This window comes from Phascolarctos cinereus, unplaced genomic scaffold (genome assembly GCF_003287225.1).
Source record: "Phascolarctos cinereus isolate Bilbo 61053 unplaced genomic scaffold, phaCin_HiC Scaffold_726;HRSCAF=1367, whole genome shotgun sequence".
NCBI lineage: Eukaryota > Metazoa > Chordata > Mammalia > Diprotodontia > Phascolarctidae > Phascolarctos > Phascolarctos cinereus.
The window spans coordinates 79,916,906-79,988,994 of NW_027556098.1; the positions used below are offsets into that span (position 1 = coordinate 79,916,906).

Below are 72,089 nucleotides of genomic sequence, written 5' to 3' on the forward strand. Positions count from 1 at the left end.
TGGAGTCACACTTTCTCATCTATCATGTTAGTCTCTGAAGAAAGTGGGCTTACACTTAAAGCAGTTTCTACAAAGCATTTATCTCAACAAGTTCACTTCCAAGTTCACTTTTGGGGAAGATTAGATTTCTTGTGCAGGATATGTTATTTTGGGTCACAGCTTGGGCAACTTTGCTTTTTTGGAGAATTATCCCATTCTTTCCCTTAATTTATTGTGACTTCAGAGGAATCCTAGGTTAACACATTTTGTTTTCCACAATAACTGAAGGCCTTTTCCTGGATAATTGCAAATTTTGTTATTTCTTTTCTTTCTTTCTTTCTCTATTTATTTAGGCTAGGCAATGGGGTTAAGTGAAGGTCACACAGCTAGTAATTGTTCGGTGTTTGAGGTCACATTTGAACTCGGGTCCTCCTGAATCCAGGGCCAGTGCTCTATCCACTGTGCCACCTAGCTGCCCCAAATTTTGTTATTTCTTTAACCATTTTAAAAATTTAACCATTTACATGCCTTGAACTTTTAATAGTGGAGTTTTTCTTTGGTGATCATATGTGGATTTGTTTGATCAGGATTTCGTTGTGTGTATTTTAAAGTTCTGGGCAGTTTCCCCAGACCTATGGCCATAAAAGACACTTCTGACATGTACTTAGCATTGGAGAGTCACAAATGAACAAAAGGAGAAAATATTCATGAAACTTTCTTCCTTTCTTCTGTGCTCACACTGTGTAAACTTGGGCAAGACTTCTTTGACCCATGGATTTCTTATTTGTAAAAGGAAGGGAAAGAGATTATCAGATTCCTGGTCTCCCCTGTGTTTTATCAAGAAAAGGATGTGAACACAGACTCCTGTCACATGGTGTTGTCTCCACCTGACTTTCAGTGCTTTGTTCTGATGTCTTTGGCCTACATGGGTTTGTCTTACTTCTTGGCAGCTTCCTCTTTTGACCAGATTTATCTTTGGTTTTCAATCTTGTGAAATCCTTTGGATTCAGTGTTGTAGTTCCCTCTCTGGCTCTGGTCTTACTCACTTTATATCTGTAAGCAGCTTCTTACAGATGCACCTCAATCAGTATCATTGACTGAATTGGCTGTTAGTTCCAACATCATGATTTCTAAGGTCCCTTCTAAGTCTAAAAAGTCTCAGATTCTTCATTTGCTCCCTTATTTTGTCTTTTTTTTCATTAAGTCTCCCTTTCTTCTCACTTCTTTAGGCACACTTGCTGATTTGTCCTTCGATTGTATCACATTCAGAGTAAGAGAGTGATTGCCTCACTGCCTCTTACCCTCATCAGACCACATTTTCAGTACTGCGTTGAGATGTGGGTACCACGTTTAAATGTTGACAAATTGGCCCACATCTGGAGGAAGGAGATCAAGACAGCAAGGGAACTTGAAACTATGTTATAAAAAAATGATTGAAGAAAGTAGAGATATTTAGCCTGGAGAAAGAAAGACATGCAAATGTAAGGGGGCCTAGAACTTTGTTGACAGAGGCTACCAACTTGTGCCCTGTCAGTGTTTCTAGTTTTGAATGCTTTTTGAAGCTTTGAGATAATTTGAATGACAAGGCGCTAATTATTGGTAGTGTGGGTAAGGCAGCATAATGAGAATTGAAAAGGCAAATGAAACAGGGTATGTATAAATATCTGCAGTCTCCAAAAGACTCAGCAGGAAGTACTGTCAGGGGTACCCTGCCTGCATACTGAGGCAAAGGAGAAGTGAAAGGAATTCACTCACTCTAACTCAGTTAGGATTAAAGGCTGAGGGCCTTCTGTTGAGATGGTTCAGGAGAAAAAGACTTAACGCTGCCTGAGCAGCCCTTTTGTGGAAGTGTTGCAGTTTAAGAGGTTGTGACCCCTCAAAGACTGAACTACACGAAGGGGTCATCTGGAATGAATTCACAGACTCAAGCATTCTTTAAGTCAAGTTGGCAAAAAGTTTATTGTTACGCTTTTCAGCGGGCAAGGATTCTTAAGGAACCTGCAATCTTAAAAGAGTATGGTTAAAGTTTATATAGTATAAAACATAATAAAACATGTCAAATATGCTAACTAGGTGATTCAGGGTGGGATTAGGGAGTGGTTAAGGAGTGGTCAGTTCTTAAAAGAACATGCACTTCTTGTACCTACTGTGTAGGCGTTTTACCCAGAGTTCACTGGGAAAAATCCAAAGGGGGGCCACATGGAGGTGTAGTTTTAGAACTGCTACATCACTAAGTTAACTAGAGTTCAGGGGTAACTTAGAGTTGCCCAGTCTGCCCACCAATCAATGTCTTGTTTGACAAGATAGATGTAGAGAGTACACATATGTCTTAAGTCTAGAATACAGATAATGAGGAGTCCAGGATGTGGAAAATGAGGTAGGGAGGCAGTATAGATAGTCCAGTGGGTAAGAATATCTTTATGGCCCAGTGCAAAGCCAGTTTAAACTAATAATTCCTTCAGGTGCTGTTTGTAACTGCACCAGCGAGAGAGATAGGGGTCTTGCGGGGGCCCACTCATAAGTAATTGCTAGGCACAGTGTCCTTGGGCTGAGTAGAAACTGTCAGGGATGGTGTTTCTGAGGCTCGGGAGAAATTGGGGTTCAAACACAAGCACCCAAGCACCCCATCGGAAGAGCCAGCATTGATCTATGAGGCCTACGAACAGTAAAGAAAACACACTGACAATTGCTGAGACATGTTGGACTTACCGAGGTAGGGAGGGAGATCTCACTCTAAAAGAATAATGACACTGTGGAAGCAGCAATAGCAGTAGAAATGAAGCTTTAGTGAATAGTGGTACTAGGGAGCCATATCTTCAGAGATGGAGATCAGGAGCAGTGAGAAGAGCTTCATTGGATGAAAGCTATGAAACCAGAGAGCGGTAAGAGAGTTTAGCATCACTCCAAGGAACTGCAGGAGTGTAGCTGACGGGAGCAGTGAGAAAACTCCAGCCTGAAGAGGTTTCCCCCAGTTGTGATGCCAGGCAAATGGCACTAAAACCCTTCTTTACCATGGATTGGGCATTTTCTAGGGATTTGTTCTCTTCTCCACCAGTGCCTGAGTCTGTGGGAAACTGAACTCTTTTTTGCTGAGCTGGATGTGATTGAACAACCACAACTTGCCTGGTCTTTTGGTAAAGTAGGCTCTGGATAGAGGCTCAAGTTGTATTTCTTCTCCCCAAGGAAACTGAATTCAGAGTTGAAAGAGGCATGTTAACTATCTTCAGCTACTTGAAGGATATGATTATAGGAGAGGGATGAGACTTTATGGAATGCTTTTTATTCACACTGGAGTATTTCTCCACTGTTCTGTAACCATGTCTAAAATGTTATGTGGCAATAGGAGACAGAACATTTTAGCTCAGTATAAGGAAGAACTTAACATAGATATTTGAAAATAGAATGGGCTGCCTCTGGAGATAATGATTGTTCTGTCACTTGGAAGTATTCAAGGAGAAGATGGATAAACACTTGTATGGGAGGATTAAGTGAGAAAACGAAAGGAAGGAGAGGAGAATTTTAGGGTTTAGAGTCTTGGAGACAAGACATTGTTGTGGAAGAATGTTCTGGATTTGGAAGCAGGAGAGATTTGAGCTCTGGTATTTCCTCTGATACTCATTGTACAAGCCCATAGACAAGTCACTAATATTTCTGAGCCTCAGTTTACCTCATTTGTAAATTGAAGATAATAATGCTTGGGGTAACTTGAGGATAATAGGGTTATTATCAGTCACATGAGATAATGTATGTGAAGGCCTTTGTTAATCTTAAAGCATTATATAAAAATTGGCTATTATTATTGGAGGAAGGCTAGTTTTAAGTGATGGTGTAGATAAGGCATGAATTTTACTGGTCAAAGGCAAGAACTGTAAGGATAAGCAGGTATCAATGGAAAGATGAGGTCATCAATGTAGATACTGAAGTCTGTGAAATTGACATCAGGAGAAAGGATGGAGAGGAACACAGAAAATTCATTTTCAATATCATGGAGAAAAATGTTAGAGTGTTAGGAGATTTATAGATGACAGTGACAAGGATTGGAAGAAAGTGGTATAGTTGAATCTCATGAACTTCAGAGCTAAAAGGGGTGTGGGTCAATAGAAGTAGGAGCAAGGAGTATACTAACTCTACTGCCAGACCTTCTGAGTTAGGAGAACTGATAAAAAGAACAGCCAGCTTTAAAAGGTGATGTTAGAGATATGGAATTCTTAGGGGGAAAGCTGGGTTTCTGTAAATGCAAACAGGTAGCATGGTTCAAGAGGAAAAGAACATTGGTTTTGGAGTCATAGGATTTCTGTCCCCTGCCACCAGTGTGATCTTAGGTAAGTCAGCTCACCTCTAGGCTTCAGTTTCCTCATCTGTAATATGAGAGGGTTGGACTAGATGGCCTCCAAGGTCCCTTCTAACTTCACATCTATGAAGTTATGTAGAGGGGGTTATGTTTTGGTTAAGGGTTGGTCTAAAGGATCCCAGAGAACTGCAGTACAGTGGATAGAATACTGGATTTGGAGTCAGGAAACCTTAGTATGAATCTTGTCTCAGACACCTACTAGCTGTGGGATCTGGTGAAAGTCACTTAACCTTGCTAAAGCTCAGTTTTCCCATATATGAAATGGGGATGATAATGTTTGCATTATCTATCTCACAGGGTCGCTGTAAGAAATATGATGTATTGTCTAATGTGTGTACTATCTATATTTGTGTTATTCTCTAATTGATGCTTTGTGTTCTCTAGTGATGGGAACTTTGTAAAGCCAGTATGGTATCATCGTCATCCTTGTTATAATTTCATATTCATCCACTACAGAGATATTTTCACCATTCATTTCCATTTATCTTTATGATTTGATGGGACTATCCAATCTGCTGGGGGTGGGGAATCATTTGATTCTGCAGGCTATACTCAGTCACCAACACCTTTTGCTTAGCTTGATCTATGGTGGTGATCATTCCAAGACTGAGAGTGGGGGAGGCCTTATTTTGCTAATTAAAGACCTCTTTAATCCTAACCTCCCATGCCCTGACATTGTTTCTGCTGCTACTTTTGCTACTAGCTCTCCTGTCAATTATATACATCTACAGACATATAATACATTTACACACTAGTTGTTGAGCCGTTTCAGTTGTGCCCAACTCTTAGTCACCCTATTTGGGGTTTTCTTGACAAAGATCCTGGAGTGATTTGCCATTTCCTTCTCCAGCTCATTTTACAGATGAGGAAACTGAGGCAGAGTTAAGTGACTTACCTAAGGTCACATAGCCAGTAAGTGTCTGAGGCCAGATTTGAACTCAGGAAGATGAGTCTTCCTGACTCCAAGCCTGGCACTCTATCCACTGTGCCATCTATCTACCCCTAATACACACACACACACACACACACACACACACACACACACATTTATTTATGAATGTATATATACAAAACCTATCACAGAATTATATAGTTGATTACTGACCATTGTTATAACAGTGGAAATCTCAATAGCTCTGGAGTCAGAGAACATATTGTCTCTAATGCTTTCTACCTGAATAATGTTGGGCAAGTCACAACCTCTCTGGGCTTCCATAAGTTTTCTCATCTATAAAATGAGAGGATTGAACTAGATGGCTTCTGGAGTCCCTTCCAGCTCTACAATATGACCATTACTAATTACCTACCTCGCAGGTTTGTTGTTGTGTAGAAAGTGTTTTGTAAACCTTAAAAAGATATTATATATATACATGTATAAATTCTTATATATACATGCATACATATATTATTACATATGTGCATGTGTTTATGTATATATGTATGTGTATAACATACACATACATATTTATTATTATTATAATCCTTGGGACTTCTTTCTACTCTACAAATCTGTAAAATTTAAAAGAATTGTTTGTGACAAGAGAAAGAGCTAGAAGTAGAGGTGGGGACAGAAATAGGGTCTCAGGGAGTGGGAGGACAAGATTAAAGAGAACTTACCTTAGTAAAACAAGGTTCTTCCTACCTTTTAGGGCTTAGGATCCTCACCCCTACATATTTAGCTAAGCAGAAGACATTAATGACTGAGTATAGCCTGCAGAAACAAATGATTTACCTAGATAAATAATACTAAGCAGGTTTGGGAGTCCCATAAAATTACACATAAAGATAAGTGGAAAAGAATGATGAAAATATTGCTGTGCTTATGAATATGAAGTAATAATAGCAATAATGATACTACTCTGTATTTTCATAGTTCCTATCTCCAAAGAATGCAAAACATGAATTTATACCTAAGCATATGTATTATGTAAATTAAACATGACCTCCAACAGCACAAGAAAAGGTTGCTGGCTCATTGTTTGCTTATGTTATTTAATGTTATCTGGCTACTTACTAATGACACTGATAATTGCTTATGCATCTTTACACAAGCAATAAATGATGCATGATTGGGTATATTTATTTTAATTATATATTGGATACCATCTATGGTACCACAACAAAATGGAGCTAATGGACTAGAACCAAAACCAGAAAGGTATGGTAGAAAATTGACTCCTTAGGATGGTGCTTCCTAACATGCTGGAATTGTTATCTAGTATATAATTTACTCAATATTTCCTTCTGTTGCTGGCCATCTTTGTCTCTCTCCCCAAGTGCTACATGGCATGTATATTTTTAAAGTTATATTTTGCTACTTTTATATACTTTTATATATGTTATTTCCCTATATATCTGATGTTGAATACAAAGAAAAAGTTAAGCAAAAATGACTCCTTCAGCATTTCATACCCATTGTTCCTCACTTTTATATTGAGAGGAGGAAAATCTCTTTCATCCTCAGTTCTCTGGGAGCAAGACTATTAATTTCTTTGTTTTTTAATTTTTAAAAAAAATTTTAGGCAATTGGGGTTAAGTGACTTGCCCAGGGTCACACAGCTAGTAAGTGTTAGGTCTGAGGCTGGATTTGAACTCAGGTCTTCCTGACTTCAGGGCTGGTACTCTATCCACTGCACCACCTAGCTGCTCCAAGACTATTAATTTCAATAAATCTGAGTTGACGTGTCTTTTAATGTTCTTTTCAGGTTGTTACTTTACTCATTTCATATAAAATTTTCCTAGTTTTACTTACCTCAATCTACATCAGTTCATGCAAACCTTCCTAGGTTTCTCATACTCCTTGTTTCTTAATGTGTAATAGTAAATTAAATTAATACGCCATAACTTATTTCACCATTTCTTAGCCAAGAAGTACATTGTTTCCCAGTTTTTGGGTTAGCACATATCTAATTTAATGTAGAAAGACATTTAATGAACATTTTTCAGCATAAAAACAATGATCATTTCTTCCCTTCCTGCCAAAGAAAAAGGTCTCAAAATATAAGAAATAAATGTATTTTTATACTCTAGCTTGTGGTAAGCACATTCCCATTTTCCTTTCATACCACATAGCAATTTATTTCATACTGTTCAGCTACAATATAGGTTACTTAGAGTGACTGTTTTTTAAGTACCAGCAATAACCACTCTTTGTGAATACCTGGGAAGAAATCAAGATAGTTTGAGATATAAAGGGTTTGCATAAAACAGCCTCTCCAAGTGAAATGCTTAGTACAGTGCCTGGAAAATAGTAGGTGCTATATAAATATTAGTTGTTGTTATTATTATTATTATTGCTAACTTGTACTCTTGAAACACTGTATTCCCATTCCTGGAATGCTCTATTTCCTTATTTCCACCTCCTGGCTTCCTTCAAGTGCCAGCTAAAATCCCACCTTCCAGCAAAAATCTTTCCCGTTTCCCCTTAATTCTAGTGCCTTTCCTCTGTTGATTATCTTCAATGTATTCTGCATTCATCTGGTTTCCATACAGCTGTTTGCATGTTGTCTCCCCTACTAGTCTGTGAGTTCCTGGAAAAAAGGGGTTATCTTTTGCCTTTCTCTGTATCCTCAGGGTATACACAGTGCCTGGTACATACCAGGCCTTTAATAAATGCCTTATTGACTGACTGATTGGATATCTGTCTCAGGATCACTAATTGCCAACCTATCAAAAAGATGCACAACTACTTAGATAGCTCTTTTTATCCATATCATTTATTTTGTGAACTCTGATAATTTATTTAAGACCATAGAATATAGGAAACATAGGAGAGACAACCTCTGTGTTGACAGCAAATAGTCTTAGGTTGTACAAACTGAATGTCCTCCCAAAACAAATACACTGGGAATAGTTTGGGTGGCCTTCTTTAAGGGTTTTCTTTTAATTTTCAGTAGGACAAATTTAGTGGCAAATAAATATATAGGGAACTAAGAACAGATAAATAAAGAAGGTCGAAGAGTAATACTAGTGTCACATTGATTAGAACTAGTCCAAAGTCTTTAAGTTTGCATTAAAAGAGCTCAGCCTTAAAACAAAGCTGTGAATGTGTATGTTACATAATATGCATATGTGTATGTCATACAGCATGCAATTTTGTTATATAACATTCAATTTAAAAAATAAAGTGAATTAAGGATTTCAGAATATGTCAACAGTGTTGGGGGAAAAAACCCTGTATTAGAAGTCAAGAAGCCTGGGAGCTAGTCCCAACTTAACTGCTAACTCCCTGCATGAGCCTGGGTAAGTCACTGTGTCTCAACTTCCCCATCTGTAAAAAAGAAGGGGTGAACTAAGATGTTAAAGATTCCAATTCCGTAATTCCACAAATCTATCTGACAACTTATTTTTCCTTTGTACGCAGATAGTAGGTAGAATAAAAATGAAGAGAAAAATAAAGTTAATCCTTGAGAACAGCAGCATGATATAGTCAGTAGACAGAGCACTGGAATGAGAATCAGGTGTTTCAGGCTCTACTATCACTTCTGACGCTGGATAAATCAAGTCATTTCTCTAGGCCTCTGATTCCTTCCCTCCCTGTAAAATGAAGGGTTTGGGACAAATGATCACAAATTCATAGGATCTCAGTTGGAAGGACCCAAAAGAGTAATCTAGTCTAGTGACTTTTGCCAAGAAAACCCCAAATGGGGTCATGATGAATTGAACATGACTGAAAAACAATAGAACAACAATAACAACCCCTTTTATTAACGTAGTCTCTTTTTTTTTTCTGGCTAGGCAACGGGGTTAAGTGACTTGCCCAGGGTCATACAGCTAGTAAGTGTTATGTGTCTGAGGCTGGATTTGAACTCAGGTTTTCCTGATTCCAGGGCCAGTGCTCTAGCCACTATGCCACCTAGCTGCCCCCTATTTCTGTTGTCTTAAGATTGTGTTAGGAGTCTTGATTTTTCTTATGTGACCTACCTGAGATTTTTTTTTCCTGAGGCATTGGGGTTAAGTGACTTGCCCAGAGTCAACAGCTAGTGAATGTTATATGTCTGAGGCTGGATTTGAACTCAGGTCCTCCTGACTCCAGAGCCAGAGCTCTATCCACTGTACCACCTAGCAACCCATTTGGGATTTTCTTGGCAAAGATACTGGAGTGGTTTGTCATTTCCCTCTCCAGTGGATTAAGGCAAACAGAGGTTAAGTGACTTGTCCAGGGTCTCAAAGCTAGTAACTTCTAAAGTTGAATTTGAACTCAGGTCTTCCTGACTCCAGGCCCAGCATTCCATCCATGGAGCCCTCTAGCTGCCCCATTAGTCTAATAGCTTTATAAAAAAAACACAACAAAACAACAAAAAGGAAATGAAGTTAAGTTTTTCATTGCTTTTTCTTGATGAATCCATGTTAGCTCCTAGTGATCACTTTTCCCTCTTTCTTTACTCACCTTCCATGCCTGTAATAATTCATTTGAGGATCTTGCCAGGTGCCAAAGTCAAATTCCTTGCTCTACATTTAGAACAATTTGCCTCCTCTCCCTTTTTTTAATTTGTCTACTATTTGTCTATCTCTAACCCTGTGGCACATTTCTTATTTTTCTTTGATGTTTCAAGAATCTCTGCAGGAGGCCCAATGAACACATTAGCTCATTTAGTACCCTGGTATATATTTTCATTTGGGCTGGTTAACTTGAATTCACTGAGGACAATGATGTTCCCATGGGATTCAATGAACTATTAATCATTTTTTGCTTTATTTTCCCCAGTCCCCAAAAAGTTTTCTTTGGCAAAGAAATTGAAAGAAAAATAAGAATTAAGGATTTCTACCTTCTACTTTTCATTGATGGTCATTATTCCATGTTCCCCAAATAGTGGCTCTATCCTTTCTTTGATCTTTCACTCAATTCCAAAACATAGTGAAAAGAGAAGTTTCTATCACTCTTGGTATGGTGAAATTATGTCTTGTTATGGTCCTGCCAAATACTGTACCAGTCAGTATATAGTAAGTAGGTATATAAGTTAGCCAGTGTAAAGGAATAATAAATAGGAAATAGGAGCTAAGAGTATAAAGGGGAACAAATAAAGGAACTTGCCAAAACTGTCTCCTAAATTAATGAAGGCCACATCCAGAGACTACCTGCTAAATTGAAAAAAGCCAGCTAGATGCTAGTAAATGTCCCTTTGCCTGCAAACTGCAGATAAGCTCCAGATATATGCAGTAAAAACAGAAAAACATTATGCTAATAAGGGATCCCTGATCCCTTAGCCTTAATAACTGTGAGATGATATCATTATGCTAATAAGCCAACCCCCAACATGATAACCACTCTGAACCCTAAAAGAATGGGACCTTAAAACATTGTCCCTTGAATACTTCTTCAACTGCTCAGGTTCCATACTGCCTGAATGCTCCCAATTCCAATCAGCAATTATGAAAGTGACTCACGTACCCTTCTCCCTCCTCTATCTCTTTTCCTCATTGTCTGCCTCTCTCTCCCATCTCTCTCCCCATGAAATTCACCAAATCTGCCTCTGTATTCTCTGCGCCTTATTAAATTGATTGATACATTGCTCCCTGCTTGCTGCTATCATGATCTTTTCCTGGGAGTATTCAAAGAACCAGGCTTGTTTGACCTGACCCAGCTGGAGACTCCTTCTAGTCCTATTGTTTAAGGCATAAACTGGGTACCAGGGCTAGGACTTAATTTGTCTACAGCACACACCCAAGGTAAGCTGGGAGATGTGAACCTACTGGTAGAAAGCAATGACAAAGGCTACCAGGTAGGGACTGCCCCTTAGACTTGGGCTTAATGGTACGCTGTTTTTGTGCATTGGTGATCTCAGTTCATTTTTAAGCTTTAGTGTTTCTGATGTGCTTGTAGGGCTATGTCCACAGGCAGATGGGTACAGCTGAGTGAATTACTTCATTAAAGTATGAAGGATAAGAAGACACCATAAAGTGATGGAAACTTTGAGGAGACAGATTGAGCCAGGCAAACAATCCTAGAACTTCCTGTATCTTGCTTCTTAATCTGGTATTGACTTCCTGGACTGAAGTTTTGCTCCTATAATCAGTTTTCCCACTCATCCTAGCCTCCTACATTTGGGGACTCTGGAGAGCTATCTTAGCACCAACCCAGTTGGGTTTATGCTTGCACATTTCTTATATGAGACCTCATCCTTAGACTCCCCAGTAGGGAATCCCCTTCCTTTACCTTGGTGGACACCTGTCTCCAACATCTTTTGGCTTTTCCCCAGTGATATTTAACAGTATTACTGATTTTCTAAAGCGGACAAGATGGGAGGTGGCCTGGGTCAGTTGCCAGTTGCTATTTGGCAAGTCTTCCAGGAGGGGGCTTCAAAGACCATCGAGCTACAGTGAGAGTCATCTAAGACCTCTCAGGGAAGCAAACTCTTGGCTTAGGCATTAGAGCCTTGGCCCCAGGCAGTACCTGGAACTCTGCCATATTCTTTTGCCAATTAGGTACAGGATTTCCCAGAGTTCCTGGACCAATTCCAGTTGTTGCTGGATTTCCAGCTTCAGAGATTTCCCACTTGACCAAGGTGCTATTTCAGACTTACAGCTGGGGTTCTCCCTGCTTCAGTGAAAGTAGCCCTCTGTTGGACAATGTAGCTTCTTTTGGAAACTCAAGCAGGTTTCTGATGCTCACTTTGGGGCTGAGATTGCTAATGAGCAAATTATCAATTTGAAAAAGGGCAGTAGACCATGGAGGAATATGTCAACTTGAAGGTCTGGACCCTCAAGTCCAAACCTACCATAAAATAACTTTCCTTGCTCTGGTAAATTTCTGGAGAATTTGGTCATGGCTATTCATCATGAATTAACCCTGGTAGATATAACTACTAATGTGTTCCCAACAAGATGGAGGGAAATATAAGGTATGTCTGAACTTTTTGAGCTATTCAAGTTTCGTTGCTTTTCTCGATTAGCAAAGTGCCTGGTACATAGCATGCAATTAATAAATAACTGACTTAGCTTCAGGGTTAAAGCATATGATGAATGCACTGGCAGATATATATATATATATATATATATATATATATAGATAGATAGATAGATATAGATATATATATAGATAGATAGATATAGATATATATACATCTATATATATATATACAGCAGGTATAGATATATACCAATTGTTTGGTAGTCAGTCAATAAACATTTATTAAATGCTTATTATGTGCCAAGCACTGTACTAAGCACTGGGTATATCTGATTAGGGGAGGAAATCACTCACCTCCCTTTTTCTACCAATGTCACTGGCTGAATAATTAACCAGGAAACTTTAATTGGTTATTATACAAGGTTGTGCTGATTATTCATCTGACAATAGCAAAAATAGGGCTTGAATTTGGGTCTTCTGACTCCAAATCTAGTGTTCTTTTATTATACCACATTGAAGTTAAAAGAGAGGCATGAATCTTGATCTGCATAATCAGATAACCCAAAGTTGACATTAACAGGTAGTGAGTCCCATCTGAATAGTCTAGATTTAAAGAAAGTTTGTACAAGATGCAAGAAGCTTTTTAGAACTTTCTGATTAAATACACAATACCCTTAGTCCAGTTAACTAGTTAATGAATAGAAAAATACTCTCTTTATCCTGAGAACAAAGAATATCCCTTAGGCAGCCCATTTGTGGAATGGCTAAGATGACTCTTTCTAAGTGTATTCTGCAGAAGGATTGCTATCCAGTAAAATACTTTGCCAATTCTTTCTTAAGGTAAACCAAAACTGCATTTTTCTCACCTGATGCTATATTCTGTTTGGATTGATGAATTCTGGGAAGATCCCAACTCCACCATGGAAGAATGTAAAATCAACTCTCCACCAACTATGTTTACCAAAAATCATTTTAATTGGTATTAATATCCAATTATATACTCTGCTAATATGTTAGCATATTCCACCCAAATATATCTGACTATAAATTCATCATTTACTTGACTGAGGAAAATTGGGAACTGTTTCAATCCGTTGTTATCATGCAGTTAATGACAACTCAAATTTAAGTAGAACTCTACTTACAAAGTGCTATCTTTACAATAACATGCTGAGGTAAATGGTACAAGTATTATTCCCATGTTACAGATAAGGACACTGAGGCTCAGTGGCTGCATTTGGAAACAGGGATATCTGGTACTGATAAGCTATTATTTAGTGGCTCGAGACTTAGTTTACTCATTTATAATATGGGGATAATACCTGCTTGTGGTGACACTCCATTGAGACGTGTCAAATCCTTTGCAAACTTCAAAGTACTATGTTAATATTAGTAATTATTATTATTGTTTGTGCCAGTAGAGATTATGTCTAAGCTGGACTTCTGACTCCAGGCCCAAGGCTTATTCATTACATGAATTACACTACATTACACATCCTTTTCCTTTCCAGATGCATTCTCCCCAGAACCTCCCTAGGTTCAATAAAAAATTTAAGCGACAAGGAAAACCAAAATCAATCATCAGACATTTGAGTGGTTCTTGAGGGCAAGGCACTGTGTTAGGTGCCCATGGGAGATACAAGGATACAAATGTAAGTGTCAACAAGTGATACTCAGTTAACCATCAAACAAGTGAGCTTTGCAGACATCTCTAGGTAGCAGTAGGTAGTCTAGGAAGATTTTAGCCAGTCAGCTAACAAGCATTTCTTAAACATTTATTAAATGTTTACTATGTGCTAGGACTTGCTTTCAATGGGGTACAAAGAAAGACAAAAACAGGGTTCCTATCCTAGGGGCTTATATTGCAATTGGGGAGATAATGAGCAAATACATACATACAAGATATATATAGATATAGATAGTGTAAATGGAAGGTAATCTCAGCTAAATTTAATTTGGCTTTAAAAGATGGGGTAGGATTTGGACTGGTGGTGGTGAAAAAGGAAGGCAAAGACTCCACTTCCTCGTATAATCCAAATAATGAGGGGTTAATTCAATCAACATCATTTGTGCTGTATCTTAACCACTTAACTAGCCCTCCACTGGGGATGGTGGTGGTGGTGGTGGAGGTGGGAAGCATATAATCAGATCCTTGCCCTCTAGGTGCTTACCATTTTTTTTGGAAGGGCAAGGACACACATTAAAGAATTATAAAGAACAATAAAGTGATGAACTGAATATAATCAGATATCATAATAACTAATGGATACTTTCTTCTGTGTGTCTGGCAGCTGGATTGTGGAAAGGCAGTTTGGGGAAGGAAAGGATGGTACCTTAATTCTCTCCAGGATGGATTCAGGCTTTGCATTGGTAGTGCTGGTGTTGGGAGGGGAATAGCTGCAGATGAATCAATGTGCAAAAAAACCCCCAAACCCCAAAACCTACTGTTGGTTATCTCTAACATCCCGTATACATTGTTTGTACTTAGTCGTTGCCCTTCCACGTTTCCCCAGAGTTTCACACGCTACCTGACCCGTAGTAACATAATAACTGCTTGTTGACGAACTGCAAAGAAGTAAAGATAAAGTAAAGATCACTATGACCACAACAATGCATCCTGTATCGCAAGGCTTCTTAATCTTTGCTGGGGCTCCAGCCTAAGGGCTGGACCCCTTCCCAAGACTACAGTTTTTAAATGTACAAAGTGAAACGCACTGGATTACAAAGGAAATTGATTATACTGAAGGAGTTATCAAAGTATTCAAGGAACAAGTTTACGGAGCCGAGGTTAAGAACCCCGTGCCTCAGTAGACAGGTCTACGAAAGCACGGTCGGCATCTCACAAGCCAGGGCAGATGGCAAGGGGTCAGGCGCAAGAGCCGCGGCTGCAGCCTTCCCCCGCCCCCCGCGCCGATGCCCCGCCTCTTAAGTGCTTCCCCCCCGCCCTCCGCGCCGATGCCCCGCCTCCTAAGCGGCTTCCTCCGCGCCGATGCCCCGCCTCCTAGGTGTCTTTCCCCGCCCCCCGCGCCGAGGCCCCGCCTCCCTAGGTCCCTCACCAGGCCCGCCCGCCCCTGCCTCCACCCCTCTCCAGGGCCTCCGTGATCCGCCGCCCTTAGGGGGCCCAAGTTTGGCGTCGGGAAGTTTGAGAGGGCTGGGCCGGCGGCTCCACGTAGTCGCGTTTCTCTGGCTGCAGCAGTTGGGAGGCGGCGGACCGGCGGCACGATGTGGCGGGCAGCTATGCGGTAAGGCGTCCCCCGGAGCGCCGAGGAGTGGGCTGGTATGGGGCTCCCGGAGCTGCTCCAGGTGAGGGTGGGGGGGTCCGGGTGGGGCTCCAGCTCCCTCCTCCGCTCTCTACCTCCTCCCTTCCTCCCCTCCCCTCCAGGTCCCTCCTCTTTCCTCCTAATTCCCCCCCTTCTCCCTAGTCTTACCCCCTCTTCTCCTTCCCAACTTCTCCCCCCCCACTATTGTTTCTCTCTCCCATTCTCTCCCCAAATCCCCCATCTTCTCCCCCATCCTCTTCCTCACCCCCATCCTCTTCCTCACCCCCCCTTCCTCACCCCCAGCCTCTTCCTCATCCCCCTCCTCTTCTCTCCCTCCTCCCCTAGTCCCACCCTCTCTTTGCCAGTGCTCCCCGTGTGCCCCTCTAAGTAGCCCCTTTCCTGGGGGGGGGTTATCGTTGGTGGGGGCGCCTGCCGAGGCCGCCTGGGAGCCGCTGTCTGCTGCTGTTATTTAGCCGGGCCGGATTGACAGACAGCTGAGGTCGGACCGGCTTCCTGTAGTCTCGCAGCTCCTTTCCCGGGCCGGGGTTGGGGGAGCAGAGACGCCGGGCCGGGAACCGAGGCCGGGGATGTTCGCGCTGCGCCCTCGCCGGTCCTCGTGCTGCAGGGCGCGGGGGGGAGCCGCTGGCCTCCTGCCCCGGGTGTGGCCTTGTTGCTAGTTTCTGCTTCCACTAAGAAAACTGTGGCTGGAGGCTTGGGAATTTGATGCTCAAAACCGGGCAGCGCTTTGAAGGGAGGGAGGAGGGCATTTCCTGGAATGGTTTTATCCTTGGGCACAGGGTGTGATTGGAAACTCTGTTGCGAACCTTTCTCAAAAAGTGAGGATTTGGGTATATGTTGTCCAAAGGAGGGGCCTCTGCCAGGTGTCAGGCTAATTTGGGCTCAGCCTCATTCTTGGTACTGTAATCTAGTGAGTGAATGGCCCTAACGTGCCAAGAGCAAACAGCTTATCGTAATTGGAACACTTTTTTGGAGAAGTGACTCTGATGACTAATATTTGACAACTGTGGCTTTGTGTATACACGGAAGTGTGTGTGACTGAATAGTTGAAAGAGAGTTTTGCCTCCTGAGACACAACTCTGTGAAAAGATTAAAGACCTGGTCCATTCACTGGGGCGGGGGTGGGTTGTCGTCATCTCCAGTGCTCCTGGTCTATGTTTTGCCACTGGGCCCTGATGGCTCAGGAGGAGAAAATGAGGTTGGTGACTTTGCACAGTCCTCCCTCACATCCAGTACACTTGCAAGTCATGGCATCACCTTCCTGATGCCTTGGTACTCTTCGGGAATGAAGAACAAACAACAAACAGTAGTCACTCACTACCTCTGTACTCTCACTTTAGCTCAGTACCTCTGATTTGGGCAATTTACTTTCCTTTTCTGGGTCTCAGTTTCCTCATTTATGAATGAAAGCATTGGACTAGATGAGCTGTAAGATGCCTTTCAACTCTGTGATACTTTGAGGAGACGGAGAAAGCTTCCTACCTATCTAGTTTTCTTAAACTTTGTTTCCTTCCACACTCTGGATGATCTAGTTACACTGGCCTAGACACTCCCTCTCCCGTCTATCTCCATGCCTAGGTTATCCTGTATGCCTGGAAAGCTATGTCCTCTCACTTGTTCTTCTGTCTTCTTTCAAGACGACTCAAATTCCACCTTTTGCAAAGGACCTTTCCATGTCTCCCCAGCTGCTAATGGCCTTCCTCCTTCTTTCAGATTACTTTACATCTGCTTTGTATATATCTTGTATGTACATAGTTACTTTAGTTTTCTTACCCTTAGAATTAAGTTCCTCTTGACCAGAGCAAGGACTGTTTCCCCCCCCTTTCTTTGTATCCTCAGTTTCATTAGATGGAATGCCTGGTGCACAGTAAGCACTTAATAAATGCTTGTTGACTAACATTCTGTAGGTTACAATAAAAAGTCAACTTAAGGTGACAGGATGATTGAATACTCTGTTTACCACTGAAAGACTGCATTTAAATAAGATATTTAGTTTATGCAGATCTTTTTAAAGGTATCACATAGTTTGAATTACCACCCCATTGACTCCATACCAATTTTCTTTAGAATTTTTGGAGGCTGAACTGGTGAGGCAGTGTAGTGCAGTGGAAAGATCTCTGGTTCTGGAATAAATTAACCTGGATTCAAATGCTGCCTCTGACACTTAATCCCTGTTTTAGGCAAATCACTCAACCTTCCTGGGCCTTAGTTCCCTCATCTGTAAAAGTAAGGAGGTTAGTTAAGCTGGCCTCTGAGATCCCTTCCAGCTCTAGATTTATAACCAGAGGGATTCTGTGGTGTGTATTTCCTGAATTTTCTGAATAATTCAGGCAAAAGTTGTTTTATTACAGAAATATACACACGTATATAGTATTTTAGGCTTGAAAAGCATTTTTCCTCACAAGAACCATGAAGTGTTATTTTTATCCCCATTTTACAAAATCAGAAAACAAGCTCAGATAGTTTAAATGATATGTCAATGTTTAGATGGCTGTTAAATAATCCAGTTTTGGATTAGAACCTATAGCCTTACTCTAAATTAACCATTCTTTATGTTGTACCAAGATGCCTATTCCAGTGTCTGCTATAGTATCTGATTTGTCTGTACTAAAGACATGACAATAGATTTTTAGGGATAGGAAAAGTCTTTGGAAGTTGTCTAATCCCCTTGTTTTACAGAAGAGGAAATTGAGGCCAAGTGATTTACTCAAAGTCACATAACTAGTTAATGTCAGAGCCAATACTTGAACCCCATGTCTCTGATATAATCTATCTCTTTTCCCCCATACTATGGTAATAACATATTGTGGAAAGTAATATAATATCTTTTCTTAACTGTTGTTAGTAGATAGTATCTTCCCTAACATGCTACTCTGATGACTCATTATTGTAGAGAGGATCCTGGATTTTCATAGGATTTAGAGCCAGAAGGAGAACAACCCCAGTATTTTACATGAGAAAAGTGAGGCCCAGGGATGGTGTGTGATTTTTTTTTCTCTCTCAAGGTCATCCAGGTAGTCCTATACTACCTGAGCATTAAGGAGCTTATACCAAGCTGGAAAGGCTGTGACATTTTACCTCTCTTAGCCATAGACCAAGCCAGCCAAATTCAGAGAGGTTTTTCACCAGAGGACAAAACCAGGTGGTGAATTTCTTTGATTAAATTAATTCCTGCAGCCTATCTGCTAAGACATAGTGGGATTGTATGACATATATTGGTGGTGATATGGTACACTTGTTGGTAAAGATCACAGATCTTTATAATAGCAAGTAACAGTTTACTTAGTCTAAAAGTTAATTATTTATTGAGAATGCTAGGAATCTTTCTGAAGCTGTGTTGCATTTTTTGGGGGCAACTATGACACCATTTAATAAATTATTCTTTCACTTCATTCTTTTGACTTGAAAGAGGTGGTGTAGTAGGAAACACCCCTCCCCCTCCTGCAGTGGATTTGAAGTCAGAAAATCTGGCTTCAAATCCCAGTTCTGCTATGCTACAGGTATATGACCCTAGGTAAGTCACTTAACCAACGTCACTGGGATTCTGCATCCCTCCTTACCTTCCAGACTTCTCAATCCATGATCTTTGACTTAATGCTTTCAGATGTGCCTTTCTTTGTTTTCCTTTTTTAAAAATTTAGTTTTCAATGTTCACTTTTATAGGATTTTGAGTTCCAAAATCCCATCCCCACCCCAGACAGCATGCAATCTGATATAGGCTATACATGTACAGTCATATTAAACATACTTCCACATTAGTTATATTGTGAAAGAAGAATCAGAACAAAAGGAAAAAACCATGAGAAAGAGAAAAAAACAACCAAAAGAAAATAATATGCTTCGATTTGCATTTAGACTCCATAGTTTTTTCTGTAGATGTGGATAGCATTTTCCATTGTGAGTCTTTTGGAATTGTACTAGATCATTGTATTGCTGATAAGAGCTAAGTCTGTTAAAGTTGATCTTCACCCAATGTGGCTGTTACTGTGTACAATGTTCTCCTGGTTCTGCTCACTTTACTCAGCATCAGATATGCCTTTTGAGGGAGTGGCTTAAATACTGGGAAGATGTGGTCCAATAATGAAGAAAAATTAGCTTATCTACTAAGACCATCTCATCTAATGTGATCTAAACTCTACCAGATAGATTTAGTACTCATGGAACTGAGAAACTGGAGAGGGCAAGACCAAATATACAAACATTTATATGATAGGTCACAATTATCATTCATTCAACAAACCTAGTAGAGCTAATTGTGGAAGATATAGCTTCTGTTCTGTTTAGGAAGAAGGGTTCCTAACCTGAGGTTTGTGAACTAGCTCTTTAAAAAAATGTTTTGATAATTGTATTTCAATGTAATTGGTTTCTTTTGTAATCCTTTGGGGCAGCTAGGTGGCTAAGTGGATAATAAATGTCTGGTCTGAAGCCAGGAAAATACATCTTCCTGAGTTCAAATCTGGTCTCAGACACTTCCTAGTTGTGTGACCCTGGACAAGTCATTTAACCCTGTTTGCCTCAGTTCCTCATCTATAAATGAGCTGGAGAAGAAAATGGCAAACCACTCTAGTATCTTTGCCAAGAAAACCCCAAATAGGGTCACAGAAAATCAGACATGACTGAAAAACAACTGAACAACTTGTAATACTATGGATTTTATTTTGCACATTTAGAAACATCATCCTGAGAAGGGGTCCACAGGTTTCACCAAATTGTCAAAAGGCTTTATGACATACAAAATATTGAGAGTTCAGACTTTGGGAACTTATGGTCTAGCCGGGGAGGTGAGACAACAATAGAACAATACAAGATGGTATCTAATTAGTGTGATGCCAGAAGAATACTGGGATAGAAAGAAAAGATTCTTGTTTAGTAGTGGAGAAAGGGCTTCCCTGCATTTTAAGCTTAATTCTGAATTCAGTTTATTTTCACCTGCAGATTTCGTGCATTAAACAAGGGATGGCCAATTCTTGGCAGGTCACCTGGCCAAGAGACATTTAATAATAGAACCAAGGGAACCCTCAATATGGAAGGAGGTGAGTGGTGCTGGATGGACCTTTGGTGATGATGTGCCTAAAATGTCACTTCTACCTCTGATATGCCTCAATTATCTGAGTTAGAATTCTGTTGTACATCACTTGGCTTATCAAACATTTGTGTGAGTGTGTTAAAGACATTTTTGGTCAGTAAGAATTTATTAACTGCCTATTGTGTGCCAAGCATAAACCACTAGTGGCTTGACCTGCAGAGAGCTGTAGTTGCCCTGAGGGAAAGCTTCATTTGGGTTGTGAGGAATGCTATCATTCAGGCTCTTTGGAGCACTTTACTTGAGTGACGTCCACCTTCCGTGTTCTCTTGTTAGATGTGTGGGAACTGAAGGGGAAGCCTTGGAAAAAAGATACAGACTTGTGGCTAACAGGCTGGTCTTTCAGCTGTCTCAACTAAGATGTAAATAAATACATAAAAGATGCCCCAAAAGTCTTAGTGCAATTTTAAGGTATTAAAGGAAAGCTGTTATAAAGCCATTTAAGCTATTTAAAAGGAACAAAACAAAACTTAAAACTGTGCTGAGACTTTTTGGGACACCTCATATATTGAAATTAAAGTATATTATCTCTGTGTGTTTATATATATGTATTTATGTGTTATATTATATGTATGCATGTATGTGGGTAGCTAGGTGGTGCTGGATTTGAGAAGACTCATCTTCCTGAGTTCAAATCTGGCCTCAGACACTTACTAGATGTGTGACCCTGGGCTAGTCACTTAACCCTGTTTGTCTCAGTTTCCTCATCTATAAAATGAGCTGGAGAAGGAAATAGCAAATCTTTGCCAAGAAAACCCCAGATGGAGTCACAAAGAGTATGACATGACTGAGATGGCTGAACAACTATAAATATATGTGTATGTGTGTGTATACACAACTTACACACATAGATCTCAATATTTTTTAAACCAACTTTGTTCACTCAGTAACATCTTAGTAGTGAACATTTGTTGGCACTTTGCTTCCTTGCTTGTGGGCCTGTGATATAATAGATTAAGATGTGCAGTGGTGCAATGTGGAAAGAGCCTTGGACCTTGGTTCAAGCTCTGACTATGTCATTTATGTTCTGAGGCAACTTCCTTAATTTCTATGTGGCTCACTTTAATAATCTATCCATTGAGATAATCACCTTGTACTTTTGGGAAGAAATGTTTGGTAAGCTGTAAAGTACAATATGAATGCTTGTTATTGTCATCATTATTATTATTTCATGCTCATATTATAGTTGTTATTTAATTGTAGCTTACTTTTCTGGGTCTTTGTCTTTTCACGTGTTTCTCTTAGTTACTTGGATTAATTAGAGTAATTTTTTGATATTATTATAATTTGAAATCCTTATGACGTTAATTGGTGGTACCCCCTGAAATGTCCATGAAGTCTTTGGGTAGAATAATCACCTATGTTTTGTACCAAAAGTGAAAATTCATGTTAATCCAGGTACAAATGTCTTCAACCAAATTAAACTGAGGGAGCAAGGATTTTACTTTCATTCTAGTTCACAGTACTGACATATAGAGTGTGAAATACCATTAGAAAGTTAAATGACAAATCAACCCATTATTTGGAATTGTGTAATTTGATTATCTAACATACTTTTCCTCCATTCTTATAGCAGGCCCACCTATTGCTATGACTGATGGTATGTGATAATCTGTGTGAATGTTTTTTTTTTCACTTTCAGTTTTTAGCATTAATATTCTCTTGCTTTTTGTGATGGAGGTGGTGGTGGGGGATACTGAAATAAAATAATTTTAAAAAATTGCCTTGCCTTGCTTGAATTTTTTGGCTTTCTTGCTTAAGCTTGTTCAGCCTTGTTGCAAATCAGCTTGTTATTATACAGATTGGGATATTTTTGTGGATCAAATAATATTCTCTAAAACAGAACTTTTAATCCAATCCTTCAAGGATCCATGATTTCCCTGGCATATGTACTACCTTCACCAACACAAATTACAGCCATTCAGTAGCTTCATGGATAGCCTTCATGAACTGATGGGACTGAAGAATCCATTAACCTTTAGAAACCCTGGTAATGAGGCTTCTCTGAACTTAGCTGGGCTGGAACTTAAATTAAAAAAAAAAAGAGAATTAAACTGCTGCTGGGAATGCATTTGAAGTCTTTCTAGGTTGGCAGGACCTGCTAGAACAAGTATGACAGGCTTCAAGAATCCAGGGTGACGTTTATGCCACAGAGGGGCCCTGAGGTGACCTTGAAAGTTGGAAAATAGATAGTTTTATCTTTGCTATAATTTTGCCTTTGCAATAGGTGTTAGTTCTGTCCATAGTGTCCTATTGTAAGGGTTCCCATCATACAAAGGTATATTAGATGAATAGTCTAAATTGAACTATTATAATTGTATTATAATTAGAGGTAGCTAGATTGTGCAGTAGATAGAGCACTGGACCTGGAGTCAGGAACACCTGAGTTAAAATCTGGTCCTAGACACTTATTAGATGTGTGATCTCCGGTAAGTCACTTCATGTTTGTTTGCTTCAGTTTTCCTGTCTATAAAATGGGGATTAAAAAACACGTACCTTCCAGGGTTGTTATGAGGATCAAATGAGACAATGTTTGTAAAGTGCTTAGGACAGTGCCTGCTAGGCCCAATATAAATGTTAGCTATTATCATCATCATCATTATTATTAATGCAGTAGATAGAACACTGGAGTCAGGAAGACCTAGATTCAGATCTGGCCTCAGACTCTTCTCAGCTATATGACCTTGAACAAATCACTTAACCTTTCTCCTAAGTTTTCTCATCTATAAAATGGGGTTAATAATAGCACCTGACTTGCAAGAGTGTTGTAAAGATCAAATGAAATAATATTTGTAAAGTGCTTAGCATATAGTAGGTGCTGCATAAATGCTTATTTCCCTTCCCTATCCTGCTGTATTATATTTGTTTATATAAAGCCTAATGATTAACACACACATTCTTTTGGGTATTTCAGTTCTTGGGGGGTTTTGAAGATTCTAGACCTATTGTTTGACTTTAAATGGTAGCCTTAAAATTAATCTTGGTTCTTATTAATTTGGATCTCTGTCTTTACCATCTGCTAAGTGCATGACTCTTTTTGCGTGGAGCTTGAGCTTAATGGCTTAATCCTTTCATATTTTCCTAATTTACTTTTGTAAGTTTCACCAGCTGATCTTTATTTCTTTCAGTTCGGCATAAACTTCGGGAGATAGTAGGAATATCCAAACGCTGGAGGTATGTTCGTGATTACTGAGGCCTTGGTTGGTTGGGTTCCTGGTAGCATCAATGAACCTTGTACGAAGAAGAGAAGGAGGGTGTTCATGGCTTTTTTGTTCTAGGAAGAGATAGTGGGTTCAGCAGAGGCAGCATGCAGTGCTGTGGAAAGTGTGCTGTGCTGAGAGTCAGGAGAGGCCTACATTGGAATCTCATCTCTGACATATTCTTACTGTGGTGGTCAGTCATCAGCCATTCATTTAAGTATTTACAATGTGCCAGGCCTGGTGCTGAGCACTGGAATTACAAAGAAAGGCAAAACGTAGCTCAGGGAGCTCATATTCTGATGGGGGGGACATAACATGCAAATAGCCACGTATGTGTAAGTTATGTATTGTGTTAAAGGAGAGGTAATCTCTGAGGGCAGGTGCTAGGAAGGGAAGGGCTTTCTGCAGAACAAAGACTTTGAGCCAATTCTTGAAGGTAGCCAGAGAAACACAGAGGTGGAGGTGAAGAAGGTGAGCATTCCAGTCATAGGGGACAGGCAGTGAAAAGACAGGAAATGGAGTGTTGTGTTTGAGGAACAGCAAGAAGGCCATGTCACTGGATCATAGAGGGGAGTAAAGTGTAAAAAGACTGGAAATGTAGGAAGGGACTATGTTGTAAAAGGTCTTAAATCCCCAATGCAATATTTTATATTTGATCTTAGATATGAAAGCAAATCACTGGAATTTATTGAGTAGGAGGGGAGTAATAGCAATCAACTAATTAATCAATAAATGTTTATTAAGCATCTCTATTGAGGCATCTGGGCAGCTCAGTGGATAGAGCCCTGGGCCTGGAGTTAGGAAGACCTGAGTTCAAAACTGGCCTGAAGACACTTAATAGCTATGTGACTGTGGGCAAGTCACTTGTTCACTCTGTTTGCCTTAGTCTACTGAAGAAGGAAATGGTAAACTACTCCAGTATCTTTGCCAAGAAAACTTCATGGACGAGCGTAGATGTGCTGTGGTCCATGGGGTCATGAAGAGTCGGACATGACTGAATGACAACATGTACCTAAAGCCCTGGGGTTAACAAAGAAAAGCAAAGAACAGCAAAGAACAGTTCCTGTCCTTAAGGAGTTTATAATCTAACGGGAGAGATGAGATGCAAACAAATATTTACAAAGCAAGCTATATTCAAGATAAATAGATAATTAATGGAGGGAAGGTCTTGAAATTAAGAGGGTTGGGGAAGGCTTTTGGTAGCAGAATGGAGGATGGCCTGGAGTGCGGAGAGACTTGAGGCAGGGAGGCCAACCAGAAGGTGACCATTGACAGTCATGTAAAGTGAGAATGATAATCCCTGTAACATTATCAAAGAGTTAGCATGGCCTACTGGCTGGAGGGCTGACATTGGAGTCAGGAAGGCCCATATTTAAGTTCTGTCTCTGACACAAACAAGCATGTGACAAGCTATCAAGTGTCTTTGACTCTCAGTGCCCCAGACAAGATTATGAGTTAGTGATACGAATTAGTGGAGAGAGTTTCCATACCAGGAGTTCCCTATGTGTGTGACATCAGATCAGGACTAAAAAAGGTACTGCTACCACTTATATGACAAGGTTGTGGCAAGACTGTAAACTGTGGAAGAGTGGAAAGAACACTGGAGGACCTGACCTCTTACTACCTGTGTGACCCTGGAAAAATTCTTTAGACCTGCAGTCAGCTCACTTGTCAAATGAAGGGGTTGAGCCAGATTTCTGAGGTTCCTTCCAGGTTCAGTTGTTATGATTCTGTATAAATCTTAAAGTGCTATGTAAATGCTGTGTTCTTCCCGGGGAAACTGACTCCTTACATGCACACACTTAGTCATTGATAATTAACCGTCTTCACTTGTTAATTCACATTCCAGGTGATCTCTTTTTGTGACCTTGCCCTCTCATTGATTTGTTTTCTTACCTGTAAAATGAATATCATCGTACTTGCCCTTCCTCATTTTGAGGCTAACATGAGAAAATGCTCTGAGTTTCCCTATCTATAAAGTGGAGCTAATACCATCTGCCCTATAGGGTTGTTGTGAGGATCAAATTAATTAACACGTAAAGCACTTTGCAGACCATAAAGTGCTATGTAAATGCTAGCTGCTGTTATTATTATTGTTATGATGGTGATCTATACATACTAGATACATGACCACAGGGCAAGTCACTCAACCTTTCTGAGCCTGTTTTCTGACCTGTAAAATGGGAATAATAATCCTTTCATTTCTTTCTTTATGGGTGAGAGGCGAGAAATTGTGAGTAAAGCACTTTGTAAACCTTAAAGTGCTCTATATGTGTCAGATATTATTCATGGCTAGAGTAGCTATTTAGTCATCCCATTTGTATGAAACTCTTTCTCTTATTTCCTTTTATTTTTTAAAGTACTTTAAAGATATTTTAGCATACTTTAAGGTAAAGTATTAACTTTAAAGTGCTTTTAACTAATTGTCTTAGGATCTTTTCCTAGAGCGGCTCTATTTTTTTTCCTCATAGGGTGGGGTGGTGGGGGACTGGTGGAGGAGGGAAGACTGGGAAAGGAGGGGGCATAAGAAACAGGGCACCTTAGTACAAAGGACAATGGGGAACCTGGTTTGCAAGGGTGGGTTGACAATAGTCCTGATTCTATGTAATGGGCATCTTGCTTCTTTCTTCCCAGTGACCATGTGAAAGTTATGGAGGAGAGAAAGTTACTTCATGCTCTATTGCCTAAGAGCCAGAAGGAGTTACCTCCAAGGAGGATGAAAGACAGTTATACTGAAGTCATTTTGCCTTTAGGAACTCAGCCTATGTTACGGGAGAAATATTTGACCGTATACAATTGTGTAAGGTAACAGGGTTGGTTTTCATCTATGGTTTAAATTTTAAAAGGAAATGAATGCACTGTGGTTTCCACTTGTTAAATCCTACTTTCCTTTATTTCACAGATTTGGCAGAATTCTTGAGGATCTTGACAGCTTAGGAGGTACTAAAGCATGCCAGCATTTGTGTACAATTGTAATTATCACTGTTTGGCTAGAATCAGGGAACTCTGTGGTTAAAGGAACCATCAGAAGTTATGTAATCCATTTTCCCTTCCTTCATATGATCCACCCTATGTATGTGACTATACAGGGTGAGGAGAGACTCAAGGCAAGGAGACCATTGATGAGTTGACCACCCACTGTATTGAAAAGTTTGTTCTTAAATATTATTCCCTAATTTAGACTTCCGCTGTTGACCCTTAAATGCCTCAAATATTTATTAAGTCTGTGTACAGTATTGTGCTAAGTCCTGAGAGAGGAATAGAGTAAATAAGATACAATCCTTAGTTTCAAGAAGCTTAGGGTCTAGTCCTAATATATGGGATGTTCCAAAAGTTGCTGTTGTTATTATTAGTAGTAGTAATAATTATCATAAAATTAAATTATTATTTGAAGCTATTAAGGCTTAAAACTGCATTAAGATTTGGAGGGACACCCTTGAGAATTTGAAAACCATTTTTGATGTAACCCAGGCTTCCTTTCCTTAAACCAGACAAGCCAGTTTCTTTTTAGTCTTTCTTCATTGGCATTACAGTCCTGATATATCCGACTTTTATCAAAGGTCTAGATTTTAGTATCTTGGCAGTTTTATTTAAGTTAATTGAATTCTTTGAAATCAGTAATTTGTGTTTTATATATTTTATTTTAAAAATGCTGTTTGTTGTGCCTCGGAAAAATGTCTGTAAGATGAACATGCTGGGCTAATGAAGCTTTATCAGCTTTCTGCAAATTAGTAGATTTTTCCTGTATTGACGCTTCTGTTTTTAAACCAAACATTTCTTGAATTAAAATCTGCTTGTCTTTGTTAGTCTTAGCATGTTTGTCTTAGCATGCAAAAACAGTATTTGAGCCTTACAAAGTAATACTTTGTACTTATGTCTACCCTTTTGTTGCCAAGGCTGATTTAAACACATGTACATTCTAGTACCACCAGATGTTGGTAAAAACTTAGGAGGAGATTGGCAGTTGAATCAATCAACCAGTTTGTTAAGGTGAAAATAGAATATTAACAGAGTCTAGCAAGTGGTTCATCAGCAGTTGTGATTATATACAGACTGAAGGGTTGGATGGGAACTAAGCAGCTCTGTTTAATATTTTTCGTAGAGGAGGTGCTTGATAAATGTTTGCCGAATGAACTAAGAATGAAATGCTAAAAGAACAAAGAGAGGTATTAGAAGAGCTAACATTGGACAGCACTATAAAATCAAAGCATGTACATTATTCACATGAAACACTGAAGAAAAGTTGAAAAAGATGCAAATTTTGAGGTCATTTTTCATAAAGTCATGAATCAGAGTTGAGAGGCACCTTAGAAGTTACGTGATCCAACCCATACCTAACGATATCTCTCACAAGTGGTCTTGAAACTTCCATTGGAAGATACTCTACTCCCTTCAAGTCCTAAATTGTATGAACAATGCCAAACAAAGCCATTTGTTGCTGCACTAGAGCCCTTCATCTAGAATGATGTTAATCCATTAGTCACTTCTGAGTCTCATGCTTCAACCAGTTTGACATCTACCAAATTATTCTCATTAGTGCCTCTCACCAATCCTGTGGTGCCTCTCCCATTTTTCATAATTTTTTAGATTTTACTGACAGTGATCCACCTGTCTTATTAGCAAGTTCTTTAACTTTGATGCAATTTGTCTGGGACTAAGAACTTTATTGAAGGTAATTCTCTTCCCATTTTCTCACTTTATCATTTCCCTGTTGGCAATTTTTGTTCTGTGGTTTTTCAACTGAAGGTCGTTCTTTTTGGTAGAAAAAACAAAAGTAAAACAAAATCGAGTAGTTCTGTCTTCCCTTAGTTTTCTGCTATTATCTGATTCATTCCCAATAGTGATCTGAGCTTTTCTTTAATTTGACTTAATTATGCAAACATTTATTAACCTTAATCTTAATTAATTTTAATTTTAGTGCTTTCCTTCTGAGACTCCCCAATTTATCCTGTATATATCTTGTTTGTACATAGTTCTTTGCATGTAGTGTTTATCATTAAATTGTGAACCTCTGGAGAGCAAGGACCTAGAATTTAGCACAATCCCTGGCACATAGTTGACTGACTGACTTATTGATCATTGTGTTAGAAACTGAGGACACAGTAACAAAAATGAAAAACAGTGTGTAACTGCAAGGTGCTTACTTATATTCTGCTAGGGCGTAAAACATGTACACATATATCTATAATTATGTGTAGTTATAGATACACAGATATGTCTCTACATAGACTATATATATATCAAAACATCAATACACATGTCTGTTTCTATGTGTCTATGCACATACATATACATATGTATACACACATATATACATGTATACATGCACATACATATATGCGTATGTGTGTATACACACACACATATGTATGTAATATATACATATATAAAATTAGGTGAGAAAGGAGAAAATGCTAATAGTCGGAATTGGAATCACTCTGATAGTCACTGATCTGAGCCTTACAGGAAGCTGAGAATTATAAGAGGCTAGTTCTTTTCCTCTGATACAATTTGACAAACTATATTCCGCATATGGGAAACAGCCTGTGCAAAGGCACATAAATGGGAGATAGAACAGCAACTAGGCTATGTCTGGAACATAGAACATGTGCAGAAGATTGATGTGAACTATCTGGAAAGTTCACTCAGAGCCACATGGTAGGGGGCTTTCAATGTCAGCCTGAGTAGCTTGTGTTTTATCCTACAGGTAATAGGGAATCACTGAAGATATTTGACTAGAGGAATAAAATGGTTAGACTTATATTTTGGGAAGATTACTTTGGCAACTATGTGGGAGGTAGATTGGAGATAGGATTGGAAACAGGAAGATCTAGTAAGAGACTATTGGGATAATCTAGGTGAGAGGTGATAAGGGTCTGAGCACGGTTGGTGGCTGTGAGTAGAGAGGAGAGGACAGAGGAAAGAGATGTTATAGAAGTAGAAGTGGTAAATCTTGGCAGCTAATTGGATGTAGGAGATGAGGGAGAGAGAAGAGAGTCAAAGATGAAGCTCAGGTTGTGAACCTGACTTACTGACTGGTAGTGTCCTCTGTATTTTTCTTTTACCTTGGTCTTTTCTCAAAAGCTTCAGCCCATTTTGTACTTTGATGTTCCTGACATTCTTTTTGTTGTTGTTGTTGTTCTTGGCATTCTAAGAGAATGTTTTTGTATTCATCCTCAGTTGTGCCCTCATGTGAATTTTTGTATGTCTTTAAAAAATCTGAGTTGATAGTTGAGTTCACTGTGTATCCTTGCTACGTCTTCCTTTCTCTTCTAAAGTCTTTATGTTCTTTTGTCGGCATTGTTGGAAATATTACCTCAGTTCCAGAGGTCCTGATTTTCTTTTCTAGAATATCATAATGCTAGAGCAGTTTTCTAGATTCCTTCCAAGAGTCTTGTTCATTCTTAGACAAATAACCAGAAGTGAGTTGTCACTGTCAGGTTTAATGGGCCTTGGAGGTTCTTGGTCATATCCCACGTATGTTCCTTCCCAAATGTTTGTATCTGGTATTTATTTAAGTGCATGATGTTTGGCTCTGCCCTCAAAGGACATACAGTGGTACTGTTGGCATCCTATATTCAACAGACAAAATTGGAAACCAGGTCAGAGGGGACCAATGAAAGATTTGGAGATAATAATCATAGATAACATGCATAGATAAGTGTATTTACTGGCCTCAGTTGTGAATGGCAGGAAAGAAAGTAGTTGGTTAAAAGTCAGGGTTTTTTGTTTGATTTTTAGAAAGTGGAAGATCAGTTCCTGCTTAAAAGGAAGATGAGAATCAGAAGATTCAGGCTATGGGTAGGGGGTTGCCCAGGTGAGTGGGATACAGTATTATTGCAGACAGGGTGAGAGGGCTTAAGCTGGGGAAGATAGGCGTAAGGATTTGTGTCTTAGAGAACAAGAGACAGATCTGGATCAGGGAGTTACTTCATGGGCCAGTACCTGAGAACAAGGAGCAAAAGAGATGTCTCACTTTGAAAATATCAGCTCCTTTAATTTTCAAAACTTTATAAAATAACAGCAACATAATAGGTTGGAAAGAAGATTGGACTGGAAACCATGAATCCATGGTTCAAGGATTTTGCCGCTACCTATATATGTGACTGTGGACAAGGCCCTTCCACTCTCCCAGCCTTTCTTTCCTTACCGGTGAAACAAGATAGTTGAACCAACCTTCTCTTTCAGTCAAAACAGCCTATGATTCTAAGATGAGATGAGCACCTTCCATAAAGTAGTGGGAGATGAGGGCCCAGAACTTCACAAGATGTTATCTAGTGTTTATATGTTGTGAGTAAGAGAGCTGAATATTGAGAAATACTTGTGCTCTTCCTATCACTGACAAACTCTCTCATTTCTCCTTAGTTCTTATTTGCTATACTCACACCAAAATAGATTCTGGCAAGATGTCACCTTTCTCTATCGTGACAGCCTTGGTTGACAAAATTGGTAAGTGATGTCATCAGTCTGTGCTTCAATTGAATTCAATTTCAGTATTATTGAAATATTCAATAGATGTTGCTTGATTTCAGCAAAAATAATTTCCTTTCATATGGAATTCTATTATATTTCAGTTTCTTCCTAACTTATTAATAGATCATTTTCAAGATACGATTAGCTCTTCATGTCTGGCTATTTGGAATTGACTTAAAATTTCATTGTGTCAGTTTTCTAGAAGTTAGTGCCTCAGTCTGTCTTTCCAGAGCCCTTGGCCTAGATCTGGTACCAAGATGAGATCAGGTGAAGAGAGCAATAGCAAAGCAAAGCTTCTCTAGTTGTCTTCTTCATCAGTTAGTTACCTGAGTTATATAGAAACTCTCCTAAGAGATGTATGCTTTTTAAAAAGAAACTTTTTATGAGAAACCTGAGCATAAAAAAGCAGTCTTCGGTTTGGAAGACTTTAGAGGTTGTCTAGTTCAATCTCTTGCTCCATACAGGAATCCCTGCTATAGTGTCCATGATGCTTGGTAAATGAAGATAACACTAAATACCAAACACCAAACCACCCAGTTTGTGCTTGCACATACTCAGTGAAGGCAGGCTTACTATCTAACGAGGTAATTCACTCCATTTGTACATAGCAGGTGGCACGGTGGCACGGTGGATTAAGTGCTGGTCCTGGATTCAGGAAGACCTGCATTTAAATCCTTCTAGACACTTACTAGATAATGTGACCCTGGGCAAGTCACTTAACCTGTGCCTCAGTTTCTTTATCAGTAAAATGGGGATAATAAGAGTATCTATCTTTCAGGGTTGTTGGGAGGGTAAAATGAGATAATATTTGTAAAGCACTTCGCAAACTTTAAGGCATGATATAAATGCTAGCTATTATCCATATTATTCTTTGTTTTTTTAAAAAAAGATTTTCCTTAGACAGCTTGGTGTAGTGGAAAGAACTCTGGACTTGGAATCAGGCAGCCCAGATTCAAATCATGGCTCTGACACTTATTAGCTGCATGACTTTGGGCAAGTCACATCATTTCTCTTAATTCCTCATCTGTAATAATTCTTGCACTATCCCCCTCCTAGGGCTGTTAGGATGAAAGCATTCTGTAAACCTTAAGGCATTCTATGAGTTGTCATAGATTCTTTTCATACTATGATGGATCAGTGATTTCATAGGAACTTAACTGGGCCAGATTGTAAAACCCTTCCAAGCCTTCTCATCTTGGATGGCTCTTATCCATGTCATAACATAATAATATATTATTATACTGAGTCAAATGCTGCCTCTCACTGGTGTATAATATTCCCTATAAAATATTTAGAGCTCTTGAAGACATAGGCCTCTCACATAAATGAGGGCAATTAACTTAAATTGAAACCAAGTATGAACTAGGAGAAGTAGAAGTGGGTTCTTTTAAACACATGTGCCTCTGCATTTTTCTGCCCAATAGAGTAGGGATTCTTAAACTGGGGTAGATTTCAGGGAAATCCATGAATTAGATAGGGAAAAAAGTGATATCTTTCTTTTTACTAATCTTTGGTTTCATAATCCCATGTATTTTATTTTGTGCATCTAAAGACATCAGTTTGAGAAGGGGTCCTTAAAGGAATTTCATCAAGGGGTCCCATGAAAAAAAGGTTAAGAATTCCTGCTCTAGAGAGTGTAAGGGGAAAGCAGTAGGGAAGCCTTGTTGCTAGGAAAAAGACTTATCCTTCCCAGTTCCTATACTGAGTTTGTAACGTACTTTTTTTGGAGACCTTGCCCAGGCTTCTTTCTCCTCCAAGGATAAGCCAGATAGGAGGACAGCTATGTAGCCTCTATTCAATTCACTTTGTAACAAGTATTTGTTAAGCACTATTAGATCTAAATTTAACGGCTTTACTTCCTTCCTCACCTTATTCCCTAAACATTCCATCTAGCAATCCAACTTCAGAGTAGGGAAAAGGGGTCTGGGACCTATTCAGTCAAGTTTCTCTGTGTATTTTTTCAGACTTATGTAAGAAGGTCATAAGTCCAGAAAATGATATTAAGTTCATTGGACATGTGAGTTGGGTCGGAAAGACATCGATGGAAGTCAAGATGCAAATGTGTCAGGTGAGTGAGTAGCTGCTTTGTTTCTGAATGCCTGGTTTATGTGAATCTGGTAAAAGGAGGGGGATGGGTGGACTGTATGACCTCTGAGGTTGTTTAGTGCCTTTTCACCCTTTTGAAATCACAGACAGCAGCTTCTTGTTAAAACATTTTTCTAGTTTTGCTTGAAGAATTACACAAAACCGAAATGTACTAAGAATAAATAGAAATAGCCACGTGTACAGTAATAATTACAGTTGACGTATATATGGTATGTTAAGGTTGATAAAAGGCTTTAAATATGTTACCTCATTTAATCCTGACATAGCCACCAGTCTTACCTCTCCAACTTCATTTGACCCTAAATGTGAATACCAGTATGATAGAGTGGAAAGAGTATTGAACTTGGAGTAAGAGTGTAGATGTTTGAAGCCCGGCTCAGGCAGACTTGTTTTTTAGGCTGTATCACATGCACATTATTGCCCACTATCTTCCTTTTAAGATTTAAAATAATTATGTTCTTTTTAAAATTGGTGTTGCTGTGGTCTGCTGTATCTCTCTACATGGTAAAGTGTGCAAGCATTTGGTGACTGATGTGGATTCTTAGGCTTTTTTAGTTTCTTCATTTTGGCAATTTAGCAGTTTTTATGTAGTGCCTTTTGGTTTACAAAGCACTGTGAATATGTTTATCTTTTTAAATACAATTGATTTACATAAATTAAACTTTCTTAGGAGCTGGTAAAGGAGCATAAGATCATAGATTTAGAGTTGGAAGGGATTTCTGAAGCCATTGGGTCCAAATCTCTTATTTTATACATGAAGAAATTTAGGCCTAGAAAGGCTAAGTGAGTTGTCTAGGGTCATGTAGCTAATAAATATCTGAGGCAGATTTTGAATTTGGATTTTCTTGACTCCAAGTCCAGCATTTTATCCATTGTACTACCTAGCTGGTGATAGTCTATGTCAGTATTTACTTTTTATCTTTTCCATTTTTCATTGTCACCAACTTTTTAGATAAGTCTCAATAAAGACAGTAAAAGACTCAACTTCATAAGGTTTATCTGGCCATGGGCCTGTGGGAGTTTATTGGTAAGATTAATTTAACCTTTGCGAAAAAATTTGGAGCATTGTATGTGAGAGTTTATTTTTGTGTTATTGTTTTTTTTTTTTTGGATGGAACCTGTGATTTTGCTGGTATAGAGAATTTCCCGTGAGGAAACTCTGCCCACTGATGAATTTTAATACCTGGTATGTAATTTATAATTTCAGAGAGTTGCCTGGTGCACTGAAAGGTTAAAGGACTTGCTAGGGTCTCTTAGCCAGTATGTGCCAGAGGCAGTACTGGAATTCAGGTCTTTCTGACTCTAGGGCTCTCTATCCATTATCTCCTGTTGTCTGCCAGCACGTCAGAGTCAGATGAGTAAATAAGGGTGACGTAGATGTTCAGAGTTATTTTCACATGATTATTTCTTAATGCCATAGTACTTGTTTAGAATTGTGGTGTTATTTATAGTCAATATCTGTTCTACCTGAACTCTGTCCTTTTTTATTTTAGTTATATGATACAGTTTACCATCCTGTGTTGAATGCAACATTTGTAATGGTGGCTCGTGATCCTGAAAACAAAGGGTAATTATTGATTTAGAACTCTGGAACTGTGCAATATGTCCCCAGTGTTTTCTATTTTTATTCCAAATTCTAAATTGTATTTCCAAGTTAATTGACTTAATTATTTCTAGTGGAATTGACTAAGTTAATTTAGTTGGTTAAGAAAAAGTTAGATTCTATAATCTCCTTACTTATACACTCTTCCTGCTCCTTCCTCCTTAAATTCACTTTAGACATATTTTGGCTGTTCTCAAATTCACATTTGAGAATATTTGTTACCAGTATTTTGTTCACAGCAGTAGAGTGAACCACAAATCAAATTTGAGTTCTATCTTGACATCCTTTAGTTGTGTACTAGCTTTGAACAAAATCAGTTAAATTCTTTAAAAAAATTACTGTTGAATAGACAAATAGATACCAAATACCATGTGACTAAGTTAAAGCAGAACCCTTACTTTATCCAACTAACATACATAGTCTAGGATAATTAATCCATATATTTTCAAAGATGTGTGCTACCTATACCAGACTTTTAAAGCATGTCATATTTGGTTGAAAGGCAGTGTGGTCTAGTGTAGCAATTCTCAGACTTTTTGGTCTCAGGTCTCCTTTACAAGACTCGAAAATGGTTAAAGACCCCAAAGTTGTTTTTCAGTCATGTCTGAGTCTTCATGATCCCATTTGGGGTTTTCTTGGCAAAGATACTGAAGTGGTTTGCCATTTCCTTTTCTAGCCCATTTTATAGATGAAGAAACTGAGACAGACACAGTGAAGTGACTTGCTCAGGATCACACAGCTAGTAAGTGTCTGAGGCCAGATTTGAACTCGGGTCTTCCTGACTCTAGGCCCAGTGGTCTATCCAATGCGCCACTTAGCTGCCTCTGAGGACCCTAAAGAGCTTATTGTTTATGTGTATGTGTATATATGTATATTATGTATATATATGTATATGTGTATATACATATATACACACATATATCCACATTGGCATTTGCCATATTAGAAATTAAAGATGAGAAGTAATTAAATATTAATTCATAACAAATAAGCTTATTAAATATTAATATAAATGACAGTTTTATGAAAAATAACTTTTATTTTCCAAAACAAAAATTAGTGAGAAGAGTGGCATTGCTTTACATATTTTTGCAATTACTTTAATGCTTGGCTTACTAGAAGACAGCTTGATTCTCCTATATGCTTCTCTATCCAATCTATTGTGATATGTTGTTTTTTGTTGAAGTATATGAAGAAAATTTGGCTACACACCTATGTAATTGGAAAAGGCAAGGGTATTTTAATAAGAAAATGATAATTTAGTACTATTATGAAAATGGTTTTGACCATGAGGACCCTCTGAAAAGGTCTCAGTGATCCTCAGTGAGGACCACACTTTGAGAAGTGTGGGCCTCGTGGACAGCAAGTGTTTCAGAGACATGGAGACATGGGGCCAAACCCTGACCCTGACCTGTGTAGTAAATGGACAAGTCACTTCTAATCTCTTAGTACTTTAGGCAACTTTCTCAGTGTATAAATAGCAGAAAAGTGGTAGAAGGGGTTTTTTCACCTGGGAGTGCATTGTACTAGTGAGATCCCAAGTTTAGTCCCTGTCCCTGTCCATATTTGATTACTTCCAAATGACCCCTTCCAGACCAGACTTGCCTTTTCCTCAGTCCCCATTTCCATTTTAGCAGAAGGGAGATCTAGATTCAGATTCTGCCTCTGACTATTTTTGGGGTCGTAAGGAAGTCATATGACTTTGGCAGTTCTTTAAAACTACAAGAAAGAGCAAGTTGAAAATCTGAATCAGTGAATTCTGTGGCAGAGCAGCTCTTCATACTGTTGAAATCACAGTCATCAAATTGCTTGTTATTTGGTGTTGATATTCGGATTTTTTGGTAAGATTGTCAAAATATATAATATTGCTTATATAATTAACTAAATCTATAATAAATGTGTATAAATGCTTAAAAATAAATGTGTATGTAAATACTCAAAATGCCCTTGATTGCTTCAGGGAGAGAACTTACCTTAGTTTCATTTTTACACCTTTTAGCTTTTTATTGTCTAAGTGCTTGTGCCTTTGACAAAATGAAGAATCTTTTTTTTTTTTGGTGAGGCAGTTGGGGGTAAGTGACTTGCCCACAGTCACACAGCTAGTGAGTGTTATGTGTCTGAGGCTGGATTTGAACTCAGATCCTCCTGACTCCAGGGCTGGTGCTCTATCAACTGCACCACCTCGCTGCCCCCAAAGAATCTTTTTTTTAATATGAATAAGCACACCTCAAGATACAACTAACACCTGTATCATAAGACCTTCAAAAGTTTGTTCCATTCTGTCAGCCACACAGAGAAAAAGATAGAAGACTTGGAAAACTGAAAGGACAATTATATGATCTCAGCTTTCACTAAATAATACCATATTTTGATATGCAGACATATACGCACATATATTTATTATATATGTATATCTGTATGTATATGTATAAATATGAGTGTATTTTTTTTCTCTCCTCCTCAGGCCAGCTTTTATAAATCCGCTAGTCCTTGAAAGTCCAGAGGAAGAGGAACTCTTCAAGCAAGGAGAATGTATGCCAATTTGTATATAATAGCCTAAGAAAACATACTAAATTGAATCCTGGGGAGGTTTTAAGATTATTACAGGAAATATGTGCTAATCAAATGTTCCCTTCATATGGGATATTGCTAATTTTTCAGGTTTGCTTTTTAGAAGCCTCCAGAAGCCTCACCCATTTTGACCAGGGACTTGGATTGGATTGTAAACTGTAAACCAAACCAGAATGAACAGTATTAATTTGCTGAATCCCAAATTCAAATGCTAATACATTTTTACTGATTCGTAAACTAAACCAAAATCTTTCCCCCCAAGGACTACTTAATGTGTTCTAATAAATTCATCAAACTTATTGAATGACTTTTGAGATGTAAGGCATGAAAGGCAGCAAAATATGAGTACAACACACAACCCCTGCCTTCTAGGAGACCAAGGCTAGTGGGTGGGAGAGGGATGGGGTGGGGATCATGGAGTGGGGTAGAGGTTGGGAGATAGGGAAAGAACAACAATGATACAAACAACACAAAACAGAATATGGCAACCTATGAGAGGTACTAAGAGCTTTGGGCTGTTGGAGGTAAGAGAGTTCATTTCTGGCTGGGAGAAGCTGAGAAGGCTACTTAGAAGAGGTGGTATTTGAACTGGGCCCCTTTTGCATGAAATTGCCCACATAATGCTTTTGACTGAATGAAGCATTCCTGTACTTCATGTGAAAGTATTCTTTGGCAGGGAGAAAATAATTCAGTTTATTTTACTATAAAGAATTAATAAATCAAGGGCAGCTAGGTGGCAAAGTGGATAGAGCACTGGTCCTAGAGTCAGGAGAACCTGAGTTCAAATCTGGCCTCAGACATTTACTAGCTGTGTGATCCTGGGCAAGTCACTTAACCCTGATTGCCTCCTTAAAAAAAACAAAAAAGGATAATTCAACTTTTAAAATAAAGTCTATCCTCTATGCTTCCTTAAACTACCAGTCTAGAATATAACAAAAATATCAGTGCTGCTGAACCTGTATTTCATTTGGATCCAGTTATTACTCTCGACACTACATAATGCTGTAAGGATGTAGACATTTAGAGAGACAAGATTATATTAGTTGCAAGTGATTGAAAGAGTATAGTATAGATTTCTTAGATACTGCTTGTTACTCTAATTGTGGTGCATTATGAGCTTTTTGAATTTCCCTTTTCTAGTGAATAAGGGGAAGAGGATTGCCTCCACCACTGCATCCTTATTGAAGATGGCTCCCACTGCAGAAGAAAGGCTTGCAGTTCATAACATGTTCCTTAGTACGCTGGACCCAAGGCAAGTTGGGGCAGACAACTTGAAGAGAGGGAGAGTATCTGTTGAATATGAACTTTTTGATGAGCTAAGTTGAATGTATTTCAAATTGGCATACATATTTCATTTTATTTTTATTTATTTTTTTATTTAGTATTTTGCTTTCCCCTTACATGTAAAAATAGCTTCTAACATTTGTTTTTAAAACCTTGAGTTCCAAATTCTCTGCCTTCCTCCCCGCCCTAGGCCTTGATAAGGCAAGCATTTCAATATAGGTTATACATGTGTTGTCATGCAAAACACATTCAGAATAGTCATGTTGTGAAAGAAAACATAGACTAAAAACAAAACAAAACTCCTCAAGAAAAGTGAAGTAAAAAAAAGTATGCTTCAGTCTGTATTCAGACACCATCAGTTCTTTCTCTGGGGATGGGTAGCATTTTTCATCATAAGTCCTTTGGAGTTGTCTTGGATCATTTTATTGCTGAGAATAGCTAAGTCATTCATATCTGATCATCACATAATATTGCTGTTACTTTGCACACAGTACATTTCACTTTGCATCAGCCCATGCAAGTCTTTTCAGGATTTTCTCAGAGCATCCTGCTCATCGTTTCTTATGGTACAATATTATTCCATCATAATCACATGGTACAACTTGTTCAGCCATTCCCCAACTGATGAACATCCTCTTAATTTCCAACCCTTTACTCCAGAAAAGGGCTGCTGAAAATACTTTTTTATAGGTCCTTTTTTTTAAATCTCTTTTGGGATATATAACTATATGAGTGAGTGAATGAGTGTGTGTGTTTAAATGTAACAAGGACACAAAATTCTGACAATGTTTTCCCCTTCCTTAAAAACATTCACCATTGTTGCTTACCTCCGTAAGTTTTGGGAATCACTGATGGCGCTTCTTTTTCAACCAAAAATGTGAAGTGGAAGATATTGGTAGCCTCTTTTTTTTGTTCTGTTTTCACATTTGTCAACCTTAGAACTAAATGATTTATTGTATTGATCTAAGGATGCTTCCTTAAAGTGAGTTCTCTGAAAGGAAAAAAAAAACCTGCCAGGGCATAGGTCAAAAAATAACACTTAGCTTTATGTTTTATATACCACAGATAGGTTTTGCACGAGGCAGAATTTGTAAAAAATAAATAAATAAACCTATGCAACCTGTATTTGGAAAAATAAGGCAATTTTCTTATTCCTTGATTGTGCCATAAGTAGCTTAATGATGTTTGTGTCTTAATAAAATTCTTATAATAAAATAATTGAACAAATCTTAATTTGCACAGGACTATAAGTTTTCAAAGTCGAGTTTTACCTCCAGATTCAGTGTGGATGGAAGATACAAAATTGAAGAGCCTGCACATATGCCAGCCTGAGGTATTGTAATTGTTTTGGTCTGTGCTTGTATGTTAGAGAGGAAGAAGAACAGTAAAGAAATAGAATGCCTGCTGGTGAGTTATTCACATGAGAATCCTTCTTAAGGCTTGATTTCTTCTGTTTCCTTAGTATAGTTCTTTCTTTATGTGTTACATATAATTTTGTGTATTTTAAACATAGGAACGGAACATTTTCAATAGAATCTTTGGAGGTTTCCTTATGAGAAAAGCATTTGAACTTGGTTGGGCTACTGCTTGTCACTTTGCGTAAGTTGTGATGTATACATTGATAGTAATTCTAAATATTTTGATGAGGTCTAGATGTGCTTTTCCTAAAAATAATGAGAGGTTACTAGTTTACATGCTTGAATTGAATTTTCATTTAAGAAAAGTATCTCTCTTAATCCTCAAATTTTACACCTGCTGAGAGAAGGGTGCTTTTTGACTTGGGTCTGGTGTCAGAGTGGCTCCTCTTGTCTTTCCAACATGATAATAATTTCTTTCTTTTTTTAAAATTGATTTTTGTTTCCTATTTTGTCTAGTTGGTATAAGAAAGAAAGAATGAACAAAAAAGCATTTATTAAATGCTTTCTATGTACTAGGCACTGTGCTAAGGTCTGGAAATACAAATACAAAAGCAAAGACAGTCCTTGCCTTGGAAGAGCTTACATTCTAATAGGGAAACCAACATACGTAGGAAAGTTGTGGCTTGAGGCGAGGTACTTTGCTCCTAAAAGCTATGGGAATGGTGAGTGGGGCCTTATGGGAGTAGAATAATGGAAGAGTTGATTTTGATCATGATTTCAGAATTGGAGAGTAGGGGAGGCTGAGTTGGAAGGGGTACACTTTAGAATGCAAGTTATTTGGTGAGACTATCAAGATGACTTGGCATTAAGGAATGAAGTGAAGCATTTACTGGGGATTTCCTGAAATAATAGTCCTGGAAAGGTCATCACAATCAAGACTGTGGTGGTCCCAGTACAAAAGAGAAATAGAAATACTCTTTACTCTGTGTAGACCCTTGAAACACAATTCTCTCTTCCATCAATAGTGGTTCCAGACCTTTTCTGGTTGCTGTAGATGATATCATGTTTCAGAGGCCTGTTGAAATTGGATCACTGCTATTCTTTGCTTCCCAGGTAAGTGTGAAATGAGAAATTAAATAATGTTTTCTTTGTTTATTTTGGCAGTAAAGAAAGAGAAGATATGTTTCTATATCTTAGAGTTATTTTTTCTCTTATAATTGTCTTTTTTTCTAATTCTTAGTAATGTGGTTGACTAAATTCCTCTTTCTTTTTAAAAATATTCTCAGGTTTGTTTTACTGAAAAGAATCACATTCAAGTTAGAGTACACAGTGAAGTAAGTGTCCCTGGCACTAAAGAGCACAAGACTACCAATGTCTTCCATTTCACATTTTTGGTTGAAAAAGAAGTGCCAGCAGTGATTCCCAAAACTTATGGAGGTAAGCAACAATGATGGATATTTTTAAGGAAGGGGAAAACATTGTTGGAATTTTGTGTCCTTTTTACTTGTTATATTTAAATACACACACACACACACACACACACACACACACACACAAACTCTCACTCACATAGCTCTCTCTGTTCTGATTCCTGGACACAGTATTTTGTATAGTAAATTCTTAGGATCCCTACTTCTCAGCTCCCAGTTTGGGCTTGAGAGCCCCTGTCAAAAAAGACATGTGAGCAGTTGCATTAGCATATGCCCTTTCCTGCTATTGTTTTTCACCTTTGTTTTCATATTGTCTTCATTTTCCTTTCCCTCCCTACTTTCCAGTGTAAGTCATCTTTTCTAACACAGAAGTAAAATAAAAGTAGTTTCTAAAATTAACACATGAAACACATGAACGCAGGTCTGGTGGTATATGTCGTTTTTCATTTTTTGGTATATAGTCTCCTAGTTCTGCAAAGAAAGAGGGGAAGTATATTGCCTGTTGCTTGTGAATAGCTTCTGCAGTCTATGAGGACCCATAGGAGACACTCATTCCTACTATTAGTTGATTGGTGGTAGCAACCAGAGCCTGTTCCACAGTCAACACCTCTAGCCTGTGAGCAAAAGAGTGGGAATCTTCTTATACCACTCTTTAAAGTCTCCTAACCTTCCATATAGCAAATGATCAAGGAGCTTATATTTGATCAGGGGAAGAGAACATATTTATATTATTAGCTATTATTATTATTTCCCCTTCATTTCATACTTATGAGTTGGGTGACAAATTGGAGATAGGTATAATCCAGGTGATTCTTCCATCTAGCAAATGATTGTCAGAGAAGCCTCTTAGAAAATTTTGGTGGCATATCACTGTCATTGGTTCACTTGTTTTCCATTATCTACTCATGTCCTGATTTTCTGAGATGTGGTAAGTTTCTCAAGTAGCAATCTTTCGTTTCAGATTCCATGTTATATTTGGATGGTCAGCGACATTTCATGGGCACAATGCATGAAAAAGCTGGTGGAACAGCTATTATCCAGTGACACCCTAAAAAAATGCTACCTTTTGGAAACTGAGGATGAGAGAACATATGGTATTTAAGAAGGGTAGGAAAAGAATTATACTAAATGCTAAAAAAGCATTCTTGTCTTCATGGAGAAGGATCGCACCTGTCAAACTGCCAGAGAGAGTTTTTGATAAAAAAAAACCCCAACAAACTCTTAAAATAATTTAAATTGTGTTCATAACCTAATTTAGTACTATATTGCTTCCATTTTCTTCTCTGCCAAAGAAGCAGGACAAGTTGGTTTTTCTAAACATTTGTGACACATTATTTTGCTGCACATGTCTTACATATCAACATTAAAGATTCACTGTATCATTTTACCATTTCTTAAACCTTTGTTGCATTGTCCCTGCTTTTTATCTAAAAGTCTGGTGGGGTTTTGTTCTTCTTCAGTTCTGCTCCCACCCCAGGCAGCTTGGCACAGTGCTGGATTTGGAGTTAGCCTCAGACTTTTATCAGTTGTGTGATTCTGGGCAAGTGACTTAACCTTTCTGTGGCTCAGTTTCCTTATTTGTAAAATGGGGATAATAACAGCACCTACCTCAGGATTGTTGTTAGACTCAAATGGGATAAAATACATAAAGTGCTTTGCAAATGTAAATGTTAGCTTTTATTATTATCTTCCCCTTAGTTTTCTAACATATAAGGTAGATGAATAACATATTGGGGTTAGGGAATGCTCTAAGTGGTAGCTTCTTGTTAGCATTCTTGAAGATTTGTAGGAAACTGAGACAGAATCTCCCTCCCTACTTCTACCTTTTGTAACTCCTAGCTCTCTGCAGGGCTGTGTTCAGTTGTAACCTTTTTCAAGAAGCCTTTCTGGATTCCTCCAGTTATTACTTCTCATGCCCACATCAAACATTTTATTTTGTATATATTCTGTATCTACTTCTTTGAAAACTCATTCTGTTAAGGTATAAACTCCTTGAGGACAGAGACTGTCTCACTTCTGCATCTTTATCCCTAGTGCATGGTGCCTGGGATTTAATAAGTGTTTGTTAATTGTTGGACCAGGAACAGACTTTAGACACAGCTAGCGAGTGGAAGATTTGGGGCTAGAATCAGTGTCTGCCAACTCAGCCCTAGGGTTCCTTACACTACTCTACAGTGCCTTGCTGTTAAGTCTGATGTGGCAAATTTAGGTTGGGCCTGATTATGAATCTCAAGATAGAAACTTGTGTAAGCCACAAAATCTAAGCTGAGGTAGGAATAACTGAGGGTGACCTAATATCCCCCGGAAGAGAAATAGTACTTTTACTAAAGCAAGTTGTAGCTAGAGAGGATATCACTCCTCTCCTCTCAGTCCCTCTGTCTAACTCAGTGAGAAGCAGCAGTGGTGACTTGCAGTGAAAATAGATGGCAGAAAGGAGGAGCTCAAAAGTGTCCTCAAAAGAGAGGAGGAAAAGGACTATTCCTTAAGCCCAACCTCTTGCATTTGGGGGAGTGGGGGCAGAATTTGAATTTTCCAGGAGTCACAATCTTAGAATTTAACCCTTATAGCAGAGAAAGGAGATTTCTTGGGCTGCTTCAGCTTTGAGAGTTGCCTCATGGGTAATTCCAAGTTCAGGAGTTCCTGTGTTGAGTTTGGGCATTGGCACCTTCTAGAGAGGAAAGATTTCCTGATGCATCCTACACTTTGCAGAAGGAGAAAGATAGTCCACACAGTTCCTGAGCAAGATCCTGCTTGGAAAACAAAGCCAGTGAGTTTCTTGGACAGTGCAGGTCCAGAAGGGGCTGTTTTAGTTCAGTAAGTTTCAAAACAAAACTTTCTGGTGGGAGTCTGAACCACAAAGTGGTCTGACAAGTCTGGGGAAACTGTGTAGGGACTCTGGCGAATAGACTTTGGCCTTTTTTTTGTGGGATGAAATAAAGGCTGTATTATTTGTATGTAGAGTTCCTGTGTAATTTTGTTCTTATTTTTTCTGACTCTATCAAATCATTTTTTGGTAGTTTTGATTGGTATGGCACTGAATAAGTAAATTAATTTGGGTAGAATTTTCATTTTTGTTATATTAGCTTGGCCTACCCATGAGCAATTGATATTTTTCTAGTTATTTAGATCTGACTTTATTTGTGTGAAAAGTGTTTTGCTGGGGCAGCTCGGTGGTGCAGCAAATAGAGCTCTGGCCTTGGAGTCAGGAGGACCTGAGTTCAAATCCAGCTTTAGACACTTAACACTTACTAGCTGTGTGACCCTAGGCAAGTCACTTAACCCCGATTGCCTCACCAAAAAGTAAAAAAAAAAGTATTTGCAATTGTGTTCATATAGTTTCTGGGTTTGCTTTGGCAGGTAGACTCCCATATATTTTATATTGTCTAGAGTTATTGTAGACGGGATTTCTCTTATCTCTTACTGTTTGACTTTGTTGGTAATATATAGAAATGCTGATGATTTATGTGGATTTATTTTATAATCCTGCAACTTTATTAAGTTGTTGATTATTTCAGGTAGTTTTTAAGTTGATTCTCTAGGATTCTTTAAGTATACCATCATATCATCTGCAAAGAGTGATAGTTTTGTTTTCTTATTGCTGATTTTAATTCCTTCAATTCTTTTTCTTCTGTTATTGCTAAAGCTAACATTTCTATTGTAATATTCAGTAATAGTGGTGATGATGGCCATCCTTGTTTTACTCCGGATCTTATTGGGAAAGCTTCTAGCTTATCCCCATTACATATACTTGCTATTGATTTTAGATACATACTACTTAAAATTTTAAGGAAAACTCCATTTATTTCTGTGCTCTCTATTATTTTTAATAGGAATGGGTGCTGTATTTTGTAAAAAACTTTTTCTGCATCTTTTGAGATAATCATATGAGTTGGTAGGTTTTTTTTTATTGATATGGTCAATTATGGTGATAAGTTTTCCTAATATTGAACCAGCCCTGCATTCCTGGTATAAGTCCCACCTAGTCATAGTGTATTATCCTGGTGGTGGATTGCTGTAATCTCTTTGTTAATATTTTATTTAACATTTTTGCATCAATATTCATTAGGGAAATTGGTCTATAATTTTCTTTGTGTTTTGGCTCTTCCTGGTTTAGGTATAAGCACCATATTTGTGTCATAAAAGGAATTTGGTAGGACTCTTTCTTTGCTTATTTTTCCCATATAGTTTATATAGTATTAGAATTAATTGTTCTTTAAATGTTTGGTAGAATTCACTTGTAAATCCTTCTGGTCCTGGAGATTTTTTCTTAGGGAGTTCACTGATGGCATGTTCAATTACTTTTTCTAAAATGGAGTTAAGTATTTTGTTTCCTCTTCTGTTAATCTGGGCAGTTTATGTTTTTTGTAAATATTCATCCATTTCACTTAGATTGTCAGATTTATTGGCATACAGCTGGGCAAAATAGTTCCTAATTATTGCTTTAATTTCCTCTTCATTGGTGGTGAATTCACCCATTTAATTTTTGATACTGATAATATGGTTTTTTAAATCAAATTAACCAAATTTATTGTTTTTTTTTCCATAAAACCAGCTCTTAATTTTATTTATTAGTTCAGTAGTTGTCTTACTTTTAGTTTTATTAATCTCTCCTTTGATTTTCAGAATTTCTAGTTTGCATTTAATTGGGGATTTTTAATTTGTTCTTTCCCTAGCTTTTTTAGTTGCATGCTCAATTCATTGATCTCTTCTTTCTCTATTTTATTCATGTAAGGATTTAAAGATATAAAATTTTCCCTAAGAACTACTTTGGCTGCATCCCCAAAATTGGGTGTGTTATCTCATTGTTGTTGTTTTCTTTGATGAAATTATTGTTTCTATGATTTGTTTGACCCACTTATTCTTTAAGATTTGATTACTTAGTTTCCAATTAATTTTTAATCTGTCTTTCCATAGCCCTTTATTACATGTAATTTTTATTACCTCATGATCTAAAAAGGATGCATTTAATGTTTCTGCCTTTCTGCATTTGATCATGATGTTTTTATGCCCTGATGTGTGGTCAATTTTTGTGTAGGTGCCATGTACCACCGAGAAAAGGTATATTCCTTTCTATCCCCTTCAGTTTCCTCTAGAGGTCTATTTTACCTAACTTTTCCAAAATTCTGTTCACTTCCTTAACTTCTTTTATAGTTAGATTTGTCTATTTCTGAGAAGGAAAGGTTGAGGTCCCCCACTTAAATAGTTCTGCTGTCCATTTTCCTATAACTCACTTAACTTCTCTAAGAATTTGGATGCTATACCACTTGGTGTATATATGTTTAGTATTGATATCACTTCACTGTCTATGGTACCTTTTAGCAGGATGTAGTTTCCTCTCATTTCTTTCAATTAGATGTATTTTTGCTTTTGCTTTGTCTGAGATCAGAATCGCTACTCCTACTTTTTTTACATCACTGAAGCATAGTATATTCTGTTCCAGCCTTTTACCTTTATTCTGTGTGTATCTCTCTGCTTTAGATGTGTTTCTTGTAAACTTATTTGTAGGATCCTGGTTTTTTTTTTTTGTTGTTGTTTTTTGGTGAGGCAGTTGGGGTTAAGTGACTTGCCCAGAGTCACACAGTTAAGGATTCGGGTTTTTAATCCACTCTGCTATCCACTTGTGTTTTATGGGAGAGTTCATCCCATTCACATTCACAGTTATGATTACGAATTATGTCTTTCTCTCCATCCTGTTTTCCCCCTATATACTTTTTTCTCTCTCACTCTGTCCTTCACCAGTGTTTTGCTTCAGACCACTACTTCCCTCAATGTTCCCTCCCTTTTCTTTCCCCTTTCCCCTCTTACTTCAGCCCTCCCTTCTATCAGCCTTCCCCCCCTGCTGTCTTTCCTCTCCTACTTCCTTATAGGATAAGATAAATTTCTATACCCAACTGAGTCTGTATGTTATTCCCTCTTTGAGCCAAATTTTATGAGAGTAAGATTCAAACAATGCTCACCCCTTCCTTTTTTTCTCTCTACTGTAACAGGTCTTTTGTGCCTCTTCATGTGATATAATTTACCCTATTCTGCCCCCCACCACCCACTTTCCTCTTCTGCCAGTACAATCCTTTTTTTATCCCTTTTAAAAATATCATCAAAGTCAACTTATACTCACACTCTGTCTATGTATACTCCTTCTAACTGCCCTAACAGAGATATAGTTCTAAAGAACTACAAATATTATCTTCCCATGTAGGAATGTAAATAGTTTAACCTTACTGAATAACATTTTTTCCCATTTACCTTTTTATGTTTCTCTTGAGTCTTGTATTTTTAAGATCTAATTTTCTATTCAGCTCTGATCTTTTCATTAGGAAGGTTTAAAAATCCACTATTTCATTGAATATCCATCTTTCCCCTGAAAGATTATGCTCAATTTTGCTGGGCAGTTTCTTGGTTGTAATCCAAGCTCCTTTGCCTTCTGTAATATCATATACCAAGCCCTCTGATCCTTTAATTTTGAAGTTGCTAAGTTCTGTGTAATCCTGACTAGGGCACCTTGATATTTAAATTGTTGCTTTCTGGCTGCTTGCAGTATTTTCTCCTTGATCTGATAATGCTGGAATTTGGGGTTTTCATTTTGGGATCTCTTTCAGGTGGTGATGACTATTTTACCCTTTGGTTGTAGGATATCAAGACAGTTTTCCCTGATAATTTTTTTTAATTAATTTATTTTGATTTATCAACAATCACTTCCATAAGCTTTTGAGTTTTAAATTTTTTCTCACCCTCCCCGAGGTGGTGCATAATCTGATATAGGCTATACATATACATTCCTATTAAACATATTTTCACATTAGTGATGTTGTAAGGAAGAATTAGAACCAATAGGAGGAACCACAGGAAAGAGAAACAAAACAAAACAGAAGAAACAAAAAGCAAATAGTATGCTTTGATCTGCATTCAAACTCCATAGTTCTTTCTTTGGATGTGGATAGCATTTTCCATCATGGGACATTTGGAGATGTCTTAGATCCTTGCATTGCTGAGAAGGGCTAAGTCTATTAAAGTTAGTCATCACACAACATGGCTGTTACTGTGTACAACGTTCTCCTGGTTCTGTTCACTTTACTTATCATCAGTCCATGCAAGTCTTTCCAAGTTTTTCTGAAGTCACCCTGCTTATAATTTCTTATAGCACAATAGTATTTCCAGGACATTCATATACCACAACTTGTTCAGCCATTCCCCAATTGATGGGCATTCTCTCAATTTTTTGCCACCACAAAGAGAGCTGCTATAAATATTTTTGTTCGTGTGGGTCCTTTTCCCATTTGTTTGATCTCTTAGGGATACAGCCCTAGAAGTGGTATCACTGGGTCAAAGGGTACACTCATTTTTATAGCCCTTTGGGCATAGTCCAAATTGCTCTCCAAAATGGTTGGATCATTTCACAACTCCACCAACAATGCATTAGTGTTCCAATTTTCCCACGTCTTCTCCAACATTTATCATTTTCCTGTTTCGTCATGTTGGCCAATCTGATAGGTGTGATGTGGTACCTCAGAGTTGTTTTGATTTGCATTTCTCTAATCAGTAGTGATTTAGAGCATTTGTTCATATGACTATAGATGGCTTTAATTTCTTCATCTGAAAACTGCCTGCTCATATCCTTTGACCATTTATCAATTGAGGAATGACTTACATTCTTATAGATCTGACTTAATTCTCTATATATTTGAGAAATGAGGCCCTTATCAGAGACACTGGTTGTAAAATTATTTTCCCCCAATTTTCTACTTTCCTTCTAATCTTGGTTGTGTTGGCTTTGTTTGTGCAAAAACTTTTCAATTTAATGTAATCAAAATTATCCATTTTGCATTTTGTAATGTTCTCTATTCTCCTGTTTGGTCATGAATTCTTCTATTCTCCATAAATCTGACTGGTAAACTATTCCTTGCTCTCCCAGTTTGCTTCTATTATTCCTTGATGATTTCTTGCAAGATACTGTCCAGGCTGTTTTTTTGATCATGGCTTTCAGGTAGTTCAATAATTCTTAAAATTATCTCTCTTGGATCTGTTTTCTAGGTTAGTTGTTTTTCCAGTGAGGTATTTTACATTTTCTTCTACTTTTTTCAGTCTTTTGATTTTGATTCTTGATATCTCATAGAGTCATTAGCTTTCACTTGCCCAGTTCTAATTTTTAAGGAATTATTTCTTCAGTTAGCTTTTATACCTCCTTTTCCATTTGGCCAGTTCTACTTTTTTTTTTCCTCTTTATTTTTTGGAAATTTAATTTTTTTTATTTTTTCCATATGCTTTTGAGTTGAAAATTTTTCTCCCTTTTCCTCCCCCCACCCTCCCCAAGATGGCACACAATCTGATATAGGCTCTATATTTACATACCCATTGAACATATTTTCACATTAGTGAAGTTGTAAGTAAAAATTAAAACAAATACGAGGAACCATCAGAAAGATGAAACAAAACTCAACAGAAGGTAAAAATAAGTGATAGTGATTCGACTTCCATAGTTCGTTCTTTGGATGTGGACAGCATTATCCATCCCGAGGCCTCTGGAAATGTCTTAGATCCTCATAATGCTGAGAAAGGTTCAGTTTAACAATCTTAATCATTGCATAACATGGCTGTTATTGTGTACAAAGTCCTCTTGGTTCTGCTCACTTCACTCAGCATCAGACCATATAAGTCTTTCCAGGTTTTTCTGAAGTCAGTCTGTTCATCATTTCTTATAGCACAACAGTATTCCATTACATTCATATACCACAACTTGCTCAGCCATTCCTCAATTGATGGGCATCCTCTCAATTTCAAATTCTTTGCCACCACAAACAGAGCTGCTATGTATATTTTTGTACATATGGATCCTTTTCCCATTTGTTTGATCTCTTTGGGATATAGCCCTAGAAGTGCTATTGCTGGATCAAAGGATATGCACATTTTTGTAGCCCTTTGGGCATAGTTCCAAATTGTTCTCCAAAATGGTTGGATCATTTCACCACTCCACCAACAATGTATTAGCGTTCCAGTTTTCCCACATCCTCTCCGACATTTATCATTTTCCTGTTTTGTCATGTTTGGCCAGTTCTACTTTTTAAGGAGTTGTTTTCTTCAGTGAACTTTTTTACCATTTGGCCAGTTATTTTTTTTCAATCGCTTTTTGTCCTTTCCTTTTCCAAGCTGTTGACTCTCTTTCATAACTCGCATTTCTTTTCCTAATTTTTCTTCTACCTCTCGTTTGATTTTTAAAATCCCTTTTGAGCTCTTCCAAGGACTTTTGGTCTTCAGACTAATTCATCTTCTTGGGGCTTCATGTGTAGGCATTGTTGCCCTTTTCCGAGTGTTTTGATCTTCCTTGTCACTCTAGTAGCTTTCTGTGATCAGTGCTCTTTTTTTGTTTTTTTACTCATTTTTTAGCCTATTTCATGACTTTTAAAAGTTTAGCTGTGCTCCTGGGGCACAGGGGACACTGTCTCAAGCTTCTTGCATAGGAGGCCAGGGGCCTTGTCACTGGCTTTCTGGGCTGAGGCCTGAGGTGGTGGCAGTTTGCCTGCTGGCTTACTTGGACACTGTCTGTGCCGGGCTGTACTCTCCTTTTACCCATGAGATAAACCTTTCCTGAAGTCCTTCTAAATTATCTTAAGCTTGAAAATTGTTTCACTCTGTCTTTCTGTAGGTTCTCTCATTCCAGAATCCATTTAGAGACTTAACATTGTTTCTGAGGGAAATGGGAGCATTCAGGCAACTTGGCTCTTCTCTACTATCTTGGCTCTGCCTCCATCTTTCCAAATCTTGTTACTCTAGTTCATATATCTTAACATCTGGCCATATTGGCCTATTGACTGTTCCACACATGCCATTCCATCTCCTACATGTGCCTTTGAATTGACAGTCTCTCAGGCCTGGAATGAACTCCCTCATCTCTGCCTTTTGAAATCCCTTCAACACTCTGCTCAAGAGCCAACTTCCATATGAAGTCTTTCCTGATCCCCCTGGCTCAGCTGCTAATCCATTTGACCTCCTAGAACACTTTGGACTCACTTTGTATATATTCTGTATATGTGTATGTGTATATAAGTGTATGTGTTCTTTTTATTAGAATGTAAGCTCCTTGAAGACAGACTATTTTGGTCTTATCTTTGTATCCCTAGCACCTAGCACAGTGCTTGGCACTTAAGTGCTTTAATAAATATTTGTTGAGATTCACGATACTTGAAGTATGAAGAAATGTCTTAGGGCAAGTACAAGGGCATTCAAAGGGCACTAAATTTAAATAACTTGTGAACCTAAGAGATATATGAACTGAAAGAATTGAGTATATAGATATATATTCAGATGATGAATGATTAAGTATTTAAAGGCTGTTACATGTATCAGTAACTTTTTGAGGTATATGTGATACAATAGAGAATTATGCTGCTCAGTTGAATATTCATTTGCATATGCTAAACAAATTCTACAAGAATTCCTGTCTGTCACACAACTTCACCATTACAGTGCCTTTTGATAGGATTTTTTTTTTAAAGCAGAGTATCTTTGCTTGCCTCTTCTCAGCAGGGTCTGAAAACTTGAATACTTGTCCCTTTCATGTTCCCAGTGAAAGACAAAAGAATTCTCAGTAGATTTTCCTTCCTTGTCATGAGTCCTCCAAGATATGTTACTGTCCACTTTGAGCTTTCATTGTACCATGTATAATTCATCAAGAAATAAATACCTATGGGCTATGGGGAACAGTGTGTTTCTTGGTGCTATAACATCATGTCCCCTTCTTTTTCCTCTTACTAAGCTGCATCCCAATCACTACAAACACAAAGTAGTATCAAAACAACTAAATTTTTATTTGTAACCTTTCAGCTAGATGTGACCTGAGCAAACATTTCAATTTTGTTTATCGAAATACTTCAGTTTTCCAGCTGGATCTGGAATTATCTGTATAAGAAAGAAGAAAGTCATTAATTTATTCAGAAAGTACATTACTATATCCAAAGTACAGATATTCTCGCTTTACCTAAGTGGACCATTCTTCAGACATCTATGTAAAGCAATTTTTACATAGTACGAATTTGCCTGCATGTGGGGAAAGGAGGCAGGATGGGGGTCCTTGTGCCAGCAGAGGGAGGGGGCCAGTACAAGGTTTAAAGACATGTGGGTGCTGGGAACAGAGAAGTGAGAACAGAAGAAGAAAGATGCAGAGGCTGGGGAAAGCCACATTGGGGCATGGCCAGGACCAAGAGGAAGAACACAGGGGAGCCAAATATGTGGGGAACAGACACAGACATGTGGACAGATGGAAGAGACAAATGGGGGCTAGACATGAGGGCAGGTGGGCAGAGTGGGGCAAAGGTCTTAAGCCAAACTGCCATCCTAGGGTGGTGGCGGCAGCAATCTCTCCACCGATCTGCTTTCACTGGCAGGATTTTTGGCTTTTTGGTTGGGGGTGGTGATGTGTGGAAGGCTGAAGAGTGTTGAGCTGAGGGACAGGAGCAGGGAGAGAGAGCATAGTACTGTACAGTAAAGTTAACATAGGTGATTTTTTGTATAATACAAATTTATGTAAAGTGAGAATTATCTGTACATTTATTTATGTCTTCACATCTGAAAACCACTTGAGTGGACAGTCACTTGTTTGTAGAAAATGATGCTTATTCCTATAACTTAAACTGTATTTTCATATACGATCAAGGGATCATAGGTCTAGAGCTGGGAGAGATCTGAGAGGTAAACTCTGTTGTTTTAATGATGAAGAAACTGAGACCGAGGGAAGTAAAAAGGCTTGCCCAGCATCACAGAGACACTGTCAGCAGATGGGTGCATTTAGCATAGAGTGAGTAAAACTCATTTCTTTATATCAATCCATTTGAAATGCTCCAGTGACAAATTCAAAATTCATTTAATAACATCTGTACACAAATCCCTTCAATATACTTACAATTCTTCTTTTGGCCACCAGGCTTTCATAGCTTCTTCAGGTTTGATCTAATTAAGTCAAGCACATTGAAAGAGAATGTCTACAGATGTTAATGTATTTTAAAAGTAATTTCCTCCCAGACAAAATTTCTGGTTAAGTGATCTGAGTTAATCTCAATTTTAATGGGAGCATTAGAGTTCTTCTAATTTATAATTTTTGGGGGGTGAGAAATATCAGTGATTCTTAAAATATGAAATTGCTGCCAAACTAAAAAAATGTTAACACCTAGCAGAATATCTTGGACACAGTTGTTGTTCGGTAAATAAATACTTGTTGAAGTATATTCAAGAAGAAAAAAGAGTATTGTGAGTGATTGATAGCTGGCTTAGTCGCTAGAAACCCAGGTTTCTGATATAATGTTACACCTCACCGTATCAGTTTCTGATAAGTTGCATGCAAAGTGAACAATTAAAAATCTTGTAATTAAAAAAACACCAACACACCATAAAAATTTCCCTTAATACTAATATGTTGTTTAAGGAGTCTTTTGCCTTTGTTAGTTTACAATGTGCATGTAACTAACTGTATTTCTCCATAATTAAGTTAGTCAAATCCAAGTCCACGTCATTAGTTTTGCACCTTAAAGCACACTAAAATGTGCCCTTTTCATTTCATTAGGAATTTTTACTGACTCCATAGGGCTTTACTATTGAAAGAGGAATTTGGTGTAATGGGAACTGGCCTCCTATGGTTCTGTTAAGAAGTACTTTGTGCATTGTAAAGAGGTGTATAAATGTGAATTTTGACTAGCAGTGCTGACTGGGTGTCAGGAGATTGGATTTGTAGTCCCAGCTCTGCTACTAACTAGCTGTGGCACCTTAGCAAATTGGTATTTTCTATAATAAACAAGCACAAAGTTCCACTCCACAGGGAAATGATACTGGATGTAAACAAGCTCTAAGATATTGTCAAAATTTAACAGCAAAATGGTAGAACTGGCTCAAAGCAGTGACTCTCAACTTTTTTCTTTTGTCCAAAGACTTATCCTAAAATTTACAAGGTAGCTCTAACCTAAAGGACTTCCTCTGGTTCCACTAACTCCTTCCTTAAAAGGTGACAAGAGAACAAGGCCACAAAGCTTTTGCCTAGATGTATCCTAAGTCAGGTTTACTCACTTTTTTCCCCCATTTTTGGAACTGTTTGTTAAGACTATTTATTGTTTTGGACAACAGAAAACAATTTCTCTAAGTGTTAAATCTACTAAGTTAAGGGTCCACATTTGAAGCCTGAGGGAGTCTCTAACTTACCCCAACATCTCCATAATTTTTTTCCCTTCTAAAGAGCACATTTCTCCTAATGCTTGGCTTTAAAATTTACCATACAAAAACTGGCTTTCTGTTTCCTCTAGCTCCAGCTACCCTCCTTAGAGGCCTAAGAAGTTTTGCCCTCTAACATTTTTGCCCATCAAAGGAGGCTTGTTTTATTATTAACAAAATTAAGATGGTACCACCATGAAAAACAATCTTCTAAGCTAAGCTGGTTTTTACCTCTCCATCAACCTTGTTTCCAGTCCCAAACCAAATCAGTTAAACTTACCGTTTCACTACCAGGTTTCCAACCAGCAGGGCAGACTAAAGAGAAGGAAAAAACAAACAAGCATAATTTTTTAAAAACTGAGTCCTTTTTTTTTTCTTCTTAAAGTGCCTTTTTAATTACTGGAACTGAATGTTACTGCTACACAATTAGAGAAGAATTCTTCTAGGGGGCTGAGCTTTCTATTTTTAAGTGAGATTGTTTTCCCTTAGCAAGGAATTTAAGATGCTGAATTGGCCAGCAGAAAACTTGCCCACTTTCACCACTGCCAATTTATGTTTAGTTAAATTTATAATGAAAAAACTGACAGATTTAAATGCTTCTCAAATATTAGTTAGAAAGTTTGTTCAAGTAAAAATCTGAAGAGACTTGAGCTTAGGTAGTTATACAGAATTCTTACCAAAATGCAAGCCACATAAAAAGTTAGCACTTTGTATCCAATGGCATAGTTCACTCACTAGTCTATCAAAAAAGACTATTTGAAAGACAAACAAACCCTTTAACAAAAGTGCGTATTGACCCAGACACCTGAGTTGTACTTCTAAGGAAATTATGACCAATACCACAAGTTGTACAACCTGAAATTTTCATTTAGCTTGGTCATCATTAAAACTCCCTAGAAAAAAAAGCCAATGATAGGTCTCCATTAACTGTCACAACAAGGAGACTCAATGAAATTACCATATTTTTAAAAAGTGGAATAGGCAAATACAAATGAGTGCTGCATTAAAACAGTAAGGATCTGTCATACTTTAATTAGAGAAACCTGATGTGAAAAAAAAATACTGTCACAAATGTATGACTACTTTCAGTAAATTTTGAGAGTAACCCAATTTTAAATTTGTGGGATTTAAGGACTTGGATTCTTATGTTTTTATAACATTTTTTGATTTTGTTTATTTCCTCCCCTAATTTGGTATGTAAGAATGTATTAGTAACAATCTCTTAAATGTATTTTATAAACAAATTCAAATGTTTTCAAATAGTAGAGATGAGTTCTCAATTTAAGCTACAGCTTAATCAGAAGACTGGAGTTCCTGTATCTAAATTTATTTCAACACAAAGGAAGCTGCATTACTACTTTTTAGACTAATAAGAGAAAAGGCCTGCGGTAGCTGTTAACTCTAAAGCAACAAAGAAAAGAAGGGTACCTTCTCCATGTTTGTCAGTGTACTGGAATGCTTGGACTAAACGCAGTGTTTCATCGACTGATCTGCCAACAGGAAGGTCATTCATTGTAATCTGTCGGAGGATCCCTTTATCATCAATAATGAAAAGGCCTCTGAAAATTGAAGAACAGTTAAGACAAATGAAATTCATTTTCAGTGAACGTAATGTTATTCTACTCTCTCTAATGACTCTGACATAAAATCCTTAGGACCTTTCTTTTTCAATAGTACACAAATATCCTACCATTTTTTAACGTCTGCTAAGCAATTAATCAACAAGCTTCTGTTATACATCAGTTGTGTGCAAGGCACTGCCAAGTACAAGGACAAAAATCAAACATTTCCTGCCCTTAAGGAGCTTACATCTGTAGGAGGGGACAAGTAATTATATAGACAAGATAAATATCACTGGGGAAATAGTAAATAATAAAAAACACTTGTCACCCAAGAACTTTTATCACCTGTTTTACTCAATTATATCATAAGAATCTAAAAGTGATATTTACTTTGGAGTGATTCAAGATAATCCCCAGATTATGTCTTCTCAGTCTCTGACAGAGGTGGTCCTTCTCTCCCTTTCTTCCTACTTCTTCAGCAACTTTCCTTATCTACTGGGTCTCTCCCAACCCTCCACCAGACTCTCTCTTCCTTCAAGCTATGGTCTCATTTCTCTCTTTCTCTCAGCCAAACTCCTAGAAAATCTGTCTACTCATTGCCTCTAACTTCCTTCCCTCACTTACCAATCACCCCTTTGCAATCTTGACTCCAACTTCATTTCTCAACTGAAACTGCTCTCTCTAGAGTTCACTATAATCTTATAATGAGCAGATGTGATAGTCTTTTCTCAGTCCTCATCTAATGTGACCTTTCTGGAGCACCTGCCAGTGATGATTACCTTCTCTTCCTGGATACTCTATCCTTTCCAAGATTTTATGACAACATTCTCTCTTGGTTCTCTTTCTATCTGTATGGTCCCTCTCCATCTCCTTTGCCAGCTCATCAACCATAGCACTTTGTCCAAATGAGTGTTCCCAAAGACTTTTCTCCTGGGCAACCTTTCTCTTTACACTCTCAGTGGCCTCAGCAACTTGCCTATATTTAATAATTATCTCTATGCAAATCAATTATTAATCAACAAACCATTTATTAAGCAATTACTATTAGGCACTGTCCTAAGCACTGGAGATACAAGGAAAGGCTAAGACACTATGTAGTCCCTGCTTTCCAACAGGGGACAAACCATAAAAATAGGATATAAATATTAAGATACATACAGAAGAGAAGGAAGTTTAGGGAGAAAGACTCAATTTGAGCTGAGTCTTGAAGGGAGTCAGAGATATCAAGCAGGAGCGCCTTCCAGGCATGGGAGACAGTCAATGCAAAGGCTTGCAGAATGCAGTGAAATCATGGTACCCAGTGAAGTTAAGAATAAGTTCTGGGCACCACTCCATTTTCTCAATCTGCCCAATTAGTATTTTTCTTTCTATTTAAAACAGTTTCCTACTAATTTCAGTTCTTCAAGGATGTGAAATTTTATCAGTAAAGGTTTTCCTTCCAAGGAAGCAGAATTTCAACTCCTCTGTAACTCAGGAGAGTGTTTAGGAGTTTCTGTGGCTAAAATATTCAATACTACATGGCTGACCTTAGCTAGGATAATCCTCAGACAGACACCCAGTCCATCAGTGGGCCTGCATTCAAAACCTTTTGTGCAAAAGCCTGTCTCTGCTGTGATAGTAAAAGGGACCCAGGGTCCCTTTTACACCAGGATAAGGCATATAGGATATAGGAATGAAGAATCATTAGTTATAATAATAATAATAATAATAATAATAACAACAACAACAATAACAATAACTAGAATATATGTAGCATTTTAAGTTCTGCAAATATGAATCTCTTTTTATCCTTACAACAACCCTGGGAAGTAGGTGCTATTATTATCCCTATTCTACAGATGAGGAAACAGAGATTATGTGACTTACTTAGATTAACTCATTTGGATAGAAGATAGTACGAAAAAGGACAAGGTCATGTGATAAACACTGGTATAGTAAAGCCTATACCCTGAAGAGCAATCTAGAACACCCATGGGGCAGGACAAATGCGATAAAATCTATCACCTGTATTGGAAAAATTAACTCATACTATTAATGTTATTAAAATGTGATAGAATTATTATCATCTTCCTATATGTGGAGGACACCACTGGCTCAAAGCAGCTTACATCAGGTAGCTGGCACAACCCTTCCCAGCAAAGTTAGTTACTGACTTCTAGAGATTACTGGCACTGAAAAGCATAGCTCAAAAAATATTTTCTACCTACAAATCCCAATTAAATTCTTCAGAACATCATTATTCATCTAATGCTAAGTTTCAACCAAATTTTTATAAAATTCTCTTATTTAACATTACAGACCTAGTGAAAATTGTTCAGTGAAATATCTCTTTAATTTTCATCCATGCCAATGATGAGCTGGTTTTCAGTACATCATGTGTGTGTACATATAGCATATTTCAGTGTATGGCATATGCATATTATATATGCATATATATATCATGTACTAAAATAATTCATTTCTTATATATATTTATATGGGTATAATATATTAACATGTAAAAATAGAGATATTTATCAATATTACATTCATTTAGCATTCCTAGAGCATTCACAGCACCCTTACAGATCTAAATAATTGTTTTTTGAACAAACTTTGTAATCTACTAAACCAAAGAAAATTCATTTTAGGAAAAGTAGAGTGGGAAATACATTTGGAAAGAAGTACCTAAGAGTGTGACCTGAGTCCTCCAGATAAACTCCATAATCCTTTGAAATTTGGTGTGTCAAATCTGAAAGAAGTGGAATTTTCATTGGCCCAAGGCCTCCTTGCTTCCGAGGGGTATTAATCCTTTAAAAAAAATCAAATATATATTTCTTAGAGAATATGATTCTTACTAGCTAAAAACAGTTAAATCTACACAGCATTTGTGTTTAGAATCATCTCCATTTTATATACAAAGTAGAAAGCAACACATACAAGACTAATTGAACTTGATCACCCCTCATTTCCTATATCTTTACTGTTAAAAATTGAAGCCTGACACTTGAAGATTTAGTAGAGTAATGCCTTCTGCTCACCTTTAATTGAAAACTGCTGTATACTTATATCTTGACCTATCCAATATCTTCTAGCAAACCTAGCTCCTTTGTGTGGCATCTTTAGTTTACAAAATCGATTTTCTAACAAACATAGGGTAGGTTAGTTAACTCAAGTACAAGGTAACTCAAGTACCGTTATCATTTTCAGTTAAAGATGAGCAGGCCTGGAGAAGGGAAATGACTTGCCTAATTAAGTCCAGGTTTCCTCACTCCCACTTTAGTCTTCAGTTTTGGCATCTATGGGCCTTGCTTAGACCCACAGGTGGCACTGAGGGCTAAAGAGATTACTGATCTCTAGTCTCTTCTTTATATAAAACTGAAGTGGAAGTAGGGAGAGTGATGGCTTAAACAAGAATGAATATTTTAAAGGTCAAGATATTTTTACCCAACACCATGCTGCTTCTACTAGATAATCACAGGGTCATCTATCCAAAGGTGAAAAGGATTTGGAGGTCTTCTAGTCCAACCCCTTAATTTTAGCAAAAATGAGGTTTTGAGAGGTCAGGAAATTTGCCAAGCTCACAAAGGAAGAACTGGGATTTCAACTCAAGTTCTATGAGACCCCAACTTCAGCATTTTCAACTGTACCATGCTGCCTCCCTAAAAAGTTTACCAATAAAATAATAAATTTGAAAGATTTTACTTTTTCTCAGCTCAAGGTCACAAATCAAATACAGGCACAGTTCTCCCTGTCAATATCATACTTCTCCCTTTTTAAAAAATTCAGTTTAATTGAACAATTTTCTTTTCCTCCCATCTCTCCCCACTTCTACTGGGAAAAAAAAAAGTAAGTACTTGTAATAAACAAGCACAGTCAAACAAAACAGGAGTCATTTCTGTTGCACTTGTATTAAGCTTTTTGTCCTTTCCTGTTCCCTAAGCTTTCTCTCCTGGCAATGAATGGCTCTCTTATCACTGACTTTTCCCTCCCCTTAGGGGGAGTTTGACTCACCCCACATTGGCTACATCCAAATATATATATATATTTGGATATATATATATATATATATATATTATATATATATATATATTATATAATATATATTATGTGTGTGTGTGTATATATATAATATATATATAATATATATATATATATATTTTTTTTTGGTGAGGCAATTGGGGTTAAGTGACTTGCCCAGGGTCACAAAGCTAGTGAGTAATCATATGTTTGAGGCTGGATTTGAATTCAGGTCTTCCTGACTCCAGGGCTGGTCCTCTATCCATTGCACCACCTAGCTGCCCCAAGCATTCAAATTTTAATTTGATTGGACCAGTAGTTAATTTTCCACTTTATAAACCTATTACTGAATATTCTGATATAGAACCTTAAGTACATTTTTACTGTCATAGGAAATTCAACCTATAATTTAATATGTATTTTTTTAAAGTAAAAAACATGTAAAGGCAAGTTACATACCATGCTAAATGGGTAAACTGTGAATCAACAGAGCATGCAACGACTTCAGTATTTATAGCTTTGAATTCTTCAATTCTGTCACCAAAAGCGATAATTTCAGTAGGACACACAAAAGTGCTGAAAGTCAGGAAAAAGAAAAGAAAAAGCAATTCAGTTTTTTTAGGTTATTCATATTTGTTTAGTACCAAAATAATTTCCATCCCCCCCACCAGAACATTCTTTAGATTCTAATAGGTATAATATACATTAAAATAGCAGTTTTGCAAATGAAACTATGGTACACTAATCAATTTAAAAGAGATACTTTTCATCAAATGTAGTAATAGATGATTCCTCGTTGTATTGAAAACTTATATGTACTAGAACTTATCACAGACCATCAACTGACCTGTTTCTTTCAAAAACCCTAAAATTCATTTTAATATCCTTTACTGTGCCCCTGTGCATTGCTCTATGACCCAGTGACAACACTAGCCTCCTTAATGTTCTCTGAACAAGACACTCCATATCCTGATGGGGCATTTTCACCACTGTCCCCGATGCCAACTTTGCCTCCCGGCTTTCCTCAAATCCCACCTTCTACAGGAAGCCTTTCTCAATCCCTCTTAATGCCAGTCCTTCTCTGCTCATTATTTCCCAGTTTATCTTGTATATAGCTTGTTTGTACATGGTTATTTGCAAACCAAGTCCACTATTAGATTATGCTGCTCCTAGAGAAGGAGTCTTTTCCTTTTCTTTGTATTCTGGTGATTAGACCAGTGCTTGGAACTTAATGTTTATTGGCTGATTACTGAAAGGAAGTTATCTAATTTCCAGGTAATTAAGAGTTTTTACACCTCTGTATCTTCCCCAAAAGCTACTTTTCCCCAACCTGGGAGAAATACTGGGTATACTGAGAGGCAGGGAGCAGGATGGGGGGGATGATACAGTTGTTTCCTTTGCTCAATTCAGGTTCTCCAACACTTTGATTTCTCAGGCAAATTTTCTCAACTGACTTAAAGGAGATAAATAAAAATAGTGGCAGAAAAAAAGGCCTACATCAGTTGTTCTGTTCTTGATGGATTGTTGGGTACCCTCACATTTCATCCCTTTGTTGAAAGGCATACAATTTAGCTGTTGGGACACAATCTCAGGAATCTTTCTTAGAAATGTGCCCAGGACAGGAAAATTGACACTATTTTGTACTTATAGAATACTATTTATTTCTTGTTTCCTAGTGAGTTTTTTTTAAACAAATCAGAATTGCAAAAAAAAAATGTTTTCCAATTCCATTAGACTACTTATCAATCCATTTTTTTTAAAAAATTTGCCATTACAGTGAAAGCAGCCTGGTCTTTTCACTCTAGGGAATTCCAAAAGTTCAATCTTTTTTTATCTATAGGCAAGGGTATGCCACAATTAGCTCTAAATTTTTGATTGCTAAATTTTGATTGCTAAATTTTGATTGATTGCTAAATTTTCAGGGTAAGCATCTATACTGCAAAAACTGGCAACTGCTAAAATTCAAGGCTTGATTTACTGCTTTGCTGCTTTAAAAAGTATTAATAATGCAGATTACACTTAAAAGTGTGTAATACAAGACAGCCTGGTTGCTAAACATTTACCAGCACACTCCTATCTACTGTGTATGTTATGTTCACATAGAGTTTTCAGCTTGGGCTTTTACTAGAGATTGTCATGTTACAAAATGCAGCTGTCCAAATATTAGATTAGAAATATTTTTCTTACAGATCTAAAGCTGACTAGCTTATTACACATACTCATGCTCGGTCTCAGTAAAGTTGATTTGGTAGAATTCATGAAGTGAAATACTAAAATCCTCCCAATTTGGAGAAATCTAAGAAGGAACTGATGGAAAGGGCTTACGTAGTCTCCCAGTAAGCTTAAATCATACTGAAGAAGTTCCAAGCCAATTCTAACGAAATAGTGACACTAATTTGTGGCAGAGAAACCAGGAAACATTTTCCTATTTCCTTTTTTTGGCATCATAAAAATGTCAACAAATTGTAATTTTATTAATGTGAATACTTCCTCTATGGATAATGTTAAGAATCCCTCTCTATAGTGTGGTCTTTCAAATTGCTGGAGCTGAAAAATACATCATCCTGGAGCCTACACAGTGATGATCTTATCAGAAGTTAGCTCAGCTAGTCTTTGACAACATGCAATCCATCACTAAGCCTGAACTCAAATCCTTTTCAGCTTAATGGCATCTGTCAGAGCTTATGCTCCCCTGGAGTGGTCTTCCAAGAACCCAGAGTCATCTCCATACCATAATGAAGCATTTTAATGGAGGATTAGAAAGTTACTGTATTCAAACAGGAAACTTGGGATTATTTTTGCATACTCTTATTTTCATGTAGTTTGAAAATGTCACACTTGAGCATACTCCTGGGAGAAAACTAAAGCTCTGTTGAAGCCACTCAGCTAAGTGATGTGCTCATGGTCCCAGGACTTATCACAAATGAGATGTAAAACCAAACCTCCTCCTGAAGCCCCACTCTCTTTTCTCTACACCACAAGGTGTTTTAGTAATTATGAATACAACTGCTATAGTTAAAGAAACTGTAGGAGACTGGAAATACTGTGTACCAACTCTGGCATATATTCTAAAAGCTATTTTTTTGGACAAAATTTCTTGTTTGAGCTTGCATCATTTCTAGAAGCTGAATGTTGAGAAAAATCTCTGCTTAACTGGGAGGTCTGCTTAGCTGGATACTAATTAATTGAGGTTTAAAGTATAGTAGTTTGGAGAGTCTTACTTACAAGTCAAGTGGATAGAAGAAGAAAACCAAATATTTTCCTCGATAATCGGTTAATTTGAGCTCCTTAAATTCTCCATTTATCACAGCTGTTCCTTCCCAATAAGGTGCTGACTTAGAAACTTTAAAAAAAAAAGAGATTGCACATAGTTAATCTGACGGGTTATGTCATATAGAGAAACTATTGAATTGCTGGAGGAACTGCTGGAGGCTGTTTCTTAGGAAATCATCTTTGAAGATAATGAACTCTTTAACAGAAAACAAGACCCACAGAGTTACTGAAGACTTGATGACAGGTTTCAAATGCTTCTGTTTTTAGGAAGATGGCTCCTAGGTCCATGAGAGATTTCTGTGTCTGCTTAACTCAACCTGTTATCAGTGTTATATCTTGATGCCCCTTATCAGCATGTGAAGACTTGACTAAAATTAATAATAAAGCATAAATCAGGCAGCTGTTTGGTTTTTGAAGATCAATAAGACAATGATGTTTCCCTGAAATTTCTGGAAAGCAGAGATTGTTTCCAATACAGCATCCATCATGACAGGTATTCAGCAAATATCCATAAACCGATGCTGTGAGTAGGAAGGAGAGCTTAGCTAGAAAACTAATTTTTCACCCATTCTTTCTTTCCAAAGCTAATATCGGGGCAGCTAGGTGGCACAGTGGATAGAGCACTGGCCTTGAATTCAGGAGGACATGAGTTCAAATCCGGCCTCAGACAAATAACATTTACTAGCCATGTGACCCTGGGCAAGTCACTTAACCCCACTGCCTAACCAAAAAACAAAGCTAATATCTATTTACAAAATTTCCAAAAGTGTCAAGTTTCAAGGATAGGTAAGGAGAACCAAACAGGAGATTTGAATTAAATTTTATGTTTTTTGCTCAGAAAGATTTCTGAGTATCAAAAGGATTACTATAATAAATGATCAAATACTGTTATAAATGATCAAAATAAGGAGTCATTAGGGATCAAAATATGGGGATGCTCATAAATGATTAATGCAAGTTACCTAAGTAATGAAAGAAAAAAGAAAAAAAAACCTGTTAACTTTTGTTCAGCAGGTTTTGATTTTTGCAAAGTCAGGGTTCTGATTTTATCATCACTTTAAATATAAGTACCTGGAAAAACCACCTAGGCATTCTGAGGCAAAGTTATATTGATCGTATTGGAATTGAACTCAGCTACAGTTCTCTAAAGCATAAATTGCTAAGTGGCTATACAGAAATGAAGCAAATATGTAAAAGTAAAAATGTGCTTTTAGGCAAAGAGGAAACTTTTTTTTGTTTTCATGAGAAATCATGAGTTGCTGTAATTTTTTTAGTAAATGCCTAGTTCCCACAAACATTTCAAGGTACTTTGCTAGACTAGAGAAAATCAGTTAGATTTGGAAATAATAGTTCAGAAGTGACAAGGTAATTTTTTCAAAATAAAATCCCTAATTATAAATACATGTTCATTTTGTTCACTGAATAAGATGGAATCTGATATTACAGCAGTCTTATAAAAATTTCTTAAAGTTTAAGTGTGTATATGTCTATATATTTCTGGGATCTTTAATTCTGTTGTGGGAACTCCCTTCAGTGCAGATAGCAATCCCTCAAATAATATTATATATTATCTTTGAAATTTACTGAGGCTGAAAAAATCTTATCATTCAGCAAAACTGATGATGAATTTATCTGAACTTGGAAAAATTACCAGGTTGTAGTCATAGCTCTTGAGAATCAAGAGTCACTTCTATACCATGATACACCATCAGATTATGATTTTATTGGAAGTATGCAAACATATCAAATTATATATGATAACCTGAAAATAAAAGTTTTTTTAGAAACCAAAATGGTAGGATCAATGTAAACTCTTGGAGTTGATTCAGTTGTGGAAGATTTGTCTCTCATTACATTTATTCCACAATTTGGCAATGTAGCCACTTGGTGTTGGTAATAATAACAGCTCACATTTATACTGGATTTCAAGGTTTGCAAACTGTCTCAAGCATTTGTCTCCAATTACAAAACATATGACTTTTCTAAACTAAAAGGGTGCCTCTCAGCTACAGTTTTTGTGGATTTAATCAGGATTTTCAATTAATCCATAAGCATTTGTTAGGTCTCTTCAGCGCTGTGCTGTGTTGGGGATACAAATGATGTAAAACTGATTTTATCAAAAACACTGAAAACTGTCCTTAGTCTTTCCCCCTGGCGTTAATAGTCCTAAACTCTTCACAGGGGCATAATCTTTTTTCAGCACTTGAATCTGGCACGATTTCACTGACGTGTCCTTCTCTAAACAGGCTGGAAAGGCAAATAGTTGTGAATTCAAACTCTCTGGGTACAAAGGTTTATGAACCTAAATTTGTTAATTCCAGTTCCCCCATTCCTATTATATAGTTTTGGGAAACAAAAAAAGCAGTAAGAAACATTAACTTATTGGTCTAGAAAGGGATCATTTCATTGCACTGTGAATATCAGGACCACAGATTCGGAGCTTGAAGGGAAACTAAAGGCCACAGTCCAATCCCCTCATTCTGCAGATGGGGAAACTGAGGTAAGCTTTCAGTCTACCATTTCATCTCACCCTTAATAGTGGTAGCAGCAGCCCTATGGCACTACTACTAATCCTTCTCCCATTCCCACTATCACAGATTTGGAGCTGGAAGGGAATTCGGAGGCCATCTCGTCCAGGGGTGGGGAACCTGCGGCCTTGAGGCCACGTGTGGCCCTCTAGGTCCTCAAGTGCAGCCCCTGAACCCAGACTTCACAGAACAAATCCTTTTAGCATCGGGGTCCCTCCCCCCGATTCTAGGCCGGTCCCCCAATTTTGCAGATGTCCCCCGGCCACCGGCTCCCGCTGGGTCCTCGCTGTCGGCCCGGCCCCCCGCCCCGCCCCCGCCGGGCAGCACCTACTCTTGGCCTGGCTGAGGTGCAGGGAGTGGTCCGACACCGGCACGCGGGCCGCCTCGCCCGGGTACACCTGGCCTCCAGCGTAGAAGTGGCACTGGCCGTCGGGGGCCCGGGGCCGCTGCTGCTCGCCGGGCTCCTCAGCCACCTTGCCCCGCACGGGCGCGGCCTGCAGCACCAGCAGCAGCAGCACCAGCGGCAGCGCCGGCACTGGCAGCGCGGCCGGGCCCGAGGCTTCCCCCCGCCCGCGGCCGCGCAGCCCCCAGGGCCGGCCCAACTCCTCCATGGCCACGCAGGGGAAGCGGCTCCGCACGTCCGCGTCCGTCCGCCCGCGCGCTCAGGGTGCGCGCGCAGCCGGGCGGGCCCTAGTGTGTGTGGGGGGGCGGGGGGCAGCAAGCGCAGGACCCGGGCTCTGGCTCTGGATGGCTGCTACTGGCCGGGCGGCGCGGGAAGGGATACAAGAGGGGCGGGGAGCTCTGCACGGCCACGGCGTCTGAGCGACGTGTCAGAGCCTGGAAGGCGCGTTCCCGGACCCGCTTCCCAACGGCTCTTTCCCATCCCCATAACGTGGGCGCCTAGGGTCTGGACCAGGGAAGGCAAAAGGCGCTGGTCCCAGGCGCCTAGCCTATCTTGGTACCTATTAGTAACGAGGCGCTTAATCGCTTATTGACTAGTGACTAATTGGTAGCTTCAGGGGTCCTGCGGTCATGCTACCTGGGAATGGGATCCTTCGGTTCTTTGTACGGGGACAGTGCTTGGCACGTAGGAGGCGCATAAATAAATACCTGTGAATTGATTCTGTTTTAAACAATAACTCTGTATCAGTGGCTTTCCTCTGCCCGGGGGGACAGATGCGACTGATCTTTTGCCATCCTTTTCCTGGCTTTGTTTTCTTATTCACAGGGCAGAGCCAAAGCTGGCAGAGGCCATCATGCCCAACCTGTTTATTTTACGGAGCACCTCAAACGGATAGAGAAATTTAACTGACTAGCCTCGGGCCAGACAGGTCAGGACTTTAGAGGTGGAATTTGTACTACTAATAATAGTTAGCATTTATAGCATTTATATAGCATTATAAGGTTGGCAAGTGCTTTACCAACATTTCATTTGTTCTTCAGCGCTGGAAGGTAGGTGCTGTTATCCTCACAGCTGAGGAAACTGGGTCAAGGGTTAAATGACTCACATTGCCGGGGAACGTCTAAAGTTTCCTTACTCCAGGTCTAGTACTCTATCCAGTGCATCACCTAGCTGTTCTATTCAAGCCCAGTCCCTGATTTCAGAGAGAGATATTTCTTCATTTCCAGTGAGAGCTTTTAAGAGAAGTACAAATGCCTAATGATACAAAATCATAAATACATGGAAAAAAACCATTTAACATGAACTGATGGAAGACACCTAATGAGATAGAAAAGATTCCTCTGAGAAAAACTGTCCCAGTGTTTTCCTTACTCTTTCCCTTGTGGAGCCAAGAGTTCTGTGTATTTCAGGTCCCATAATCAAGTTTGGCTCCACTTTGCATCTACCTTTCCAACTATTAATGTTGGCTGACTTTTACTAGTGCTTTGTGAAAATAGATACCTTGATTTGCATGAGTCCCACCAATTGCCTAGGTTTACAGCTTTACCATTTACCAAGTACCTTATATTATATCATTTTATTTCAGGGTTGTCAGATGGGTCATATAAGTGGGCCAGTGCTGGCCTGGGCAGAATGGGGGATGTCTTTTGTGATGTGATTTTAAAGTCCTTTTCCAAAATAAACTTAACCCCATTTTTCTGGTGGTCGATAATTGAAATGATACCATTCTAATCTCATTCCTTTGTGTTAGAAATTGCCTTATCTTATTAAATTTTTTTTTAATTTGAAGACAGATTGTTGTTAATACATTGGTGTGAATCAGTTTATCAGAACATTGCTTCTCTGACTGGAAGGATTTATTTTTTCAGAAATGTTCTTCCTCTTTCCTGAGGAAAGTTCTGCGTGGGAGGTGGGGGAATGGGGATCCTTGAAAGGCCAGAAGAGATTTCAGAAAGGGAAAGTAGGATAAGTAGGGCTCAGAAAACAAACTTTGTATGCCTGTATCAACATTTCCCTTGTCTTGAGGAATAGTGAATTCTAAGGCACTTTTTTCTTGCTGTTGTTAAGGAGAATAATTATGCTCTGCATGAGCTTCTGGATTGTAAGATCCGTGTCAGCTAGACTGAAGGCAAGGGACTGTCGTTAATTTAAACTTTATAACCCCCTCAATGTCTAACACACCTCCCTGCTAACTGTAGGTGCTTAATAAATGTTTGCTAAATGACTTAAATAGCTATCTTTTCATAGCCACCCTTTCCTCAGAATGGCAGGTACTACACAAACAAGCCTCCTCCATTTCATTCACACAGTGTATTTCAGGTGCCCCCTACTCAAGGCTTCCCAGTTTCTCCACTTTCCTACTCCCCCACAAATTAGCATTCTCTCCCTATCAAAATTTCTTTGTAAATGCTTTGTATTTGTTTAAGGTGCGCAGGCATCCCCAGTGGAATGTAAGTTCCTTGAGGGCAGGGACTGTTCTATTTTTATTTTTGTCTCCCTAGCTTCTGCTCCTGCAGTGCCTGGCATGTTGCAGCATCTCTGATGGTGCTGATGAGGTAGAAAAGAGTGCTTGAGACAGATGGAGCAAGCACAACATGAGATAGGAGATAAGATGTAAGATGTGACCAGCCAGAAAAATGATCAAAGAAGACTATGCATTGAAGCCCCACTGTGGACTAATCTGTGTACTTTCACAAAGCACCCCCAATTCCAGAACAACTTTTCCCCTCCCCTTTCCTGTTCTCTTTGTTTATCACCTCTGGACTACCTGATATCCCAGGCATTTTGGAGCCATGCTTGTTCCTCCCACTCTCTTATCCCCTTCCCCCATTCCATAAAATTGTATTTAAACCATACCTTTGACCTAGCTAACAGCCTTTGCCTCCTACAGGAAGCAGAGCCTTTGGCCTATGCTCTGCCTCCCACGTGGAGCAGAGCCCGTTGGGGCTCTGCCTCAAGGGGAGCAGGTCTGCTTGGGTGTATGACCCCAATAAATATCTTTCTTTAGCTTGGAGACTGTCTGAGTGAATTCTTTCAGGACACTAGGACCTGGGTGTCTATTCCTCATAATTTCAGGTAGCACTCCAACATTCTTGGGGTCCACCCTGAACTCATCACTAATGGCTACAGAGAAGGTCTAAGTGAATTCTTTCATACCAGAACTGCTCTCCTAAATATGAGCTCAACAATATCTAAGGTCCCTTCCAGCTTTTAATTCAAGGCTATACTACTGGTCTGTTATATTTGCATACTAATTTACATAAATTATCTAGATACCATCCCTTCTAAATTCATCCCTGGCCTAAAGGTTCCCAGGTACTACCCAATATCTGTCTTCTTTTGCCCCTTCCTGGTCTATGTTCAGAAGCTGAATGTTTTTGAAGGGTCAGGAGGAAGGGGGCGTAGAAAAGGTTCCTAGGAGTCTGAACACAATAATTATAGATTCTTACCAAAGATGCTTTCAGATAATTCCTCAGTCTCATGAGTCCCGCAGACAGGGGCTCTCTGGTGCTGGAGCTCACGTTCTCGTTCTCGTTCCCGCTCCCACTCCTGTCCCTCCCTTGCTTCCGGTTCAACATGGAGAGGGAGTGGGGATCTGGGAGGTCGGTTCTGGTGTCCAGGAGCTCGGCCTAGACCGGTTCCTCGATGGCGGTTTCGGTGCTCCAGGGTGTCCACTGGGTGTTGACGCTGGCTTCAGTAGAAAGAGTCTGGACCTGGGCCTGAATCAATGTTTGGGAATCCCCCAGGAGGAGGTTTAGCCCTGTGGACAGTTCTGCCTCCGTACTCTTCCACTTGTCTCAAAAAACAAGTGATCCTTTTAGCATCAGTGGTTGGTTAATCCCCAGTGCTCAGTGGAGCCTCTCAGACCAAGGCTGACCTTGCCATCCCATAAGTGTCACCGGGGAAACAGAGATAGAGTCGGAACTCTGAGCTTCTCTCTGATTCCATTCTGGCGGTTCCCCTTAACTGCCACATTGCTGTGACCTAGAACTAAGCGCTCCATCCATCAATCCATATTAAGTGCCGTATAGTTGCCATATATTTACTATATGTGTGAGTGGGGAGGGTGGAAGATGGCTAAGATGGGATCCCTTCCTTTTGTACAGTCTAGCTAGGGAACCTAGAATGGCCAGTCATTTTTTGAGCTCATGATGAAAGGGGGTGGCTGGAATATAACAGTAGGAGAATTTAAAATGTGTGTGTGTGTGTGTATACACATGGTCACAGACATAGGGACTGGACTTGTGATTTCATTAATAGAGAACTTCTGAATGAGAAAACTCTGACCAGCAATGTAGGATGATACCTCCTCTGCATCCATAGAGCCTTAGAAAGCTGACCAGTCTGCTGAGCCCTAGTCCAGAGTCACATGGCCTGTGTTTGTCAGAGACAAGACTTGAACCTGTCTTTCTGCAATGGGCATGCTGCCTTTTTTAACACACACATACACACACACTTGCACACATGCACACACATAGATTGTGTTCATCTATCTATCTATCTACATGCAAAATTTTCTATTTAATTTAGAGGCAGGAGAGAACATTTGGCCTCAGTCTACCTTTCCAGCCTTATTATATGTTCCTTCCCTCCTCCCCAATACATCTATAATCTGGCCAAAATGGCCTTCTTCATGTTCCTTATATCTGATACTCCAGTTTCCCTCTTATGCTAGTTAAATGTCTAAATTTCTTCATAAGTTTATGATCTTGGGGCAGCTAGGTGGCACAGTGGACGGGCCTTGGAATCAGAAGGACTCAAGTTAAAATCCAGCTTCAGGCCTTTACTAGCTGTGTGGCACTAAGCAAGTCACTTAACAGCGATTGGCTCAAAAAAATGTTTATGGCCTTGGTCATATGTGTATGTGAAGTAAGTAGTCATCTAGATGGGGTGATTTGAAAGACTCCAGGAAGACTCCCCTACTAATAGTATTTTCTCCATTTGCCTGACTTACTCTCTGAATTAGACATTAATTTCTCTTAAAATCCAAAATTGAGAGTAGTAACATAGCATTTTTTCAGCAAATAGTTATTGAAGATCTATTTGATGATCAACATACGTAGTCTCATAGTTTCCCCCTTTTGAATATAAAGTATTTGAAGTCAGGGTCTGTCTTGTTTGCTTGAAATTATATTCCTAGTTTCTTAGCACAGTGCTTGGCATATAATAAATGCTCTCTCTCTCTCTCTCTCTCTCTCTCTCTCTCTCTCTCTCTCTCTCTCTCTCTCTCTCATCTTTATCAATCATCTATCAATCATTTCTATCTATCTATCTATCTATCTATCTATCTATCTGTCTGTCTGTCTGTCTGTCTGTCTGTCTGTCTATCTAGGCACTGCATGGCTTAAAGTCTCACCTTATGTAAGAAGTCTTTCCTAGTCCCTTTAATGCTAGTGCCTTCCTTCTGATGTTTCTGTATTGAGCTTTTTTGTACTTGGCTGTTTGCATGTTGTATCCCCCACTAGACTGTGACCTCTTCAAGGGCAGAGACTGTCTTTTGCCTTTCTTTGTATCTCCAGTGTTTAGCACAGTGCCTTGTGTCATAGTTACTTAATACATGCTTGATTTGACTTA

At 38.5% G+C, this 72,089-nt stretch overlaps 2 protein-coding genes across 5 annotated transcripts; one reads left to right on the forward strand and one right to left on the reverse strand.

Annotated features, from left to right (window-relative positions):
- Positions 1 to 15,229: 15,229 nt before the first annotated feature.
- Positions 15,230 to 42,964, forward strand: ACOT9 (acyl-CoA thioesterase 9). Of its 3 annotated transcripts, none has more exons than XM_020989891.2 (16): positions 15,230 to 15,482; positions 20,393 to 20,490; positions 22,114 to 22,140; positions 23,669 to 23,714; positions 26,375 to 26,545; positions 26,643 to 26,680; positions 31,106 to 31,189; positions 33,178 to 33,281; positions 34,813 to 34,886; positions 37,387 to 37,454; positions 38,634 to 38,745; positions 40,020 to 40,110; positions 40,291 to 40,376; positions 41,161 to 41,248; positions 41,422 to 41,572; positions 42,527 to 42,964. In XM_020989891.2, exons 2-16 carry the CDS (start codon positions 20,481 to 20,483, stop codon positions 42,607 to 42,609), a joined length of 1,233 nt encoding a protein of 410 aa, XP_020845550.1. In that variant the 5' UTR covers positions 15,230 to 15,482; positions 20,393 to 20,480; the 3' UTR covers positions 42,610 to 42,964. The 3 variants fall into 3 exon arrangements, with proteins under 3 accessions (XP_020845550.1, XP_020845548.1, XP_020845549.1); XM_020989889.2 differs by having other exon boundaries at positions 15,307 to 15,421; XM_020989890.2 differs by lacking the exon at positions 22,114 to 22,140 and having other exon boundaries at positions 15,307 to 15,421.
- Positions 42,965 to 52,343: 9,379 nt separating this feature from the next.
- PRDX4 (peroxiredoxin 4) lies at positions 52,344 to 66,857 on the reverse strand. Of its 2 annotated transcripts, XM_020989893.2 has the most exons (8): positions 66,444 to 66,857; positions 63,537 to 63,654; positions 60,771 to 60,887; positions 58,980 to 59,102; positions 56,179 to 56,309; positions 55,031 to 55,065; positions 53,456 to 53,502; positions 52,344 to 52,455 (listed from the first exon to the last, which is right to left on the reverse strand). In XM_020989893.2, the coding sequence occupies exons 1-8, from the start codon at positions 66,721 to 66,723 to the stop codon at positions 52,452 to 52,454; spliced, it is 855 nt and encodes a 284-aa protein (XP_020845552.1). In that variant the 5' UTR covers positions 66,724 to 66,857; the 3' UTR covers positions 52,344 to 52,451. The 2 variants fall into 2 exon arrangements, with proteins under 2 accessions (XP_020845552.1, XP_020845551.1); XM_020989892.2 differs by lacking the exon at positions 53,456 to 53,502 and having other exon boundaries at positions 66,444 to 66,855.
- Positions 66,858 to 72,089: the final 5,232 nt, after the last annotated feature.

Coding starts and splice junctions, on each gene's coding strand:
- PRDX4 (XM_020989893.2), bottom strand. CDS start 66,723: ATGGAGGAGTTGGGCCGGCCCTGGGGGCTGCGCGGCCGCGGGCGGGGG. Junction 56,310..58,979: donor GACTCAGGTCACACTCTTAG/GTACTTCTTTCC, acceptor TTCAATTTTCAG/AGGCCTTTTCATTATTGATG. Junction 53,503..55,030: donor GGAAACCTGGTAGTGAAACG/GTAAGTTTAACT, acceptor TGACTTAATTAG/ATCAAACCTGAAGAAGCTAT.
- ACOT9 (XM_020989889.2), top strand. CDS start 15,402: ATGTGGCGGGCAGCTATGCG. Junction 26,546..26,642: donor ACCGTATACAATTGTGTAAG/GTAACAGGGTTG, acceptor TTTATTTCACAG/ATTTGGCAGAATTCTTGAGG. Junction 38,746..40,019: donor CTTAGTACGCTGGACCCAAG/GCAAGTTGGGGC, acceptor TAATTTGCACAG/GACTATAAGTTTTCAAAGTC.